This window comes from Impatiens glandulifera, chromosome 1, assembly GCF_907164915.1.
Source record: "Impatiens glandulifera chromosome 1, dImpGla2.1, whole genome shotgun sequence".
NCBI lineage: Eukaryota > Viridiplantae > Streptophyta > Magnoliopsida > Ericales > Balsaminaceae > Impatiens > Impatiens glandulifera.
Genome location: NC_061862.1, coordinates 36,461,746 through 36,533,834, shown reverse-complemented (window position 1 = coordinate 36,533,834; position 72,089 = coordinate 36,461,746). Strand labels below are relative to the sequence as shown.

General features: G+C 29.2%; 4 protein-coding genes across 6 annotated transcripts; 3 read left to right on the top strand and 1 right to left on the bottom strand.

Moving 5' to 3' along the window:
• Positions 1-25,369: 25,369 nt before the first annotated feature.
• On the bottom strand, positions 25,370-29,901 carry LOC124939967 (serine/arginine-rich splicing factor RSZ21-like). Of its 2 annotated transcripts, XR_007099427.1 has the most exons (8): positions 29,768-29,901; positions 29,532-29,632; positions 28,945-29,033; positions 28,517-28,748; positions 27,245-27,397; positions 27,072-27,122; positions 26,328-26,538; positions 25,370-26,221 (listed from the first exon to the last, which is right to left on the bottom strand). XR_007099427.1 is itself a non-coding variant. In XM_047480439.1 (7 exons), exons 2-7 carry the CDS (start codon positions 29,618-29,620, stop codon positions 26,532-26,534), a joined length of 621 nt encoding a protein of 206 aa, XP_047336395.1. In that variant the 5' UTR covers positions 29,621-29,632; positions 29,768-29,901; the 3' UTR covers positions 26,249-26,531. The 2 variants fall into 2 exon arrangements, 1 of the variants encoding a protein (XP_047336395.1); XM_047480439.1 differs by lacking the exon at positions 25,370-26,221 and having other exon boundaries at positions 26,249-26,538.
• An 11,858-nt stretch (positions 29,902-41,759) lies between these two features.
• Positions 41,760-45,185, top strand: LOC124922056 (potassium transporter 6). The gene is made up of 7 exons (XM_047462783.1): positions 41,760-41,994; positions 42,090-42,582; positions 42,667-42,720; positions 42,801-43,061; positions 43,178-43,354; positions 43,453-43,707; positions 44,072-45,185. The coding sequence occupies exons 1-7, from the start codon at positions 41,956-41,958 to the stop codon at positions 45,094-45,096; spliced, it is 2,304 nt and encodes a 767-aa protein (XP_047318739.1). The 5' UTR covers positions 41,760-41,955; the 3' UTR covers positions 45,097-45,185.
• A 2,527-nt stretch (positions 45,186-47,712) lies between these two features.
• On the top strand, positions 47,713-52,540 carry LOC124922053 (probable alpha,alpha-trehalose-phosphate synthase [UDP-forming] 10). 2 transcript variants are annotated; one of them, XM_047462780.1, is made up of 5 exons: positions 47,766-47,848; positions 48,275-48,339; positions 48,992-51,053; positions 51,158-51,431; positions 51,988-52,540. In XM_047462780.1, exons 3-5 carry the CDS (start codon positions 49,087-49,089, stop codon positions 52,312-52,314), a joined length of 2,568 nt encoding a protein of 855 aa, XP_047318736.1. In that variant the 5' UTR covers positions 47,766-47,848; positions 48,275-48,339; positions 48,992-49,086; the 3' UTR covers positions 52,315-52,540. The 2 variants fall into 2 exon arrangements, with proteins under 2 accessions (XP_047318735.1, XP_047318736.1); XM_047462779.1 differs by lacking the exon at positions 48,275-48,339 and having other exon boundaries at positions 47,713-47,848.
• A 3,322-nt stretch (positions 52,541-55,862) lies between these two features.
• On the top strand, positions 55,863-58,597 carry LOC124920586 (WAT1-related protein At1g70260-like). The gene is made up of 7 exons (XM_047461099.1): positions 55,863-56,284; positions 56,374-56,421; positions 57,261-57,377; positions 57,470-57,707; positions 57,774-57,941; positions 58,016-58,167; positions 58,251-58,597. The coding sequence occupies exons 1-7, from the start codon at positions 56,076-56,078 to the stop codon at positions 58,408-58,410; spliced, it is 1,092 nt and encodes a 363-aa protein (XP_047317055.1). The 5' UTR covers positions 55,863-56,075; the 3' UTR covers positions 58,411-58,597.
• The last annotated feature ends 13,492 nt before the right edge of the window (positions 58,598-72,089 follow it).

Here is a 72,089-nt window from a genome sequence, read left to right as displayed (position 1 = left end):
ATAAATAAAAATTTAATTACTCAATTTAATTATTTTTATAAATATATTTATTTATTTTTGAAAAAAAAAATATAATTAATATGTTAAGATATTAAATGTTTATATTTTATTAAATTATAAGATACTTACCTATTATATATATTTTTAAAATAATAAAATTATGATTTTAATAAAATAAAATATAATAAAAAATAAATTTGAGATATTAATATTAATTTTAATAACAAATTATTAATTACAAAAAAAATTTCTAATATATTTAGCCAAATATTATTCACTTCCCTATTTTTATTATTCACTTCTCAATAATGTGAGTTAATTTTTCTCTCATTATTCACTTCCCTATTTTTATTTTATTTATTAATTATAATATTATATATATATATATATATATATTTTATAATTATATTACACTTTCTTTTATAAATAGTATAATATTAATTTTTTAAAATTTATTTATTAAAAAATAATTTAAATAATTTAAATAATATTAATGAATTATTTAAGTTAAAATTAACAAAATAAAATTTTAAAAATAACTACTAATAATATAATATTTTTATATAATTAATTTAAATTATAATAAATTAATTAAAATAAAATAATAATTAAATATAAAAAATATTTAAAAATACTAGAAAAATTAAATATGAAATATTTTAATAAAAATTATTATTAAAAAAATCATGTTATAATATATTAAATAAAATGTTATATTTAACCTAAACGATTATAGATAATTATTTTATTTATAATTAGCAAGAAATTTAGAAAAAATATTTATTTATTTATTTAAAAAAATATATAATTAATATTATAAGATATTAGATATTTATATTTTATTAAATTATGACAAACTTAAATATTTTATATATTTTAACCAATTATGATACAAAAAATTATTATATTTTATATTTTAATTTAAATAAAATATAATAAAAAATAAAATTAAGATATTAATACTAATTTTAATAACTAAATAATATTAATAATTTTAATTTTTTTTAAATCTTCTATTATATCATGGTTATGAAATTATACTGATTCTTATTATTAAAAATTTAAGTGCAATACACACTTGTAAAAAGTATAAACAAAATAAATTATTTTTTTATAATAATATGTATTAATATTTTATTTTTTTTTAAATTTTTAATAAATTACGAATAATATTTTAAAATAAAAATTAGACATTTTCATTTCACATTTTATTCACTTGAGTAAAACAACTTATTTTCTCACTTATCTTATCACTTTTTTTTTTCCAATAAATTTCTCATCTTATGACTTTACATTTTCACTTTGGTATATCAAATATCTATCTGATTCGTATTTTTTAATATTTATTATCGTGACCTCAAACTTTGTTTAATCAAATATTTGATTTATATTTTTTAACCACTTTCAATTTTTACCGGACTATTATTTCTCGGCAAACCACATCTCAATCACACTTGGTTAAAAATTTGTACTTGTTTAGTTAGGTTGCAAGTTCGAAACATACATAACCGTTTTAAGTTTATAGTCGGGTCAACCCACAATCCGACCTAAATATTCATTTACTCTCACATAAATATCCAAATTAACCATAGCTCTCGACCCGGCAATCCGGACACTATGAAAATTAAGCATTATATATATATATATATATAAAGATTAGTTAGTTAAAAAGTTGAACTTATATTGTTAAGAATGTCTCGCGTTCATCAAATTTGGTGTTAAATTTAAAATATAAAATTTTATTAGCCTAGTTATTTAAAGAGTTGTACTTGTATTGTCAGGTTGCAAATTCAAAATATACATATATAATTTTTTATTTTATTTTTAACCATTTTAAATTTATGGGCGGGTCAACCCAAAATCTGACCTAAGTATCCATTTACTCTCACATATATATTCAAATTAATCACATATCTCGACCGACAATATTTTATATTTTTAATTAAATAGAATATAATAAAAAATAAAATTAAGATATTAATACTAATTTTAATAACTAAATAATATTAATAATTTCTATTTAAAAAAAGTAATGATGTAAGATATTAAGCTTTTTTTTTCTTTTTTTTTTTTTGCTAAAATCTTCTCTTTGGATCATGGTTAGGGATGTTCAATCGGACGGTCAACCGGTTAAACGGTCTCGGATAATCGGTATAAAGGTTTCGGTTAAAACCGATTTTTTCTTTTTTTTTACAAATCGGTTAATTGACCGTTAATGGTATCAGTTTTACCGATTTTGGTCGGTTTCGGTTGGTTAACCGAGTTTAACCAGGAAATGATAATTCAATTTTTTAAATTAAGTAATAAATTTATGAAATGATTTTTTTAAATTATTGTTTGCACTTTCCTATTATACCATTCTCCATCCTTTCTTGTCTCTATTATAGTATTATAGTATAATATATTATAATATAATATAATATATTTTATTGATATATTTAGAAATATTTTATAATATATAATTTTATTGTAATAATATAATATATTTTATAGCTATTTTGTTAGCTTTTTATATATTCCTTGAAAAAAATTCAATTTCATTATGTCAATTAGTCTTTGACCAACCAAGTATTGTATTGGCGAATATGATTGAATCTCCTTCTCAATCGATAGAATGGGTAGTGGAATTCGTAAATGATAATAAAATAATAGTTATCTGAATCAACTATTTCAGTTTGTTTTAATTTATTTTTTTTTAATTTTATATAAATTATAATGTTTTTTTAAATAATTCTATAAAAATTATAATTTAAAATTTAAAAATAAAAAAAAATTTATAAATTATTAAATATTATTTATAATATATCTATTATTTATAAAATAACTAATACAAATTATAAAATATAAAAATATATAATTAAATTATTATCGGTTTAGCGGTTAAACCGTTAGAAAAATAGGTAAACCGAAAACTGAATCGTTTAACCGGTAAAAAACCGGTTGACCGAAACCGCTAGAACCGGTTAACCAATAAACCATTAAAATAGAACCGGTTAACTATCGATTCGGTTGGGTTACCGATTTTCCAGTTTTTTTTGCACAACCCTAATCATGGTTATGAAATTATAATGCTTCCTATTATTAAAAAAATAGTAAAATTCTCGTGTGATACACACGGATAAAAATATAAAGAAATAAATTTAATTATTTTATAATAATATGTATTTAATATTTCAATGTTTAAAATTTTTAATAAATCACGAATAAGATTTTAAAATAAAAATTACACTCTTATTTCATATTTTATTCACTTCAGTATAACAACTCATTTTCTCATATATCTCATCACATATTTTTTCCAACGAACTTCATATCTTGTGACCTTACACTTTCACTCTAGTCTATCAAATATCTAATTCGTATTTTTTAATATTTAGTATCGTGACCTCACACTTTGGTAATCAAATATTTGATTTATATTTTTTAACAATTTCCAATTGTTATAGGCTTATTATTTCTCGACAAACCACATCTTAATCACACTTGGTTAAAGGTTATACTTGTTTTGTTAGGTTGCAAGTTCGAAACATACATAACTGTTTTAAGTTTATGTGCGGGTCAACCCACAATCCGATCCAAGTATCCATTACTCTCACATATATATTTAAATTAACCATAGCTCTCGACCTGGCAATCTAGACACTTTGAAAATTAAGCATCATTATATATAGATTAGTTAGTTAAAAAGTTGAACTTATATTGTGATAAACTATGAATTAGGATTCAATAATGTTTAAATCTATGGCATAACAGTTAAGAGCTTGAGATTGAATAGGATGAGAAAATATAAGAAGAGAAATGTGATTACAGATTCTGCAATCAGCTAGATGGGATTAGAATTGTAGAGAAGAATAGGAATTGAGGAGAGAGAGGTATGACTAACCTTATATTGAAATATTGGTTGAATGCCTTCCATTCTCAAATTGTTGCCTTCTTAATCATTCAATTGATATAACTTTTTTTCTTTCTAAGTTTTCCCGCCAAAACCAATTACAGTTGTCCAACCCAACTTTTTTCCCTCCAAAACCAATTACAATTGTTCAACCCAACTTCTTTTCCCACCTTTTATTTAACTACTAAAATATAAAAGACTTGATGTTAAAACAACTTAATTGTAAAACAATTGTCGACGATTATATCCTCCAACTTATTCTAGGGCTTACAACCCTAATTCTCAATTACTTTCGTAACATTAGCCTCATCACATCTTGTTCGACCACGAACAAGCTGAGAATCAGAAGTAGTTTTCCCCAAAATCGGGATAACGATCCATTAGCCAAGATTCTTCCTCCCATGTTACATCATCATCGGAGGAATTAGACTATCTAATCAAGAATTGGCCCACGCAAATTCCTTCTTTCCACACCAATCTTTCATCTAGAATAGCCATTGATTTTAAAGTGTCATTAATGCACAAGATTGGAATATGAGGAGTAGCCAAGACAACACCTACTCTTTTCTTCAGCTGTAAAACATGTATAATATTGTGCATTCATGCAGTTGAAGGAATGTCCAGCTTATATACAACTTTTCCAATTTTTTTCACAACTAGAAATGGTTCATAGAATTTTGGACTAAGTTTGTGCATTTTTTCTCGAATTGACAATTGTCGATATGACTGTAATTTAACAAACACACATTCCCCTACTTCATACACACAATTTCATAGAATTTTGGACTAAGTTTGTGCATTTTTTCTCGAATTGACAATTGTCGGTATGGCTGCAATTTAACAAACACACATTCCCCTACTTCATACACACAATTCACCCGTTTTCTGTCAGCTTATTGTTTCATGCGGTTTTTGCCTCTTTAAAGATGAAATTTTAGCAGTTTAAGGGCTTCTTCCCTAGCAGATAGGCTACAATCAACTGCTTCTACTTCTGAATTTCCAGCCAAATAAGGATAATAGATTGGTGTATGTTGACCATATACAATCTCATACGGTGATGCTAAAGCTACCAAGTGAAAGTTGATATTGTACCACCATTCTACTAAAGAAAGCCAATTTACCCATGACTTAGGCTTTTGGCCAGCCATACAACGTAAATATGTTTCCAAACTTCGATTGACTACCTCAGTTTGACCATCAGTTTGTAGATGATATGCCGATGACATGGCTTGTTGAATGCCCTTCAGCTTACATAATGTACTTATAAATATCTTGTCTCTATCACTAACAATAGTTAAGGGCATACATGAACGCAAATCAAGTTTAGAAAAAATAGAGCTACCATACTGTTCATCCATTAACTCTTCGATCAAAGGAATAATAAACTTATCTTTAATGATCTCATCATTCAGCTTTCTATAGTCAATGCATAATCTCCAAATTTGATCATTCTTTTTAACAAGCACGTCTGGCGATGAAAAAGGATTGTAACTCTTCATGATTATTCCCTCATTGAGCATTTCCTTCACCATGTTTTCCATTTCATCATTCTGTAGAACCGGATACCGGTAAAGCCTCAAGATTACTGCCTTTGCTCCTTTCTTTAAACGTATCTGATGATCATAACTTCTAATTGAAGGTAACGTCGTCGGCTCCTAAAATAATTCTTCAATTTCCTTTAACAGATTCTTCAACTGGTCTTCCACATCTTTCTCAGGTAAGGAAGCTATGATGGAGTATAATTATGTCGGACTAATCTCTTCCTCCCTGATAGTAAGAACTGCTACTTCAGCTCCCTTTTTAACTGCCTTTTTCAGCATGTTGTCATCTAACAGTTCTGCCTTTTTCATAAATACTCAAAAACTCATTAACAATTCTTTGAAGTTCCAACTTATACCATTAAGAGTTGATAACCATTTCACTCCAAGAATGATATCATATTTTGGAATTGATAACACTCTGGCATTTATAACTAACTCAGCCCCTTAAGAAGACCATTTAAGACCAACGCATTCACTGTCACTCATTAATCGATGTCTATTTGCCACTGTTACCATTAGTTGTTCAACATCAGTCTTTACAAATTCAGTATTATGAAGTACCCGAGAGTTCACAAAATTATGAGTGCTACCTGAATCTATCAGCATATACACACTATTTTTCCCACCGTACCCTTAACCATCATGGTTTCAAAGTTCTAACATCCTTCTATGTTAAACAAAGGTGTTTCTCTTGGGTTTCTTCATTTCCGTATTCAGCTACCTCCTCCAACCTCCAATTGTACCTCCCCTTCACACACATCAATATTCATAATAATCAGGCCAGTTTTACACTTGTGTTCATACTCCCATTTTTCTTTGTAATTAAAATATTGATTCCGCTTTCTTCGTTCATCCATGATTTTCTGGTCCAAATTAGTCCTCTTAGATTCTGACTGATTGCTACGGGTTTATGAATTTTATTACTATTTCTCAAAGTACTAGAATATTGTGTACCTGGTCTAAAGGAAACTCCACTATTATTATTACTATTGCCAAATGCAGGTTGCCTTGGTGTAGACAAAAGTGGAATTCCCTTATTAGATAAGTAGCCTCTTCGCGCCAATGATTCACATAATGCCTCTTGTAATTTCTTATTAATCCTTTCATGCAGCTTTTCCATACCCATAGCTTCCGATAAAGAATTTGATTTCTAAATTCTAATAGGATTAACTATTTCTTTTCTTAAACCATTAAGGTAGTCTTTAATGAAATATTCTTCAGTTAGATGAGGGAGTTTATAGATCACATCTAGATAATCTTACCATACTCATTAACGGTTGTTGTTTTCTTGAGATCATTCCATTCATCTAAAGGATCATCGAATTCGCTTGGAAAAACTCTTTTAGGACAAGTGTTCTTAACTATGTCCAAGTCATAGCTCATCCAGGTAGTCGGTGTTGTAGATGCGAGCTAAACCAGCAGCGAGCTCGTCCATACAAGTGTGCACATGCATACTCTAGTTTGGACTCTTCTAACCTTCGATCCACTTGGAAAAACATCTCTACTCCATAGATCCAGTCATCTACCTCACCGTCGTTAAACTTGTTAGGATTTGTATCTCCCAAATTCGACCTGCTTGAAACGATTTGTAAAAAAATCAAGAAAGAAGAACACAAGAAGACATAGATTTATAGTGGTTCACTCAAATTGAGCTACGTCCACTTCAGCCGCCACCAAATTTCACTATGAAGAATAAAAGGAATACAGAGTTTTTGCCTCACTCTTTATCTCTCTAAATTATGTCTTAACAATATAAACTCTTAATAATCACATATTTATAGGGTAAACATTCATGTAATAAACCTAGATAACTCTTGGTCAGACCCAAGCTCAAAACCAAATACAAACCCAATAAACTTTAATTGACAATGTAGAGTTCATTATAAGTGTAGGCTCCATAACTAAATAATCTCCCACATTATGCTACTATACATATTTTCCCCTTTTCTTTTAGATGGGAATCTCACTTCGTTCACGTCGCCCGCAAAAACAATTGGTAAGTCTCAAAGACTAGCCACGATCTTCATCTCATTAATGAACTTTGTTTTAAATTGTGTAGATTCATTGTGGGGATGGTTCTTCGATTAGTTTTTGGATGACATTTTGTGTAGTTTCAAAAGTCTAGATACGACATATCGTGAGTTTTCTTCCATTTTTATATGTAAAAATGCCACAGTTAAGGACATGTTTGATCTTTGATCTAATGGCTTCGCTAGCCAAATTATATATAGAAGGAGATTAAATGTTATGAAGACTTCGTCCTATAATAAAGTTTTACTTTTGGTATGACGCAAACAAGGGTCACTATCTGAACAAGATGTTATGTGTTGGTAAAATATGGATAGTTTCCATGTGGGGAATTGCTACAAGTTGTTCACTAAGATGATTCCATATAAATTTGTTGGGAAAACTTTGGGAGTCAAAGATTTCATCAAAGATCTCGTTCTTTGAATAGAACGTTATTCATGGTGGAATTCTTGCGGATGATATGTACATGAAAAAATGTTGTATAATGGCAACTTGGCTAGTCGTATGTGTAAAGAAGAGATTGAATCGACAACTCACTTACTTTTGCATTATTGAGGGATGACTAGTATTTGGAGTCTTTTGAGGAGTATTACTGAGATTCATTAGGTGATGTCCGAGTCTTTAGGTAATTGTTGGGAAGTTTAGATTGATGCGACTGATATGGCAGACCTACATATTTGGGTTACCATCCCAATTAATTTTTGGTGGACTATCTGGATAGAGAGAAATCGTCGAACTTGCAATGATCGTAGTCAACTAATTCGTATCATTCATAATGCTATTATTATGACGCTTCCTAAGATTCGTTCAAGAAAATCAGTAGAGTCTGTTGGGAAATTAATCACTCTTCACGAGAATTCACGAGTTCGATAACTTATTGAGTACATTTTTTAAAATATTATATGAGTTCGATTTTATTGTGTTTCTTAGTGACTTCACGTGTCTTAGGCCGGTGATATTTTGGATCTATTTGAAATTAATATTATTACTTCCATTCTTTTGTAAAAATCTATAAAATAGACTACTCTTCGAAGACATGTATATTTTGGGCCAAATTTTTGTTAAAACTTGTGATTATTCTCTTAATCTTTATTATTATTTTAGGATTTCTCGACACAACATTTGCTATCTTCTAGAACCTACACCAATAATTTTATTTTTTGCATTTGATTCTCTCATAATAGCACAAATATCTAGAGCTTTTATCATCTTAATTAGACAACAATGTATAATCTTTATAGCTCTTCAAAATGACAATCCCAAAATTTAGGTTATTATTTAGCATTGATTCAAATTTGTTTTATTTCCTCAAGGAAAACTACACATGAATTTCCATTTGTGTCATCTTAAAATGAAATTTTAAATAACGTCAAACATTCATACATTTTATGTGGGAATCAGGTTTGTTCAAAAGAAAAAGCACACATCTTCATTGATAGAAAACAAATGTATAACTTTAAACCACAAAAATTAATACCAAACAGACATTAATAAATAACTAAAACATAAGAGTACGTAAATAACACACATTTTATTGCACTCAAAAACCTTAAGAACTATTGAATAATTATATCTGGTGTGGAAGAAGGCGAATGGGAAGCCCACGAGTCGGCCTTGGATGAGGATTGACCACAACTTTCTCATTGGGAACTAATAGCTCCCATTTTTACCTCGTAACAATATTATGCATAAAAACCAATATTACCATCTTTACATAGTCACTACCTGGGAACATATGAGATCCTCCCCCAAAAGGTACATACGAAAAAGGTAGATGCCCCTTTCCATCAAATCTCGATGGATCAAACTTCTCAGGACTTGAAAAATATGTCGAGTCCCAATGAGTGTAATAGGTAGTCCAATGTATCTGCATATATTTAATATTTTGAAAATGGATAAGTTAGTATTGTATCAATTGTGTAACCATAGTATTAGTGTAATATGAAATTAATTGATTAATAATTTTACTTTGTCTCCCTTAGTAATTGTGTAACCCCAAATGTGAAGTCTTTGATGACCTCTCTAAACGTTCCAAGTATCGGCAACGTTAACCTAAATACTTCTTGCACAACATTCCATGAATATTTCATTTTCTTCAAGTCCTCCCAATTCAATGCTTCATTTTCTTCCTTTGAACTTTTTCACTTCCATTTGCTCTTAAAGAAAATAAATATTATAATTAGTATAAAGAGTGCAAAATTTAAATTAATCTTAAACATACATACCTCTAAAGACTAGATCATAAACTTGTGGAAACTCGGCCAAGTACTTTACGATGAATGTTAGTCCACACCTTATAGGATCAAATCCTCCGTGGATAAGACCTATTAGATGAGTCGCAATGTCAACTTCTTTTAACAACTCATCATTCTCGTCAATCGCATTGACCATCTCGGAGAGTATGTCCTGTGTTGTACATGCATTGCCAATTGCAAGATCGACCTTCCTTTGCCTAATCACATCCACAAGTAGTGTAGTTATTTTTTTCAGAGCTTTCAATGCCCGATTAAATGTTGTTCTAGGAAAATCTATAGGAATTGAAATTATTCCGGCAGCTATATCTTTCTCCGGTTTTTCAAGCTTTTCAGTCATGCTGGAATCTATTGATCCTAGAAATAATCGGCATGCCACCCCAATCGTGTATCTTCCTGAAAGATCATGTACGATAGCTGGTTTGTTTGGTTTCCATTGTCTCTTTAGTTATGATTGCATTACATTATCAATTGTACTTAACACTCTTACTTATTTATTTCTAATTAAATTTTGTTACCTACCATTAAGTTACATATAATTTATTCAACTTAATTAAAAAAATATGTTCCTAACAATAATAGTAACCGTCATAATTTAAAAAATTGAATTTTTTTCTCAATGTTGATTAGGTCTCTATATTTTGTAAGGCTAAAACGGAGGACCACATTCAGCCGGCTTAGATTTGAATTCATTCTCCCACCAAGTTTGTATAATTTCAATTTTATAGTAATTTGTGTCTATGTGAATCGTTTTTACATTATTTATGTTCCGATAATAATTCTTTAGTATATAAATATATTTACAGGTTGAGAATCTTGAAATTTAACAACTTGTTTAATGTCAAATTTAAATAAAAAGAGAAAATTTAATATTCTATCTTTTTTAAGCTAAATATTTACGATTCTTCATTATCTGAGTCAATCGAACAAAATACAGACATTTCCGACGAGAATCTCAGAATTGTGCCGAGATTTATTTGAAACAAAAAAGTTTGAACAATATGATTTGATTGGTAGGTTGATCCGTTTAGTTTTAACTCTACTTGTTTCAAACGATGACTACTGAATAAACATTTTCCGCTATGAAACATATTAAAAAAGTTTTTCGTAATAAAATGTAGAAAAACTTTCTCACAGATTCCATTATTATTTATATTAAGAGAAAATTTACTTGAAGAATAGTACGCCTTAAATTCAAATATCGATAAATATTATATTTAAAAAAATTGTAAATCCCAACTTTAATAGTAAATGTCATGCTTTTTTTATCTTTAGTTTCAGATATTTATTTTCTTTCTCTTCAGTATTTTTATTTTTCTGATGTCATGTTTTGTTTTGTTATGTTTAAGAGATTCTTATTTTTTAATATATCTTGGAATATTTAAAAAGAAATTATGTTATATTAGTTTTTTAAAAATATTTTAGCCCGGGTATATTTGAATTTTTAGCAACGCCTTCATATGAGATTAGAGATTACATGTTTGATTTTTTGTTTAAAATTTTAAAACATTTTAAGTTAAAGTGATGATCAGGTAAGAAGTGTTGAAAAAAAAAATACTATGAAAAAACTGATTTTGTATGCTTATTTTTTAAGATTACTTTGATTAAAAAATTATTTACGTCAAATGTAGAAAATTACTGGCGACTATTTATTAAAAACGCATGACTCTGGATAAGGAACTCGAGGTCGAGTTCGAGGTCTCAGCCGTGGAAAAAATAGGGTGATCAATGACCTCCCCATCTATAAATTATAACTCACATGAGCAGAATAGGAGCCACTCACCGCGGTAGTGGCTTAAGGCCACCTATAATTTTTGTATTTATACATAAGTTTGTTTGATTATGGTTATTTGACTGAAAAGGGTATTATAATAGATATATTTTAGGATTAATTTGATATGATTATTTAAATATTTTTATAATTTATGAGTATTTTTTATCTGTCTAGTTGTGTTTATTTTCTTTATATTCAAATAATATTTTTTAATAAATAACTAATATTTTAAATAATCAAAATACCAACGATAAAAATAATAAAAATAGTTATATTAATTTTTTATTGTCTTAATGTGACATATAATTTCTAAATCACACTTTTGGTTCAATTTCTTTCGATTACATGTTATTTATTTTCCTTCATTTTATTTAAATTCAACATTTTTTTTAGTGTTTTCAAGGTTACCCTAATTCTATTTCAAAGATATATATATCCTTATTCATATGGTTTGTATTTATGCTCGATTCTTTAAATGGACAGAATATACGAAGAATACACATTAATTCAAGCAATGGTTAGTTTTTAAGTATTTGATCAATCATTTATTGTTCCACTTGGTGCAATAATTGAAACTAGCATCTGTTAAATTATAGTCAAAAATAAATTTTGGGGAAGAAATAATCATATTAAAATGGGTAAACACATGTTGAGAATTAAAAATAGCCAGAACATGAAATGAAAATGAAATCCCATTAAAAGAAATTGGTCAAAACAAGTTTTAGTATAACCTAGGTGGTCATAAGATCCAAATCAAATAAAAAAGAAAATTCAACAAGTACATCAAACTAAGGAGAACAAAGAACAAATTAAATTCATCTCATGAGTCATGACACACAAGATGAAGGTCTTACCTAAGAAATCATAAATTTTAAGATTAATTTTCGCTAAAACCACTCGATTAAACCGTAATTGTGACCTCTACTTTGTCATAATTTTCTAAATATCTTATGAAGGTCACGACTTGTTCTTTCTAACTATGCCATTTGTTTTTCCTTGATAACTATTCCATGCCTAACCTCAATCAAATAATTTGACCCACAACATTCATTAAATATATTTATAATTGTTTTCTTCTCAAATCAAACCACAATACTATCCAAATTTTAACTTAATAAATCAACTAGTAAAAATATAAGATTTAGCGACCAGTCTTATCAAACCGTCGGTAATATTGCTCGTGGAGGGTCATTGTATCAGTCACTAAAGCTATATTATTACCAACTAACTATTCTATCTGTCAGTAATATAAAATCATTTAAGTATTAAAGCCTGGGATTTCTATTAATTGTTTCTTATTTTTCTGAGAAGATTATATAATATATATATATATATATGATCTATGTTGATGCATAATTTGTTCTTCCAAAATTATTCTCATTAATATTAGATCTTCTCTAACCCAACACTAAACGGAAACTCAAATTACCTTTTTTCCTCCAACACAACTGCAAACTTAAACTCATTTTTGAGTATTTCATCAAATTCTCTTTCTTCAATACTCAAATTTGGGTTGATCTTATTCATTATTCTCAAAAAGTTTTTTAATTTTTTAAATTACTTTGATTTTTTTAATCCTATATTTTATATTAATATTTTTTACGTATCATAAATTTATAATAATAATAAACAATATTGATAAAAAAAAACTAAAAAATAACAAAAAATATTAAAAAAAATAAAACACATAAATAGGAAAAATATTTAATAATGTTTCAAAAATATTTAAAAAATTTTATTTTTGTAGTGTAGTTTGTGTTTATTTAATAATGTTTAATTTTTTTTTTTTATGTGTATAAAATTATTGATTTATAATTAATTTTATCCAAAAAAAAATTATAATTAATTGAGAATTTAAAAGTTAATAAGTTATTGAAAATTTATGGGATTTAATTTGTAATTTTAAATAAATATATATGTATTATTAAAAAGGTTAAAAAAAGTTGGTATAAAATAGAATATTTTGAAAATATTATTTTGAGTTTGAGAATATTTGTTAAGGTAAAGATGAATTAATGTTTGATGCAGCATTAGATTTTGAGTTTAAAAATGTATTTATAAATTGAAGATGGTATTGAAGGGGTTGAAATTGAATTCCAAACTTAAAAAAATTGCTTGCTTTTTAATTTTTTTTTTGAACTTGATTGATGTGAATTATTTGACTCTATAAAAAATCCATTATTTTTTAAATTTAAATCATCCCATTTATCATTTTCATTGTGAGAGTAGATGACTGTTTCATCTATTACTTTGACAATATAAAAAAGTTCTGACACTAAAATATTGTTAGTTTTAATTTTTATAATATTTTAAAATAATAAATACTGATAATATTTTGGTTAATATAATTAATTAAAATAATTACTTTTACCTCCAATATATTATATATTTAAACAAATAATAATTCAAAATTTGTAACTATGATTAGCATCTTTTAGTTAATATAATGAATGACTTAAATTTGTAAATGGGTGGGTTATGGCATTAATTATTTCAAGAGAATCAAGAAGATCTGAGGCCTTCTATCGAATTAGTATCTTGGGATAACCTTTGATAATCAGACCAGTTTAGTCCAATCTACAGTTTATTCCTTCTCCTAAATGGTGTTCTACAATTTGTTGGATATCATATTCTCATTTTCCTCAACTTTCTATCGGTGTATGTATGTTCTTTCGTTGAATTTGTTGTTGTTGATATGTTCGAGAATGCATTGCCCCTCCAGTATTCGCCTAAGGAGTGAATTCTATAGTCCGGCTTTAACATCTTTGACCTTGGTAACTAGGCAGATTCGTCTGATACTCACATTTTTGAATTCCTCTTTATGAATTAGTGGTTGGTCTTTATACCACGGGTCATGCCAGAACAATGTTCCTTTTTTGTCTCCCAAACGTATATCAAATAATCATGCAATATTGTTTCTTAAATTAAGGATTTTCTTTAATGACCATCTCATAACTTCGTTTATTTTGCTCATCCAAACGCTTGATTCATGTTTCATAAACCGGGTGTGAACCCACTTGATCCAAAGTGAATCCTAATTGCACTCGATGGGCCTAGGTGCTTATACGTCAATGCTTTGTTCCATTCAACACAGTTTTTAAGTTTATGCTGCATTTTTCTTTTGGTTTATAGAGTGCGGTCCACTTAATTTTCTTTCCTCATCTCTCGCTGTTTCCCAAATAAAATTTCTCATTAGCGCATCAAGTTCTTTCAATACCTTTTTCGGGAGCACAAGTTATTGTGACCAGTAGCCAATGATCCCCATTATCACGCTTTTGACTAGCTCAATTATTCCCGCATAAGTAATTTTCTTTGCTGCCCAACCGCAAATTGAGTTCTTCACTTTCTCGATTAGTGGTCTGTAGTGTGAGATTTTGATCTGTTTTTCCGTAAGTGGTATACCTAAATATCTGACCGGGAAACTTCCTTTTATGATTCCCATAATGCTATAGATGTTTGACTTCGTTTCCTCCTTCACTCCTCCATAGAATGCCAAGCTCTTATTTCTTTAATCGTCAAACATAATGGGTAAAAGATGTATGGTCAATTCTTTCAGAACGTCGTAAAGATGTTCTCAAAGATCGCCATAATTACGACAAAAAGGTAAGATGAGAGGGGACCCCCCCTTCCTCGCGCCATTTTCACCATTGAAGTAGCCTAAGTGGATCTCATTGACGTTAACTACAAAACGAGAGGTAGAAACGCATTGCATGATCAATTTTATAAAAATCATGGGAAAACCTAATACAACCATAAAGTTCTGAATAGCTTCCCATCTAACAGAATCAAAGGTTTTTTATATTAATTTTAAAAGCCACTCCCAGGGATATTTTTTCTACCATAACCTTTGAGGAGGTTCTGCATGAGCAGAATGTTATGTGAGATAGTTCGACCAGGAATGAATGCAGATTGGTTAATGCTAACTATTTTACCAGTGACGTTTTTAAATCCTTTTATAAGAATTTTTGAAATAATTTTATAAACGACATTGCAGCATGAAATCGGTCTGAAATCTTGAACTTTTTCGGGAATTGGGGTTTTGGGTATCAGAGTCAAAACTGTATTGTTCCACTGCTTAAGCATCTTTTTGTTCTTGAAGAATTGCAGAACCCCTTCAGTGGCATCATGACCCACAACCGGTTAGTTTTCTTTGAATAATTGAACATTAAAACCGTCTGGACCGGGACTTTTATTCTCGTGATGCTAAATAGAGCTTCTTTAACTTCATCACTTGTGACTACCCTGATCAGATCTTGACTATCATCAGCAGAAACCCTTTTATCGATGATCAGGTATAAGGTATTCAAATGACTTGGTTGCAATTTCTTGGTACCCATAAGCTCTTTATAGAATTTGATAGCGAGATCGTGTGTACCCCCTTTTGCCCTTGTACATATTTTCCCTCATCAATCTTCAGCCTGTAAACATTATTTCTTAGGTTCTTAGAGGTGCATTTTCGATAAAAGAAAATTGTGTTTTTATCTCCGAGAGAATGTAAATTCTACCTTGACTTCTGTTTCGCAAAACTCTCTTCTAATAAGCTTAGTTTCCTAAAGTTACCAAGGGCAGTCTTCTCTTTTTCATTCAGTTCCTCTTCATTATCTCCCCCAAGTAACTTACTTTGCAATTCTTCTCACTCAATTCTGGTTGGTTGGACTCGTTTAGAAATGTTGCTGAATTTTTCCTTGCAAAACATTTGTAGTTGGATTTTTAGAAGTTTGAGCTTTTCCGAGACCCTATATATATTTGATCCTTCAACGCTTTCGGCTCATACTTTACCCATAATATCTTTGAAATTATCGATTCTCGTCCATAAATTGAAGAACTTGAAGGGTCTTTTGAACCTCTCCTCCTTCTCCAAGAAGAGTTTGATCGGGTAGTGATCCAAAATTTCGGGATTCATAACGTGCAGTTGGCTTCTTGGGAATTGAGCAATCCACTTCTCGTTGACAAGGCTTATATCGATCTTGCTTTTTTGAATTTGATCATCCCCACGGGTTGATAACCAGGTGAAGAAGTTCCCATAATTGGTGGTTAAATGCATCATATGTCGCTGATGTAGTCGTTGAAGCAATTCATATCCTGGGTAATATCTGATTTTAGACTTCGGTTAGTTTCGCTTCTCATAACATTGAAATCGTCATGGACAGCCCAAGATTTGTTACCATCAATCCAGTTCCTAATACAACTCTAGAGCAATCTTCTCTTGGTACTTGAGTTGCTACCATAATTCCAGTGATTTTTTCCTTGACCTTAACTAGTATTGTTTGATTATTGGAGAAAATCGACTTGACCTCAGCAACCTTTGGATCCCAAAAACCTAGACTCTTTCCCTTCTTGAGTTCGAATTATGAATAAGTTCTCAACTGCTATCAACGCACAGCATACGAACCTTGTCAACATTTCTGCTTTTAACTTTCGTTTCCAGAATCCCCATGATTATAACATTTTGATTCTCAATAATCCTCTTAATTTCTTTGCATTTGAGAGGATCATTGAGACCTCTTATGTTCCATGTTATGATATTTATGAATGGATATAGGGGTTTGGTTCCTATATTTCAAAAATGTCTTGGACTTCTCTGTTAATGTCATCATTAGTGAAGTCGTATGCATCACTATCCTCACTGTCTTCAATGGCTACCGACTGTGTTCTCTAGAAATTCATATTCATCCGTGATTAGATTTGTTTCATCCGGGTCAACTTCACTAGTGTTGACAACCCTGTCTTGACTTTCTTCATTCTGTTTATTCTGTTCCAGATTATCAGCTTGCTCCCTTCTGTTCGGTCTTTTCTAATTTTGGACTTCTACACTCCTAGACTCATGTGCAGTTCCGATTTTGATTCATCCTACTTCAGAACTTAGACTTTCAGATTCGATTGGGCAAGTCTGAATTTTTGTAACTTGACCCCTAGTTAGATCACCTCCCTTTTCTAGCTTCAATTCTGGATTTTTAATTTCTCGGAAACCAAGCATTTACAGGTCGCGTTCAAGAGATTCAACAAGAAATTCAACGTTTTTGAGCCCTGAATTTTCTTGGTCACAATCCAGAAAAGTAGCCTTAGGTCCTAGACTTCCTTGTTCATTCCTGATTCTTAAAATATTTCGACCCATGTTTTTCATATCCTTGCATTTCCAACAATATGAGAGTTAGACCCACGTCTTAGAAGTGTGGCTTTTTAAGAACCTTGAAAAACTCAGTCTTGACCCTTGATTACAGCTTCTTTAGCACCATGTTGTTGTTTCTGGTTTTCTCAGTCAAGACTTGGCTTTCTTGCTTCATAGGAACCCAGTATTCCTCTGTGATAGACCCACATTTTGAGGGCTTAGGATTCCTTGGTCATGATCATGCTTTCCTCGGTCCTAACCCATATTTTGTGAAGTTTTCCTGCCATGATTTTGTTTCCCTCAGTCATTTATGGCTTGAGGTTTTTGGTTTTCTATATCATGGTTGATATTACTCTCTTCTTGAGATTCACAGTCTACAGGGTCTTGACTTATCTTTTTCGCTTGGTCTTGACCGATGTTTTTAGCATTCTCTCCACCAGGACCGATGTTTTTAGTATTCTCTCGGTCAGGATCAGTATTTTGGGGCTCTACACAATTTGGAACGATAATCTTAGTACCCTATATAACTCATTTGTCACAATCAATGTTCCCAACACCTTCCTAGATATCTCAATCTTGACCCACAATTGAACCCTGATTCTGACCTAGTCCTTGATTTTGACCCATACCTTGATTCTAACCAGACCCTCAATACTCTTAGCCCGGTGCTGATCTTGACCCACAGTTGGACCCTAATTCTAACCCAAACCCTCATTGCTCTCAACCCAGTGCTGATCTTGACCCTTGGAACCGATTTCCTTACCTTTATTATTACCTCGGCTTTGATTCTCAACATTCTTCTAGACCCTAACCCATTTCATCTTTTTTATCATTTTTCTTTTAACCCTGATTTGGCCTTTAGCTTTATTCTGCCCTTGATTTCCAGCCTTGTGACCGACCTTCTATCTATTTAATCTCATCAGCTTCAACCCAGGGCTGATTTCTAACCGTCTCTATTTGGACTTGATTCACTTTCTGAATTTTTACAAGGACATTAGCATTGGTAGTTGCTTCTAGTAATGTTCCACTTCTTGTATTCTGATCACCATTGCCTATATCTTGTTCGCTTCTCTTAGTTGTTTGATTGTTTGGGTTAGCATTTTTAGTATTGTTCACAGGGCATTTATTTGTCGATTGAGTGAAAGTGTTGCATCTCACACATCTATTTGGTCGACATTCATACCGTGCTCCAATTTCGAATATATTTCTCAGTCTATATTTGAGTTCCAGCTTCAATGGGAGAGAGCTACCTAGGTGAATTTTAACGCTTACCCTGGTAACAGAGGCTCTTTCATAGCCTTCCATGGTTGGATCAAACATCATTGGCTTCCCTATTATTCTAAAGATGTAGGCTAGGCCGGTCGAATTACACAAATATGGTGGGATATTCTTTAGGTTAACATAGATCTTTTCTAGCTCAAGTGGTATGTGACTAGTGTTTAATTCCCCCACTCCATTTGTATAGTTTAAAACGTTGGCCCTTAACAAACATGATGGAACTGATGAGTGAAAATGGACAGAACTATCTATACTTAGTACTGAATTGGTGGTGGTGGTGGTGATGGTGATGGTGATGGTGATGGTGATGGTGATGGTGATGGTGATGGTGATGGTGATGGTGATGGTGATGAAGGGGGTGGAGACTTGTAGTAGTAAGGAGGTGGAGGTGGAGGTGGAGGTGGAGATGGAGGTGATGGTGATGGTGATGGTGATGGATGAGATGGTGATGGTGGTGGAAAATATTCGTAATAGTATGGTGGGGTGGAGATGGAGATGGGGACGGTGGTGGAGGAGATTTGTTTAGAACTTTTTTGAAACTTTTTTTAGAGTAGTAGTCAAGTTTACTTTTCAAGAAATTAGGAAAGAATAAGTTGCACAAATTCTTTAAAGTTTGATCAAGATCCCCGAATAAACCAAGAGAAGGCCTATCGAAATTCAAGCTCTCCCACAAGGTGCATTGTGGGCATCACAAGAGAGAGTCTTCGAGCTCTCCCATCGCAGACATTACAAGAGAGAGTCTTTGAGCTCTCACAAAATTGCCTCATGGAAATTACAAGAGAGATTCATAGTCAAAAACATGCGTTGTCATGTTGTGCCCTTCAATCATTTATTGTTTTCTAGATTAGTATTAAATCTGAAGAGAGTTGTGAGTCGAATGGTTAAGAGTACATTGCCTATATCTCAAAAACTTGATGTTGAATTTTACAAAATTTGAATAATTTTCACTAAATTTCATCCAAGATAGGTATTCTATAGACACCTACATTACATAATTTTTAAAATCTTGAGCCTTAATTAAAAAATAATTTCCGTGCACGGAATTTAAAATTAAATAATTAGTTCAAGTAATAGTTTTATATCAGACCTCGAATTAATTAAATCTAGGACACACAAATAATAAATAAAACCCTAAATAGATAAATAACTAAAAAATGGTTAATAAATAAGTGAATAAAAAAATTATTGATTTGGTGTTTGATTTCTTAGATAACCAAAAAAAAAAAAAAAAAAAAAGTAAAAATAGCAAAATAAAAACAAGAAAACAAATAAATCTTAAAAAGTCAATAATCAATTGTGGGCAAGAGTAAAGAAAAAAAAGTCAACCATCAAATCTAACATAAAATAAAAATCAACGTATATCCAATTTACTTTTAAATAATAGTATAGAATTAAAATATTCTTATAAACTAATATTTTTAAATAAAATTAATATTATTTAAATCTAATTAATTTAAAATTGGTTTTAGTTTCTACAAATTTAAAACTTAAACTTAATGTTAACATATATTTTATTCTCTCGACACCTCATTAATCTTTCAATTGATCATTATCTTGTGACTCACACTTTTTTATATATCTTTTTTATCCCCTCGGAGAACCATCCATCAATCTTAGTCGACCTCAATTGATGACACATCTCTTATCTCTCGTCAAACTCAACCACCAATCTTAATTCCGACCTCACACTCGACAAACTACTCACCTGACCTCTATATTGTGACCTCACACTTTCAAATGCTCGCCAAGCCAACAATTAATTCCGACCTCACACTCAACAATCCACCCACCAGCCAACCTCCATCTCATTATCTCATACTTTTTTCAAATGCTCATCAAACCAACAACTATTTCCGACCTCACACTCGACAAATCACCCACCACCTGACTTCCATCTCGTGACCTCACACTTTTAAATGCTCACCAAACCAACCACTAATTCCGACCTCACACTCGACAAACCACTCACCACCCGACCTCCATCTCTTGACCACACACTTTAAAATGCTTGTTAAACCAACAACTAATTCTGACATCACACTCGACAAACCACCTACCACCAACTTCCATCTCATGACCTCGTACTTCCAAATGTTTGTCAAACCAACAACTAATTCCGACTTCAAACTCGACAAACCACCCAACTTACATCTCATGACCTCACACTTTCAAATACTTGTCAAACCAACAACTAATTCCGACCTTATACTCGACAAATTACCCACCACTTGACTTTCATTCCATGACCTCACACTTTCAAATACTCGTCAAACCAACCAATAATTCCGACCTCACACTTTCAGATGTCTCGTATCAATTTTTTAAAAATTGCGTTACCATATATTTCTTGAAAATCTAAATTTGTATGTTTTGGGATTCAAACTCTGTTCTCAAACATAAAATATGAACATTTTAATTATTAGAACACTTACTATTGCTGAAATAATTTTATTATTATTATTATTATTATTATTATTATTATATATATATATATATATATTACATTTAATATTATTATTAATTAATTAATTTTTATATTAATTAAAAAATTAGTTATGCTATATTATATAAATATATATATATATATATATATAAATAAAGATATAGATACACATATATTATATAAATATATATATATATATAAATTATTAATAAAAAAATATATTTATGATTAGTTATAATATATATATAATTAATTAATTAATTAATGAGAAAATAATTAAGAAAAAAAATATAAGATAAAATATGTTTATAATCATTAAAATTTAAAATTTAATAAAGAAAGAGAGAGTAAAAGAAAGGGTAGAAAAAATATTTAATAATGTATATTATAAACCTATATTATTTTGGTGTTAGTTAATTTTAAACATCATTTTATTTATTTATTTATATATATATATATATATATATATATATATATATATATATATATATTTATATATATATATATTTATATATATATATATATATTTATATATATATATATATTAAATAAATATTTGATATTTTTAAATATAAAATATAAATATAGTTTTTCATATTATTTTATATATACATATTTATATTAGTTTTTTCTAATTTAATTTTTTTTTTTAATTTATTATTATTATATTATATATTTTAGAAGTTTATTTTCTAAAAATAATTTTTTTTTAGATAATTTTTTTTTAATGATTTTTAGTTATTATATACTATTTTAAAATTAAAAATGATTTCCAACAAATAAAATTAATATTTGAATTAATTAACTATATAAAATATTTTAAGTAATATATTTTCAAAATTTCTAATTATAATTTATGAATAAATATATTAAAATATTTTTATTTTATTTATATTAAATTTTAATTTTAAATATAAAATATTTTAATAATTTATTTTAAACAAATTTTAAATAATATATTTTATAATAGTTTTATCAAAATTTTATTTTGATTTATATTATTAATTAAATATATAATTCGAATACTATATTATTAATTTTAAATTAATTATTATTTTTATCTAAATAAATGTTTTAATTTTATAATAAGATTAATAATTCATATATATAAATATATATATAATTAAAATAAAATATTTTAAAAATAAATATTATTTTAAATTTGTTTATTAAAATAAAAATATATGTTTATGTAATTTTTTTCATAATATATCTAATTTAAATTATTATTTAATAATATTCATAACTTTATTGTTATAAATAAATTATAAATTTAAACAAATTATTTATTTTTAATTTAAATATATTAATAAAATTAGTTTAAGTTATAAAACAAATGTTTTTAAAAGTATTTAGTTAATAAATATTTATTAAATATTTTAAATAAAATATAGGAATAATATTAAATTATATTTTAAATTATTAAATATTAATATAAATTATTAACTTTATTATCTAAATATATTTTAGTTTATGATATTATTAATTATATATTTTAATTCAGTATTTATTAAATAAATATTTTATTACCTATTTTAAATTAAATATATTATAAATAAATGAAACCTTTAAATTTTATTCAAAAATTTAAAATAAAATTATTTTAAATATTATTAATTAATTATATATATATATATTAATTTTTAAAAATATATATTATTAATAAATTATATATTAATTTTTAAATATATATATATATATATATATTAAATATGTAATATATTAAAATTCTAATTTTTTAATATTTAAAGTTTATTTAAATTTTAAATTTAAACTTTAATAATTTTATTTTTAAAAAATTATATATGAAAAAGGTAGAGTTGATGTAATTTTTATAAAAAAAATAAATTAAAATATTTTATTTGATTACAATAGAAAGAAAGAATAATTGAAGAATACTCTCTCTAATCATTATAATTATAATATTATATTTTTTTTTAAATAAATTGAATTATTTATACATAATATTTATTTTTCATTTATAATTATTTATAAAATTGAATAATTTATTTATTTATTTTTGAAAAAATCTAATTAATATTATAAGATATTAAATTTTATATTTTATTAAAAATCTAATTTATTTTATTAAATTTAAAAATAATAACATTTTATTTTTTAATTAAATAAAATAAAATAAAATAAGATTGAAATATTAATACTAGTTTTAATAATAAAATAATAATTAATTATTTTTCCTTAATATATTTAAACATTTATTATTATATTACACTACTTTTATAATTAACATAATAATACATTTTTTAGTTTTTTATTAAAAGAAAATATTTTAATTATTTAAATAATATTAAAAAATTATTTAAAATAAAATTAATAAAATAATATTTTAATAATAATTACAATAACTACTAATAAAATAATCATTTTTATATAATTAATTTTAAATATTATATATTAATTATAAATTTATAATAAATTAATTAAAAACTAAAACTAAAATAAAAAATTTATATAAAAAATTATTTAAATAATATTAGAAAAATTAAATATGAAATATTTTAATTAAAATAATTATTAAAAAAATTATATCGTGTTATAATATATTAAATAACACATTATATTTAACCTAATAATTTTTTATTTATAATTAATAAAAAAATTAAAAAATAAATTTTTTGTTTTTTTATAAATTTTTATTTATTTATTTATTTTTGAAAAATATAATTTTATTAAATTATGACCCTAAATAGTTTATATGTTTTAAATAATTATGATATAAAAATAATAATATTTTATATTTTTAATTAAATAAAATATAATTAAAAATAAAGTTTAGATATTGATACTAATTTTAATAAAACATAATATTAATCATTTCTCTTTTTAAAAAATTCAACATTATACATTATTAATAAGAATGAAAATTTATTAATACTCTAAGATGGCGTTTGTTATATGGTATTAGTTATATAGTTAATAATTGTATTAGATATTAAGAGATATAAATTATATATGTAATTTGTATTTGGTTAAAAGTATGAGTTATAAATGATATAGATTTTATAATTTTGTATTTGGTTGGAAGTATAAAAATGTTATATAAAATGTAAAAGACATTTTTAACCTTTATATTTATATAAATTTAATTTAATTATTAAATTAATATTTATTTAATTTTCATATTTTTTATTATATCTTTCCATTCATATTTTTTTTTTATATAATTTATAAATATATTTTGTTTGATATCTTTGTTGATGTTAAATATTAAAACTTTGCCATGGAAAATTTTAAATTTTTTTAGATCTAATTTAATAATCAAGTTTTTTAAAAATTACCTTATTTAATAATATATCTAATTGATAAAAAAAAATGATGGAAAACTATTCACATTACTCACATAATTAATAAGATTATCAAAATATATTAAATTTTACCATAATATATTAAACTATCTCATATATTTTATAACACCAATAATTTATTTAAATTTTTATTTATTTATTTATTTAATATTATATATATTAAAAAAAAAATCTATATCTAATATTTTTTTTCAGTATTTTTTGACATTTAGAGAGTAAATTAGTAATATATTACCTTCTTATATAATTCAGCAAACTACAACTAAAAAAAGTGTATACAACATATTTGGAAGAAAAAAAAACATAATTAAAATATAAGTGTAAATATGAAAATAGTGTTTTAAAAAAAAATAATAATATAGATATAAAAATATGGAAGATAATTTTTTTATATAAACTTTAACTAATTTGAAATATAAATTGTATGACTTTTAAATACTATTTATATAAATCCCTTAATATTATTTTTTATATCTATAGTTTAATACTTAACAGCCTAATCAAACACTATACCTAATCAAACAGTTTTATAAGAGAATAAATTTTTATCATTTGTTGCTAAAATCTTTTCTTTAGGTCATGGTTATGAAATATTAACACTATTTAAAAAATCTGAAAATTGTTAAAAAAAAAAAATGAATAATTACACATTTATGCATTTCAACACAAGATCTAAATATGTCTATGTGTTTCCAAATAAGATAACTAAGAAAAGAACATTTGAGCTTCAATATAATTTAACCATCATTATCATTGCCAAAAGAACAAATAGATAACATGATATAAATAATTTATTAGTTACATTTACTTAACATATAAAACTATTATACACACATCAAAGATCCATCAATAGAAATATATTATGTTGTTAGTAATAATAAACAGACAACATAAGACATGAAGACCGAGGTCACAAATACCATGATGGGCAATATTACTCTCTAACTTAAAGTTAAACTATACTGGACAGTTGAAATTACCAAAGTAGTCTTCTCATAGACAAACGAAGAAGAGTAAGCATCATTATGTGAATCCACGATCAATTGCTACCATAACAAGATTGGTTGCATAATCATCCCTTGATCATCACCAATAACTAGTATTGGAACTCATATCAGATAACTAATGACACTAATATCATTATGTGAAGCCACGATTAAATGCTACCATAACAAGATTGGCTGCATAATCATCCGTTGATCATCACCATTAACTAGTGTTGGAACTCATATCAGATAACTAATGACACTAGTATAGTAGACAGGCAAAAGAACTTTAGGTATATGTTGAATAAACAACTTGGCAATTTGTGAAATCACTTTGCATCTTTGCCTAGCTGGAGGGTGTGTTCATACACTTGACTCAATAAAGCAAAAGAAGCAATCAAATCAGGCAGCTTCCTCATCAACCATTAGATTAGGCTGAAAAGTGTAAAGGTCTGGTCCTAAGCAAGAAAGCGGAAGCTTTGACTGACAGTACAATAAATTGCAGATTAATTTGTGAGCCATGTTCAATAAGCACACGGAGCAACAGCAAGTAGACGACGTTCATGTGCAACACATGTAGAGGTTGTAAACCCTAAAAGTTTGCTCAAAACAAAAGAAATATAGAAATACTCAGAACACCATTCTATTACGATCAAGACAGCGGTTTATATATAGCAGTTCAAAATAACTAAAGAAACCTGTGCACTGCAGAAAGAAGCACAGAGAAGCCGATGCAAAATGTGAGTCATGTCTATGCATTGGTTTCACAAAGCAGTTTTCCAGATATGGAGGAAGCTTAACTACATTCAGTCTGATAACATATCTTAGTAACTACTACAAACTTCAGATCCATCAGTTCCTCCATGTCCTCTCTCCCATCAAGCTTCATGTCAGTCCAAGTATCAATCTCTGTGAAGTAACCGCTCATATAAGTAATGGAATATGGTGAGAAAATGTCAAAAAGGAAAATAACAATTTCAAGAAAATATTATAGACTTCGCCTTTAAGGATCATAGCAAATAAGAGAATACATGACACCAAGAAATGAAGGAAATTAGTTATGAGGAATTATTAAGAGAACTTCATGCATTTTCCATTTTTCTCAAGTGAGCACCACTGACATTTGATGTCTTTCTCTATATTCATGACTACAAGTGATTATTTGTACATACTTATAATGGAATTTTCATTTTTTTCAAGAAAAAATAAGTAGAAATAGTATTATAGGAATAAATAACACATGGTAGCTGAAAATCCAAGTGTTCCTGCAGGAAACATTTGTCCTGTTTTTTTTCTTTCTAATCTATTTTATTCAACATAAAGACTAAATAACCAAAATGATGAAGAAGTGCATCAACTAAATTCATTGATTTGGTTGTTCCATCTTATCCAGCATGAGTTTTGATAAAATTAAGAATAATGAAAGGATGACATTGACCTACCCATTAGCATAAGGTGAAGCACGACGAGCACGACGATACGGAGATGACCTACTGCAATAAGTCAATAACAGATAGATTTCTACAATTGATTAGAACACCAAGGAATAAAATTAATCCCATGGGTAGGAGTTGTTAGTATATGCAATAATAATAATAATAATGCATTGACATACCCATTCGCAATGGGTGAATCATGACGGGGAGCACGACGATATGGAGGTGACCTACTCCGCGCACGATAAGGTGATACACTGCGCCGCACTGGAGATCTCCTTCCACGATAGGGTGATATACTGCGCCGCACAGGAGATTTTCTTCCACGAGGACTATAATTTCATCATTAACATTAAATGTACCAAGACTAACCAACTAAATATCAGATACATCAAAAACAATTTGAAGGAACCATAGTTCTGCAACAAGAAACAAGAGAAATCTGTGGATTTCAACACGTAATCTCGGGTATCAATTTTGTTCTGTCCATGATGACCCCAAAAAATTTTATATGTTATATTTGTCAAAAAAAAATCCCAATGATCTAAAAGATAATGTGATCGTAATCCAAAAAATAATTTGATTATGATTAAGAAGAAAATCTCTATACCAAATGAAGCAAAAATTTATACTATTTTGGATCATAGCAAGGTTCCTGTTATGCTGAAGTGACAGATTCTTTCCTTTTTATTTATTGGGAAGTGGCAGGTGCTTACCTATAGTATACTGTTACGAGAGAAAGGGTTAGGTCTAATCGAATAAAGATGAGTTGAAGACGATGAGATAGGCCGTTTAGCGGTTAAGTCTAACAGTTATGAAGAGGGGATGGATTAGTATAAATAGAGGAAGAGTTGTTAGAACTAGATATGCTGAAAATTATTGGTTGAGTCTATTACCTCTCCTTGTATTTCTCTCTTTTCTCACCTAAGTGTAATTTATTTTCTCCTCATCTAGGGTTCTATCTTCTCACCTTAATTCTCAATTGGTCTTAGCTTGTTAAGAGCTTCTCTCTTCTCATCTCAAATTTTATTTCCCTCATTCATGTAAAGGTTTAAGACCTAAATCAGATACAAGGTCTACCATTTAGTATGAAAAAGACAGGAAACAAAATAACGCTCATTTCTCGCTCGAATAGATTCTTCTTTGTGGTTTCCAAAGGAACACATAAAGCCTAACAGAACTACTCTCACTGAACTTGGCTTCTATGGATTACGAAAAGACTCCTAATACCTAACATGTAGCATTAGACTGACTAGACAACTTCTTGTCATTCCTGAATATGGAATCACGTAGTGTACCTTGTTCTAGGGCAAAAAGATCTAGAAGGGTGAGAAAGGAATGTAGAAAATGATTTGTATATTGAAACAACAAAAATCACACTATAATATAGATTCTGACATAGGATGTGACAAAAAACTTGTTTCCAAAACAAAACAATCGAGGATATGCACCTGTGTCCATAACTTGGACTCCTTCTGCGTCTGGGACTAGGGCTTCTACGTCTCCCACCCCCTCTACCTGGAGGACCTCCTCGAGAGCTACATTCACGGGCAAAATGGCCAGATTCTCCACATTGATAACACTTCAAGGCATCACCCCCACCACGTCCACGCCCTCCACGGCCTCCTCCTCCTCCTCCATCCTTAGAGTTGTGGGAAAGCTCCACACGCCATTCATTCTTCCCTGTAAACTCATACAAGATATAATATAAAAATGATGAAACAATTCTAAAAGAGACTCCTTGAGAGTGGAGACTAAAATAAAGAGAAGAAATAGTCGAAAGAACATGTTAAGCTAGCTGCTAGAAGAAAACTGGTCTACCGGTAAATATAAGGAAATAACACTCGATCCTTTTAAGTATAAACATGTGGATAATTACCGTCTAAAGAGCTTATTGCGTCAAGTGCATCTTTACGGTTGTCAAACTCAATAAAAGCATAACCAGGTGGCCTCCTAGCAACCCATACACTGAAAAGTCGCACAAATAAAAATATTTAGCTAGGATGACCAATGCAATTCTATCGCCAACAACCACAACCATATTAACTTGCAAATGTAAAGTATCTGAGAAATTATATTTGTAACATATTTCCAGGACTCACAAAAGGTTTCAAATCAAGATCTGCAAACATTGCCAAAATAAGTCACAAAATGAAGTCAAAGATGAATCAAAGGAAAAATTAAGCTCATATTAAAAAGAAAACATATCTTCAATTCAGCTATCTAAGAACTTATGATAGGATTGAAAAGCGTATTCTTGCAGCCTGAGCGTATAGACCATTAAATTAGTCATTTTTAATTGAGGAGACCACATTCAGTTTTTGGTTTCATCAGACTACTCACACATAAATCATATAAAACTGAAAACTTGGCCATGAAAACTAAACTGCTACACAAAATAAGCTATAAAAAACTACCTCTTGTCTTGACCCAACTGAGAATATTATTATAGAAAAGTATACATACCTCTTAAGAACTCCGTAGATACGGAATTCATCTTCCAGTTCGGTTTCTGTGACACGCGGGTCCAGATTCCCAACAAAAACTCGAGCCATTACAGTAGTAGCCTGGAAGTGGAATAATGCATTGTTTTTTACATTCGTAAACAAGTCTCGTCGTATGTAGCCTAGGGTTTATCCTAGTATGCAGAAAGATAGGAGAGATAGAGAAAGAAGCGGTGTAATAAGGAGAAAAGTTGTTACCTGTGAGAAATTTGATGTTTGATAAACCTTCGATCGAGCCGATATGCGGTCGGCGACGATCTCCACTTTCCTCCAAACCCTTGGTGCTGTTTATTTCATGCGAACAAAAACCCCCCAATAATGTTTTACTTGCTACTTGCTAGCCATATCAAGTAATATATATATATACAAAAAAAAAACATTAATCCTTTTATTTATTGCTTTTTTTATAAGCTAATAATACTTTCTTTTCACTCTTTTTTTAAAAAATAAAATGTATAAAAGTTTTTAAAATCATATTTATTTTCAATGCTAAGATTTGAGTTGGTGTCGCGTTTTAATATGATATTCGTCTTGAATTTTTGTAATTTTAATAATACTCTTAATTAGGTCGTTTGTTTCTCATACCTTTTGATTGTGTTAATAATCATTTCTCAAGTTTATGTTCGTTTTTTTTCATAATCGCAAATGAGACAAAATTATTGTATTTAGAGTTATTCTTTCTAGTTTTGTAATAAAGAGTTACTAGAGAAAAACCTCCTACATATATTCTCATACTATTTGTAAGTTTCTAACTTTTGTTTAAGAATACTCGACTAAAAATAATTTTGAATGTCATCTAAAATATTTGGTATAGATTCTTTCAAAATCACGGTGAGCAAGAGCGTATCCAAGTCTCATATTCAGTTGAATCAGATCTGGCAGCGCTCACTCGAATCGAAGGTCAGAATGTCATCTAAAATATTTGGTATAGATTCTTTCAAAATCACGGGGAGCAAGAGCGTATCCAAGTCTCATATTCAGTTGAATCAGATCTGGTAGCGCTCACTCGAATCGAAGGTCCGGAGGAGAATTAGCCATTCAATATTGTGTGTCCTGAGCCTGATTTTAATACTTCTATCTAAATCTAATCTAATAGGAATCCTGATCCGCCCGACCAGAAATATTTTTTTGGACGATCAACTTGCATGCATGCTTTGAATAGAAAGTTAATTATTCTAGAACAACAAGACCGGAGCCCGGAAAGGAAGGAAATAATGCAACGCTTACTTGAGTCAATTTAAAAACGCCGGTAAAAGAGCTCTCTTTCCAACGCTCGTCGATCGTACAGTACTGGAGCCAGCTTGCTCAGTCCCTTTGCCGATGGTGTCCTCTCTGTGTTATGGGTCACCTTATTGCATGGTTCATAGAGCACTTGTGTTTGTGATGCAAGTGAACGTCTACAAAAAAAAATAACTTTATCCAAAATATCATCCGCTTCAAACAAAGTTTGCAACTACCTTTGTCCAACATTTTCACGAATGAGCGGATCATGAATCTGTACATTGAAAAAATAGGGGCCTCTATCCGGTAGGGATTTAATTTTTTTCTTATTTTTTATTTTGGATGGTGATCGGACAGTTGATCAGGCCCTACCACATTCAGACATTACGGTTTGTTCTACTTAATAATCCTCGCTTGAATTTGTCTTTAGAATCACCATAAAAAAATTGTGTGAACGTTTCATTGAATATATATTTTTAATTTTTATACTATTTGTATAATTTGATATCTACATCATCAATATCAAGTGTCTATTTTGATAAATGTTATTTTGTATTATTCTCGGTAATTGATCCCTATCAAGTTTGAGTATTTATTAATTAATTTAATAAGAATTAATTTTTAAAAAAAATAAAATTATTTTGACAATTTTTTAAATATAATTATATTTAAGTGATAAATATAATTATCATAAAATAATATTTTAAATAAAACTTAATTAGTTTAATCATTTAATAATGTCAAAGTTTTACCTCAAAAGTTCAAATTTCCTTATTTTTGTTAGAAGCCATTACACCCTACACTAACTTCAACTTTTAAATTGAATTTGTGACATTTATTTTTTTAGGTAAAATTTTAGTTTTTCTAGAATTTTGTTCAAAAAAATCTATTTAATAAAGAAATATGTTACTTGAGTTTTGAATTAGTTTAATTATTAAAATGTCTTTTGAATTTAAAATTTAAATTTAATAAAATTAAAAATATTTTAATATTTCATATGATAAAATGAATTATTTAATAATTAGAATGATAATAATGTAATGAAAAAAGAATTTATAAAAAAAAAACTATAAAAAAAAAAAACTAAGATTTCTATTTTTCGGTAATTTAAAAAAAAAAGTGTGATTTATTTAAAAAAATATTGATAGGTAATGATTTGAAGTAAATGGGTATTATTTTTTAAGTAAAAAATTTAAATAGTAATAATATATAAGAATGAAATAATATTTTTTAATAGATAATATTTTAATTAATTAATTAAATGTTATAATTGATAACATCTTGCTAACTTTTTAAAATTAAAATTAAAATTAAAAGAAAAATCATTTGAGCTTTAATTGGGCTTCTATTTTAGATCCAGAAAGTAATGTTCTGATATTGGCCCAACTGAGTTGTTCTAGCCAGACATGTTTAGTTGAGAAAAACAAAAGTATAATTTTAAATTTGAGATTCAATTTTTCTTGGTTTTTACTATTGTTTGTTTGAAGTTTGAAAATCCACATTTTATTCAAGACATTTGGAAGAGTCATAATAGACAAAATGTAAACTGTAACCGACCCATATTCGACCCACGTGTGACCAAAAATTCATTAATTATATTGAAATTGACACTTCACCGACCACCGTGTGTCAACTGCTACACGCTCGTCTCATTAATTGCTGCTTACAAAATAATCATAATTTAAATTTGGTAAAAACATCTATCAACAAATATCTCAACCCACATCTTCAAATACACAAATATCTCGATATTCAATGTTGGTAGTTTGTAAATAACAAACGAGTTTAATTCTCACTTAAACATATTGCGGGTTATTACTATCTTGCTAAGTATTTAAGAGAATAATTTTAATTATATTTTATTTGATTATTTTTTTGTGGTTGTTACATCCTGAGCATACATATAGCAGCCAACCAAAACCAATTTTGTAGCATTTATTCAAATAGTTTTACTAATGGACAAAGTAGTCTGGCCCTTACCAACTTTCATTTGAAAAAAATAAATAAAAATGTAGTCCATCAATTATTATAGAAGAAAATGAAATGAAAGATCAATTTCAATAAACTTTTATAAAAAAGGATCTTTATATTGAAGAAATCAAATACTTGGATAACTATTGTAATTGAACTAAGAAAACAATTAACTAATTATATCAATTGATGTACCAAACAAGTCTTAATTAGTATGGCCTATCTATCTTGATGTTGTCAATTCAAAAGTCGGGAAGAAGGGGGGTGGCGACAAATAAAATTATCCAAAAACTTTTTCCTTTATTGTGGGCACTTTGTTTTAAAGATGTCTAACCTAAAATATGTGTTAAAAAAATTAAATAAACTCATTTTTTATTTGCATCACAAAACACTTTCTCGTTAAAGAATACTTAAAAGGAATCGATAAAACTCATCTACTTATATTGTTAAATATGGTTAGACTACAAGTTACTATTATACTCTAAAACACTTGATTGTTTTCGTTCGCATGATTTTAAAAAACGAATTTAAAAGTGAGAAAAAACTCGTTTATAAATGATTAATATAAGATCGGGTCTCCATCCATCGGGTGTGACACGATTATATATGGAGAAAGACTCAATAGGCACTAAAAAAATTAGGTAAAGAAGAAGATTATGGAAAAGGAAAAGACAAAGATGTCCCACCACTTAAAATTTTAGGTACACAAACTTATTTGGGTGCCTTATATATATTTTTTCTAATGCATTTTATATTGTGTTACAACTTACACCACCACAAAAAGTTAGTCTTTGAAAACGATGTTTCTAATAAAAATCTTAAACATGACTAGGTCTAACCCCGAAAAGTATGTGTATACAATTGGAATTATAAAAATTTAGGCGCATCATCTTATAACTTGAAGCTTTTGCGAAGAATCTTATAATTATAATTTGAAATAATAATAGCATAGTTAAAACCTATAATTAATAATAAAAATATGTTGGAAGCAAAATTAGCCTCATCTGTTTTCATATTGTAGAAAAAGTTTTGTTGGTGATGTAAGGAACTTAATATTAAAGTTATTATAGAGTTATATTTGTTAAATTATTAGAGGGATGTATTTAAATAATTTGTTATGTTAATTTAAACAAGACTTTGTTTTGTTTTGGTTTTTAAAATAATTTAAAAATAATAATTTTTTAATCAATTACCTTTTAACAATTATATCACTCGTCTCATTAATAAAAATATTAAAATACTCTATTTTAAATTACTATTTTTTTTATTTTATTTATTTTTAAATAATCACTTTATCAAAATCATCAATCAATTATTATTTTTTACTCGATTATTAAAAAGGCATTTGCCTAAATAATAATATTGCGTGGTGCAAGATTTCTTATTTGTGGGCCATATTATGACACGTCGCTTTAAGCATATGATCGAAGACTTTCTTTTGTATGTCATCAATTTCTAATGCTATCCAATTTTAAGCCAATCCTCATGAATCATGATATGAAACTCAATTTTGTGCTTTAAATTTTTTAAGATTGGTTTGCATTGAATAACTAGTGCACAAATGTAGATAAATTTCTTTAATACATGTAAATGATTTGGGGTAGGAAGACTCAAATATATTTAAGATATTATTTATAATGATAATACTTTTAGTAACTCAGACAATATGATCATTCTTTAATGATAAAAATTAAAGATGATTGATTTAATTTTTATTAAAAACGTTAAATATTGAAGTAATGAACCATGATTTTAGTGAGTTGTGTTATTTTCCTAAATTCAATTTTTTTTTTGGTTGATAAAAGTCTTTATATAAAGTATTTAGTTTGTTGTAGGAATGTTTATGATATATATGTAAATACAAAACAAATAAAACAAATTTAATTTGATGGGTTCAAACTTCACAACTACTTTAATTTGAGAGTTTTGTAATTGTTGTTTGATCATTTTATTTATGGAATTAAAGACCAGTCCTGATTTTGAAACAAAAATTAATCAATTATTTAATAGAATATGTACTAAAATAAGGTAAAAGAAAATTAAAGTTTCATTTATGAGTTATTAAGTAAATGAAATATAAAATTTGATTAATAAAACAACATAGTTCAAATGACAAAACTAGAGTATTTGGGTTATTATCACTTTCTAATATATATATATTATAAAAAAAACTACCACATAAAACAAACAATCTTAACAAAGTTACATGAAACCATCGATATCATTCTAGAGCAAGACAATCAATGCAGTCGTTTTGAGTCCCAATTTTATTTTATTTTTTAAAATACCTTAACAACGTTTGCGCCTAAAACCTCTTTAAAACTATTATATCATTTAATCAACTAAATTAAATTACTTATTCTAAATATAATACAAATTATAAATATTTTCAATATAACATAAAATATAAGAAGTTAAATAAAAGATAAGAATAAATATTTTATACTCGTAGCCTCCAAACTTCGGGGTTGTTTGGGTGGATCATAAAACCATAAATAAGAAAATAACAAGAAACCTAAACAACCTTAAGAAAATGTCTTACTAGACCTTGAGGTGATAATTCCTAAATTAAGAATTGTTTTTGAAGTTTCAAAGATGTCTAGTATATTGAGAGTTTGTCAATTGAATATATTTATTGAGAGTTTGTCATTTGAATATATTTTGTTGTAAAATGTACATCACAACCTTTAAAGATTCTAACAAGATCATTCATTAAAATAATTATTTTGTATAAGCTTATTTATCCTGATTAAGGTGGAAGAATATCTACTTCCCCATGGGAGGGATCGATCAAAATCATTGATTAAAATACTTATTTTTTGTAAGTGTGTTTATTTTGATTTAGCAGTTCAAAGTTCATCCTTGATTAAAGGTACAAGGAGAAGATCTACTTCTCTATGGAAATACGATATTGAAACATTTTTATTATTATTTCTCGAGGCAAAAATCATCAATTTTAGTATTCTTTTGAGTCTTGGACATTAGGATGGGAATATTAGGACAACTTCATTCGTTAGGAGCCGTGGAGTTGGAAAGTCTAACAATTAGTTTCCCTCAAGGAAGAAAGGTTAATCATTAGAAGACCAAATTTTATTGGTCAACATTTATAAGATGGTGGAATTCAAATTTTATTGTGATCCCACCATTAATTATAGTGAAGAAAAAGCTAAACCCCCAACTTGTTTGACATATTTGTATGGATAGTAAATGTAAGAAATTATAACCAATCATTCCAACTTGCTCTCAATTAAAAATCAAACACCCATACACCAATTTTCTTCAATTGAAAATGTGATAATTGATTGCACTTTAGTTATTTCTCAACCAAAGTAAAATCAAATAAGTGGTATCAATTTTCTCAATAATAATAATAAGTGGTACCAATTGATTGCACGTTTTATTGTCGAAAAAAAGATTAGGTCAATGGGAGTGATAATTAATTTTGATGATCCCCATAGATAAGACAACATAATACGAACTTTAATTAGGATCAAAGATCAATATGATAAGTGATCTATTATCATATATACTATATTTCTTTAAGAACCATTATAAAGAGTACAAAACACTAATTTTGAGATTTTTTAAACATATATAAGGCACCCGGATTCAAGGATGGAGTTAGAATTTGAAATCTATCTAGACTAAAAACTTTTCACAAAATCTACTCAGATTATAATAATAATAATATCAAGTAAACAAACAAAATTTGCCTTATTTCCCTTTAGCGACGGGAAACAGTCAATAGAGACGATATTTTATCACTATTGCCCTCTTTTATATTAATGTTACTTCTATATATACAAAATATTTTGGACCACCCGGGCTACAACTCAGATAGCCTTATTAATAAATCTGTCCTTGATCCGAACTAGATGGATTCCAAGTATGTTATTCCATAGTTAGATCATTCTTGTATGGGATACTTCTTGGTACATTGAAACGTCATTGAGGATGTATGAACTTTAAGACGATGCGCCACTAAAAAATTTTAACTGATAATCGCACACAAAAGAAATCACTTTAAATAGCTGCCATCATATATTCTCATTAGTTGCCCCTAAATTAGTTTAACACTTTAAAGGTTGCACAAGTATTGACAAAGTCTATTGTTAGTTTATGAAAAATATGATGTTGATTTGTGCAGAATTATTGTCCACAAAAAAATATTGGTCATCTAGTCAGAAAGAAATAGAGAAGTAAAACAAAAACGCATCTAATTATAATTTTTTGAAACTTAATTAGACGACTTTTATTTTCATTAAGACATTTAATATGAATCAAAATCAAGACATTTGTACTCATGTTACCCAAGTAACTTTTCTCATCCATCATCTTTTAAAAGCTTGTTTCTTGATTATTTTGCTTTTGTGACAAGGTTTTTTCTTCCATCTATTTTTAATTTAAATGACTTTAAATTGATTGAAATAAAATATGTTAATATATATAAACTCTATGTAAAACATTCATGCATTCAATAAAATGTAAGAATTAAAAATTATTATTATTTTTTTTACTGAAAATTCAAAATCAAATATGTCAAAAGATCAAATCTTATCTTCTATTTTGGTATCAAAACTGCTAAAAAGGTAAAGCTTTCTTGATCCATAAACAAAATGGAGAATCAAACCCTTGCAGCAACAATAACGTGCGGTCGGACATCCGGATCGTTAATTATTAGCTAATTAATGAACAAAAAGTTTCTAAAATTTTGATTTGACACTCACCAACAAGAAAGTATGTTTAAAATCAAACCCTAAATCCTAAATTGAACAGCCAAGTTGCAGAGATGCTATAGAGTAAAAGCAAGTGTATGATTAATGGAGAATATATTCTCATGTCTTTCTAAGGTTCTCAATTATTTTCAGTATATCATCAAAAGTGGTTAAAAATAATTAATTCAAGAATTAAACATATGCCCAAATTCAATTGACCTACAATAGAAGTGAGAAAAACGTCTCAATTTCAAATAATTTGGAGTATATATGGCTAAACATCAAACTAAATCATCGTTTAATATGTAATTAAACTTTGTGGATTTTCATTTTTTTAAAATGGTTTGATTGGAATTCAATAGGTTACGACAGCTAAAAGAGTGAAACTTAAAAGATGAACTTAAAAAAATCGGAGAACATTTAACGACCATAGTAGACCGTTAACATCATTCACAATGTCATTATTACGAGATGTCGGAAAATAGATTTGAAAAACTTGTTGATTCATTTTGGGATCTCGTCACTCTATTTGAGGATTTTCGAGTCAATAAATTGTATTTTGTTTTTAATTTTTTCTTATTGTTTGTTTTGTTTTTATCGTTGTGTTTAAACGTTTATTATTTTAATTGTGTTGATTATTTAAAAAAAATACAAACGAGTAATGAGTGAATATTTCTAAATATGGATAGTTTATAGAATTATTGATTCGGAATTTGAAGAAAACTTAAGATCTTCTGTGATTTTGTATTCATTACACATATTAATTATATATTGCAAATTGAAGTCAGGGTTTTGATTTTCCTCTACGATGAACATGTCGGATGTTTGAGTTGTCATGCATCATTTGATAAATTATATCTTTTATATATATATATACTAGTCAACTATTTCCTTCTACAAAAGATTGTGTCTTATTTACCCTATAAATAAATTAAAAGTGTGTTTTTTTTTAAATAACAAAAGTCTTGTTTAGTTCCGTGATAATAATAAATATAAATATTTTAAAAAATGGTCAAATTTAGTTGTATAAAATACCCCGAAGGTTTGAATATCTTGAAGAAGATTGTGCCATATTTTTTGTGGAGAAGAATCAACCATTAATCATTGCAGGGTCACTATCAAAGTACATAAAATATTTTAATTTTTTATTTGACTTTATTTGATAAAAATATTATAAAATAAATTTATATTTTTTTATTAATATATATATATATATATATATATTTAATGTAGAATATTAGTTTCACCCTCACCCTCGTAACTATTTATTTTAATTTAAGGTGTGTTAAGTACAAATTGATTTCTTAAAATCAATTATATTTTAATTAATAATTTGAATGAAAATTATAAAGGAGTGATAATTAATAAAAAATATATTATTAATTAATTAAACCTTAATCAACCCAGAAAATGAAATAATATTTAATGCAATTGTAGTTTATTTTGAAATTCTCTCAACAAATTCAAATAAGAAAACTTAATAAACTTGTTATATACCCTCCAATATGTAAGTTGTTTCATGTAAGTTTTCATTTTTTTAATTGCATTTAAATAAGTCAATTTAATTTGAACATTTCACAAATCATGTTTCGCGAAATTACAATAAAATGACAAAAACAAAGTAAACATGCTAGTTTACTATTTTGGCAAACTATTGACTTATTTTTATTTTTACAATAAAATGACAAAAACAAAGTAAACATATTAGTTTACTATTTTGACACACTATTGACTTATTTTTATTTTAGAGTTGAATAACTGACATTAGAGCAACTCTTTATGATTATTTTTGTAGGCATCAAAGTAGTAAAATTGTGGTTCAATTTTTTTCAAAAAAAAAAAACTAGTTAGTTAAATAGTTATTTGTTATTTTGTAGTATTTAAAATTACTTTATTATATATAAAATAAGTTTTTCTTTATAAAATCACAACAAAACACAAACCTCCAACAATCTTTGTCCATGGGACCATGACTGTTCATACATAAAATATATATTTTTTCATTATTCAAGACTAGTCATCGACTCATTATATAATTAATAACCCATATTTTGATTTTTGTGCACCAAATCAAAAGACGTATTCGTGTGGAAGATATTTAAAGTAACTTTATTTTTTTCAAATTAATATTTAAATGATGGTATGTATACAATAAATAATATTATTTTAGATCAAGTTAATTCAAAAGTATTTATAAATCCCATAATTTTAGAATGGAAGTCAAATAAAACTTACACATTAAATGATTTGATTTATCTTTAAAAAATAATTGAAAAGAAATATATTTGATAAGTTAATTAATAATGAAAAATACTCTTATCCCACCACCCATTTGACTTATCTTCGACCATGAAGTACATATCACCACCTCTATAAAGTTGCATTCATTGGCTTATAAATCGAATACTAGGATTTTTGTGTGGATTATGTTTGATTCTTTTCTAATATATGATTCTATTCTTTTATGTAACTATAGATGAGTATTATAAATAAATAAATATTAACTTTTGACTTATTAAATTCTTTAGTGCTAATATATTTAATAAGCCTTTTAAAATTGTAAGAACAAAAATCACTCATATTGTATTGTCGTACCAAATGTCATTTCATAAACTCGTCATACCATTGAATTTAAAGTGTTAACGTTTACAACTAATAGAGAAACTAATAGACTCTTGATTATAAAATTATATTTGAGAAATTCTCTATTTTTAGTATAATATATATATAAATTAAAAAATCTATTTTAAATGATAATGTTGTTAAGGCCCTAAACAAAGGTGATCTCAAACTTCTTTAAATTTATTTTTCTTAATTTAAAAAACTAATAACCCTCAAACTTATTGAGAATTTTATGATTATAATATAAGAGACTTACCATTTAAGAAATTCTTTAATGTATTTAATTTGTTCAGCTATCTTTATCAAATAAAGATATAAAATGATGAAATATCATATTTATAACTTCCTTATAATTTATTTTTAAAATTTACAATCCACCTAAAAAAAATGCACATTTGGACAATCCACCTTCCAAAATTTCCCTATATATAGAACTTGTGGACAATATTCATTTACCCTCTTAAATTTGTGTCACTTATTATAAGTATATTATACACGAAAAAGTAGATGCAATGTCAATTTCACGATAAATTAAAAATAAAATATTATGATCTTTTTTCTAATAATCATCTTTTTTTTTTTTCTTCTCATTCCCTTCTGAGGACCAAAGAAAAAAATGTTTTACCTGATTTGCTCATCCGAGCCGTTAGTTGTTATTGTTATGTTAGTTTTATGCATGAATTCATATTATAAACACTCTATGGCATATCTTTTATTAATATAAAATTATATTTCAAATTTTACTAACTAATTTATATGATAAAAGTTGTTACTAAATATCTCATCATTTTTTAATATAAATAAAAGTAGAGATTATAAGATGTCTTTTTAACTTTTTTTTTTCAATCAAAAACAAAAAAAATATTAATAATTTTAACCTGTAATTCATTAATCAAAATATTAAAATATTTTATATTTTTAATTATTATTTTATATTTTATTATTGTATATATTAATATATTTTTAAACTTTTTACTTAAAAATATTATTAAATCCTCAAAATCAATACCGATCATTATTTATTCAAATAACCCAAGTTTTAAAAAAACTTTTATAAGAACCCGGTCATGACAAACCAAATTTTAGTTAAAAGAAAATTAAAAAAATTATTATTATTTATCAAATATACCGTTTACCGTTACCAAACCCTTTCCTTTATGAGCTAAAAACACATGATATCAAAAGTTAGTTATCCCCAAACTTTCTGATCTCTTTCCATTCTACCTCCACTCTCTTAACCAAGTTCATAAAAAAGGATTTCACTAACCTAAAATGTTATAGTTTCACTCCTAATATTTAAAATGTTCTAAGTAGAATAATAGGTTATGAATGTGACTTCGTTAAATTATTTTTCTATCAATAATTTGTTTACGGGGTTTAACAATAAGATGTTATTAAATTTGTTAATATATACATAATTAATAAAATATTCAAATTATTATTTCATTTAAATCAAATAAAATACATGATCGGTTAACCGAGTTTGTTTGTAAAATAAGAAGAGGTAAAACCGAATCTAACTCGAAACCGATTAACCGTTTAACTCACCATTTGAGCCCTAAATGTAATATAATACACGTCAGCAAGTGCAGTGAGATAACCCAGAATGGTGGTATTAATTGGTGAACAAACTCTGCTCCAGATGCCAACAAATTGGAAAGGTAATTCATTCTCTCTATTCCTCATCAACTAGCAAACAAATTCCCCACACCTCTCCTTTCAGACTTAAATAACTCGTCTTCATCTGCAAATTATTCTACAGCATAATCATCTTATTCTCTCTACACAGTTCATCCCTTTTCGTTTGCTTCAATCCGAGGTAAAAATGGTTTCTTGAGCATTTGGAGGCCAAACGTCATGGGTCTGGAAGGTGGGATTTCTACCAATCATCGAAAGGTGAGATTGGGAATTCAGGGTTCTTCAGTTTTAACTCTAATTTTTGAAAAAAACCCATTTGATTTCCCTAATTTTTATACTCATCCCCGTTTCAGAAACAATCTTGGATTACAGTCTTGACCTTGGCATATCAGAGCTTGGGAGTTGTTTATGGAGATTTGAGCATATCGCCATTATACGTTTATAAGAACACTTTTGCTGAAGATATCGACCATTCAGCTTCAAATGAAGAGATTTATGGTGTATTTTCACTTGTTTTCTGGACTCTTACTCTAGTTCCTCTACTTAAGTACGTGTTCATTGTTCTGAAAGCTGATGATAATGGGGAAGGAGGAACTTTTGCTCTTTACTCGCTCCTGTGTCGACACGCCCGAGTCAATTCACTACCCAGTTGCCAATCAGTAGATGAGGAGTTGGCTGAGTACAAGAATGATAATATGATCAACTCGTCTTCTCCAAATTCTTTTGGGTCAAGATTGAAAACCATTTTGGAGAAGCATAGAGTTCTTCAGAAATGTTTGCTTTTATTAGCTTTGACTGGTGCATGTATGGTTATTGGTGATGGAGTCCTTACCCCTGCAATTTCTGGTAGCCGCCCCCACCGCCGCCGCTCTGTTTTTTCTTTCTTTTCTAAACAAGGCTTCTAATTTTGTGGGTATTTTGATTCTGCAGTCTTCTCTGCTGTTTCTGGACTTGAGCTTGCCATGTCAAAGGAACATCACAAATGTAAGACTGTTTGTAATTGAATATTCTCAAACACTTATTTGGAGGATAATAACATATATATATATATATGTTAATTTCAGATGTAGAAGTTCCAATTGCTTGTATGATATTGATAGGGTTATTTGCCCTACAACATTATGGTACAAACAAGGTTGGTTTTTTGTTTGCTCCTATAGTCATTTGTTGGCTTTTCTGCATCAGTTCAATTGGCGTCTACAACATTTTCAAATGGAATCCTCATGTCTATCAAGCTGTTTCACCTTATTACATCTACAAGTTCTTAAACAAAACTCAGACTAATGGATGGAAATCATTGGGTGGAATCCTCTTATGCATAACTGGTATATACATATATATATATAGTAATCTCTCTTTCTTTCTATATATGTATGTATGTCTGTCTGTTTCTTTCTTGGTTCATTTATCATCTTTTGTTCTTGGTTTTGGAAATTTTCAGGCTCGGAAGCCATGTTTGCGGACTTGGGACATTTTTCTCAGCTATCAATCCAGATTGCTTTCACGTCTATTGTTTATCCATCTCTGGTTCTGGCTTACATGGGACAAGCAGCTTTCTTGTCTCGTCATCATGGTATTGAGAACGGTTATCGAATCGGGTTTTATGTCTCTGTCCCAGGTTATTGGTTAAAATCCATCCTCTGTTCTTAATTAGATCTTTCAAAAGAAGAAACTAAACAATAACTGACAAAGAGATTGGATTTTTCTTTTGTTTAGAGAAACTAAGGTGGCCTGTTCTTATTATTGCTATACTTGCTGCGGTTGTGGGAAGCCAAGCGATTATAACTGGAACCTTTTCGATCATCAAACAATGCTCGTCCCTAGGCTGTTTTCCGAGGGTGAAGATAATTCACACCTCTTCCAAGATACATGGACAGATTTATATACCCGAGATCAATTGGCTATTGATGGTTCTATGTTTGGCTGTTACTATAGGTTTCCGAGATACAAAACGCATGGGCAATGCTTCGGGTAAGCCAGGATGCTTTTCCAAAACGTTGTTGTTCGTCCATTTGGAAACATTTTCTAGATCAGAAACCGCAAATAAATTTTTAAATTTGATTTTGAATAAGTTCCAAACTCTGGTGGGGTAGCTCAAGTTGAAATTTTTGTCTAAGGAACAAAATTGAGATCATGACGGCTAATGATCTCGTGTTAACTTCCTCATGAGAATAAATCACATTTTTTCAAACGTGCCTGACTGAAAAAAGTGTTTCCAAAAATATTTAAGACAATTTTTATCACAATGTGGACCGGACCTAGATCAATAAAGTGTTTCCAAATGTGTGCTTGTATTTGAGCTAATAACTTTCTTACATTTGAAATTTGACTATAGGTCTAGCGGTTATAACCGTTATGCTCGTGACAACTTGCCTAATGTCTCTAGTCATCGTCATATGTTGGCAAAAGAGCGTTGCATTCGCGATCCTATTTGTGCTCTTCTTTGGAGCTATCGAAGCGCTCTATTTCTCGGCTTCGATGATCAAGTTTCTCGAAGGAGCATGGGTGCCCCTAGTCCTCGCATTCACCTTCATGGCCATCATGTACGTTTGGCATTACGGGACGTTAAGAAAGTACGAGTTCGACCTCCAAAACAAAGTCTCCGTGGATTGGCTCCTCGGACTGGGACCAGGGCTCGGCATAGTCCGAGTCCGTGGCATTGGTCTAATCCACACCGAGCTCGTCTCGGGAATCCCCGCCATCTTCTCCCACTTTGTCACGAATCTCCCGGCCTTCCACCAAGTCCTCGTATTCCTCTGCATAAAATCAGTCCCCATTCCCCACGTTAATCACGACGAGCGATACCTGGTGGGACGTATCGGCCCCCGAGAGCACCGGATATATAGATGTATAGTCCGGTACGGGTACTGCGACGTTCAGAAGGATGACGTGGAGTTCGAGAAGGATCTCGTGTGTAGCATAGCGGAGTTCATACGAACGGAGAAGTCGGGGGGAAGCAACAATACGGAGGAAAATGGGAGGGGTAGAGATGAAAGTGAGGACGATAGAATGATGGTTGTGGGGACGCCTTCCACGCATTTGTCGGGAATTCAAATGAGGGAGGAGAACGAGAATAGTGGGAGACCGAGGAAGAGAGTTAGGTTTATAGTCCCGGAGAGTCCAAAGATGGACCGAGAGGCTCGAGAGGAGGTTCGAGAGTTGATGGAGGCTCGAGAAGGGGGAGTGGCGTATATAATGGGGCATTCTTACGTGAAGGCGATGCAAGGTTCGAGTTTATTGAAAAAACTTGTTATAAATTATGGGTATGCTTTCTTGACAAGAAATTGTAGAGCTCCAACATATCCACTAAATTCTTCTCATGCTTCTACTCTTGAAGTAGGAATGATGTACACTATTTGACACTTTTTATTTTGCTTCTTCTTGTGTTATAGTAGTAATAGTTATAATTTTACATATAGAAAATGTTTGTGTTTAAACACCTTTTACATAACTTTGCAACATATGGGCTTGAAAATAATGGATTTGGTCTTTGTTTGACACTTTATCCTAGTTTCTTAAACTATATTATTATTAAAGGTCTTTGGGCATTATAAATTAAATGTCAATTGCCAGCTTTCCAACCAAATATTATTATTAAGTCAAATAGGGTTGGCTCTATTAGCTAGCATCTAGCAGCCACATTATGGCTGGCAAAAGCATATCCTTAAGGACTGTAACAACATTTGATGGCCCCACAACACCTGATATTGAACAATGTTTTATTCAATTCAACCCTCTGGTTTTGTTTTCATAGGCAAATAGCCCCCACTATCTAGGTCTAGTAGTTAAAATTTTAAATTAGACCATCCATTTGAGTATTTTTTGGAATAACTTAGCTTATTTTGATTTTGGAAAAAAAAATATCTGATGAAAAATTGAATAATTAGTATTATTTGGTTGAAATGAATAATTTTTATATTTTTTATATATTAACATTTAAAAATAAAATAAAAAGGGATAATATCTGACCGGTTCAAACCTAGGAACCTTAGGGTGAGAATATTCACGTCTTGTTGCCAATTTAGAAGAGGGAATATATTTTAATATTTAAATGTTATTAAGAAGTGTAAGTTTTGTATTTTTTTTGAAAATTTAAATAATTTGATTGATGATAAGAGAAGATGTTATTTAAATTAAATCCCTTAATCAAACAAGTATACTATTTTTTTGACAATTAATTCCATGATTGAACCGTGAGACCAATCCTAGCCATAAATTATTATTAAGTTAGGTTAGGTTAGTTTAGGATGAAGAAATATCATCATCAATACCAAACAAAATTAAAGTCAATGGGACAAATATTTGAGTTTGATTACCAATTGTGGGCACATCATTAAGGTTTCTATTCAGATTTGAGTTCATTTGAGAAGTTTCTAAAAGTAATTGGAAGTCTAATCAAATTGACAAAACAATGAAACATCGTCCTTAAGGAAGAAAGTCGATTTAGTGATTTTAATTACTTTTTTTATAATATATATGTATTCTCTTTGTTGGCCCTATATTTATATATGGTCGGTCGGCTGGTTTTATTTTCTTAATATTTTTCATCCATTGTTAGGTAGAGAGTGGATAAAGCAATCAAGATACGTTATCTATCTATGCCTTCATTCTCTCCTAATTGCAATCAATTATTATTATTATTTAAAAAGTACATAATGCAAAACAGGTTACTAAGAAATATATAAAGTCAAGCAAACCCCACAAACTATTCATCTTCTTAGAGGAAAAAAATATTTATTCATGAAAATGATGCCATAAGCGATAAGACTACTATTCATGCATTTATGTTTTTATATTCATCAAATAATCTACTTATGAAGTTTTACCTAAGAAATCAAAAGTTTTATGTTCGATTCTCTTGTTAAGAACACTAATTAAACGAAACCGTGATTGTGAGGTCATGATAATAACCTCCCAATATAAACCCGAGTAATAAAAAACTCAAATTAAAGATTTGGTTCAGTTTCAAATATGATTAACAAAATATTATGCATGCAATCTTGGAATTCTTAGTGTAAAGATCAATTTGATGAATTTTCAATGAATTTTCAATGTTATTGGAGCATTCTATCCTCTTCTATATTGGGAGAGGATATGCGTCTTCAAGAATGTTCCAAAGGCTGTATTATTTTTTCAAAATTAGTGTACTTTTTAAATAAAAAAATGTACGTGAACTCTATAAAATTTTGAAGGATGATTCAACCTTTGAGATACCAAATCCTCTCTTTCTAATTAGTTTCAACTAGTTTCAACGTGGATCAATTTTGTTGTAAAAAAAATCCTCTCTATAATAATAAAAAGGAAAATATAAATATTAATGTCACTAATTTAACTAGTATGTATCCCTTGCATCTACACGAGTAATAATATAAAAAACCGTGAAAAAAATATTACGGTAAAAATTTTATGGGCGGGTCAACCCACAATCCGACCCAAGTATCCATTTACTCTCACAAATATCCAAATTAACCACAGCTCTCGACCCGACAATCCTGACACTTTACAAATTAAGCATTATATATATATATATAGATTAGTTAATTTCAGCGAAGTAAGATTATTGAATATCAATTCTGTAAAATTCAGTAGTTAAAATTCTCAATTTGATGTAGTAATTAAATTAATGATATTAATATTTTATTTATTTATAAATAACAAGTAACGTTTAAAAATCATTAAGATAAAATCTTGTTTTTGTATAATTTTATCAATAAAGAGACTTAAATATGAAGTTTTAAAAAAATGTCCAAAATTATAATTAACCCAACAACAAGGAAGAACACTAATTTGACAATTCGGCCAAAAAAAAAAATTCCAACCTCTTACAACTTATAAGGACATAAATCAATATATTTTGAAATGTAGGGGCGTAAATGAATATACGTTTAAATGTAGGGGTGTAAATGAATATATGCATGATTAGTGCATATGAAACATTATCCAAGTCCATACTGAAATTGAAGAAGAGTAAAAAAGGTAACCACAGTAAATATTCCTTCATCTTCTTTTTCCCCCTTTTCTCTCTCTCAAATCTCTCTCAATCTCTCTCTCTCTCTCTCTGTACTACGACGGCCGGCGTTGCGTTCGGATGTTCTGCATCTGTTGCTTTCCGGTGAGTTCGAAGTTAGCCTCTTATTGATTTTCTCGAAATCATGTTCAATTTCTAAAAATTTCCTAATTTTACTCTGGAAGAAGACGCTATATAAGTATATACTATTATACTGTCCTCGCCCTAGCTCGAGGAATCTCTAGTTAGTAAGCTCTTCATCTTATTCGATGGTCAATTGATGATTTATTCTAGTGATCGGATTTATCAACGCTTCCACTTTTATTGGAAAACTGTTCGCATGTTAAATATAGATTCTTGGTTTTGACTTGTATTTAACTGCAACCTCATCATTAAATGATTGACAGGGCCTGTTACTTGTAAATTTATCCTGTTTCAGTTGTATGTCTTTGCTTGCTTGCAACCCTTAAATGTTTAAGAGGTTCAATTGTTGAAAATGATTGAAAAATGAAAGCTTGTTGTTCCATGCAGATCTGTGCATTTTTGGGAGGTGATTAGAGTTGTTGATGAAGTTCTTATCAATTCATCATACTCAGGTTAATTGATGCATGATGAAACAATTTTGAATAAATAAGTTAACATGATGATTGCTAAATTTGTACTTCTTTTTATATTTTGTGTTCAGTTAGAGATATGAAAGCTTGTTCAATGTTGATCTGTGTGCTTTTTTGAGATGTTGATTAGAGTTGATGGAGTTCTCCTCAATTTGTTATATCCGGTGGATTGAATCATACTGCTACAATTTTGAATAATAGCCATGTACTTTTGGAATGGAATATGGATATGTTTGTTGTCATCCCTTTATGATTTACTATAAATCTTCCTTTGATTGTTATGTGAAATTCATGATAAGTTGGTCTCCTACATATTCTGAGGCTGTAATTAGTGTTTATGCATTGGCAACTTCTGATTCTTTTCATTTGCTAATAATATAATGTTTCAGAATTTTTTATGGTGCCTTTTCCTGCACATATGTTTCAAGTTTCAACAGATCCTAACTTGTATTTGGTAGTTTCATTATGAAAAATACGAGCACCTTGAGGGCTAATCTGAAATTTTAGAGGCAGAGAAATCCGAGATCTTTTTATATTTCTAATGCATAAAATAAAAAAATAAAATCATGCTGAGTATTTTCTGTAACTATATTATAGAATAACAAAGATATAATGAGATCTTTTTATTTTGCAGGCAAATTCATCTCTTCTTCTAGGAGCTTCATATTCATAACGAATTGAAAACTGGATATAAAGGATTAAACAAATTCTTCAACCTCCTAACGATTCATGGCATCAAGATCATGTGCAAATCTTTTGGATTTTGCTTATGAGGGTCTACTAGACATCCCAACTACTCCCAGGACCCTTCCACGTGTTATCACTGTGCCAGGAATCATATCTGACTTGGATGGCGATTCGGATATTTCTTCATCCTCTTGTCGTGAGAGGATGATTATTGTTTCCAATTTTCTTCCTTTACATGCTCAAAGGGATGTCGATACAGCCAAATGGCGCTTCAGTTTAGACGAGGATTCTTTATATTTACAATTGAAGGATAGTTTGTCACCCGAGGCTGAGGTAATTTATGTGGGTTCTCTCAAGGTTGATGTAGATGCTTCTGAACAAGATGAAGTTGCTCAGAGCCTCCTGGATAATTTTAATTGTGTACCAACTTTCCTTCCTCACGATCTTCTCGAAAAGTCCTATCATGGTTTCTGTAAGCAGCAGTTATGGCCTCTGTTTCATTATATGCTACCTGTGTGTTCAGACCATGGAGACCGCTTTGATCGCCACCTCTGGAAGGCTTATGTTGCTGCTAACAAAGTATTCGCTGATAAAGTTATGGAGGTAATCAATCCCGAGGATGACTATGTTTGGGTTCATGATTATCACCTCATGGTTCTTCCTACTTTCTTAAGGAAGAACTACAATCGAGTCAAGTTAGGATTCTTCCTTCACAGTCCATTCCCTTCGTCTGAGATATACCGAACTCTTCCTGTTAGAGACGAAATTCTAAAAGGATTACTGAACTGCGATCTCATTGGTTTTCAAACATTTGATTACGCTCGTCATTTTCTGTCTTGCTGCAGTAGGATGCTAGGTCTTGATTACGAATCTAAGCGAGGGCACATCGCACTTGATTACTTTGGTCGTACAGTGTACATTAAAATTCTACCTGTAGGTATTCACATGGGACGACTCGAGTCTGTGATGAATCTAACTGCTACTTCTGTAAGAGTGAAGGAAATCCAGGAGCAGTTTAAAGGGAAAAAATTGATAATTGGTATTGATGATATGGATATCTTCAAGGGCATTAGTTTGAAACTACTAGCTTTTGAACAACTGTTGTACCTTCATCAGGAATTGCAGGGTAAATTGGTTTTAGTTCAAATAGTTAATCCTGCTAGGAGTTCAGGGAAAGATGTGGAGGAAACCATGAACGAAACATATAGAACAGCCAAGAGAATCAATGAAGTATTTGGCCTTCCTGATTACAAGCCATTGATTCTTATTGATCGTCCTGTTGCTCGTTATGAGAAGACTGCGTATTATGCTGTGGCAGAATGTTGTATTGTGAATGCTGTGAGGGATGGAATGAACTTGGTTCCTTACAAATATGTAGTTTGCAGACAGGGAAGTCCCGGTATAGATAAAGCGATGGGTGCTGTGGATGAAAAGAGGACAAGCATGCTTGTCGTGTCCGAGTTTGTAGGTTGTTCACCTTCTTTAAGTGGATCAATTAGGGTTAATCCATGGGACATTGATTCCGTGGCTGAGGCTTTGTATTCGGCATTAACCATGCCTGATTCTGAGAAGCGTTTGAGGCATGAGAAACACTACCAGTATGTTAGTTCTCATGATGTGGCTTATTGGTCCCGAAGCTTTCTGCATGATTTGGAAAGATCGTGCAAAGATCATTATGCCAAGAGGTATTGGGGAATCGGTTTGGGCCTGGGTTTCAGATTAGTTGCTCTTTCACCGAATTTCAGGAAGTTGGCCATTGACCGTATTGTGTCAGCCTATAGGATGACTAGTAGGAGGGTGATATTTCTTGACTATGATGGTACTCTTATTCCGCAAACTTCTATTAATATGCGGCCGAGTGCAGACGTTATTGATGCCCTGAATACACTTTGCAATGATCCCAATAATACTGTATTCATTGTCAGTGGGAGGGGAAGAAGTTCGCTTAGTGAGTGGCTGAGTCCATGCGAAAGACTTGGAATAGCGGCTGAGCATGGGTATTTCGTGCGGTATGATGTGTTATTTGTTGATTATTTTTGTTATTTGTACAATTCTTCATTATTTTCCAAATTTGATTGGTTGGTTGGTTTGTTTTTTTCACGTGTTGTCTCAGGTGGAGTAGGAACTCTGAGTGGGAATGCAGTCTTTCGTCTGTTGACCTTGAGTGGAAGGAAATTGTGGAACCTGTGATGAAATCATATACGGAGGCGACTGATGGTTCTAGCACCGAGGTTAAAGAGACTGCAGTAGTATGGCATCATCATGATGCTGATCCTGATTTTGGATCCTGCCAAGCCAAAGAACTTTTAGATCATTTGGAAAGTGTTCTTGCAAATGAACCTGCAGTTGTTCTTAAGGGTCAAAATATCGTTGAGGTCAAGCCACAGGTTGATTTTCTAGTTCTCTCTCTTTCTCTCTTGCATACATTCTAACTATGAACACAGGCTGAGCACAAAAACTTTAACCTTTACTAAATAGAGACAAAGGCCTTGTTTGATGTATGGTTATTTTAATAACCAAGTGGTTATTTCTATATAACCTTGTTTGATGTAGGTCATTGAAAATCAGGTTATTTGAATCAAAAGATATGAAGAGTATAAATATATACTAATTTGTTTTTTTTTTTAATTTAAACAAAGGGTATTTTTGATTTTGCATGACGGGACTATTGATTAGATTGTGGATTGGACAGTTAGTTATTTGAACACTCCCAAGGTAGCTCTAGTGAAAAGAGTTTGACTTGAGATGTTGCTCAAGTTTGATTATTACATTGATTGATGTGGGGGTCATGTTGGGGAATAAGGGGTTATTTTAATTAAGTTCACATAACCCTTCATCAAACAAGGCAAAAAAGAACTATAATAACACACACACACACCCCTGGTAGGGCTCATGTATTTTGAAATAAAGATCTGGAGCTAAGTAGCAAACTCACTTGCACAGGGAATAAGCAAAGGTCTGGTTGCTGAGAAGGTTCTTTCGACTATTAGAAATGGTGGGATGCGCCCAGACTTTGTGATGTGCATTGGAGATGATAAGTCTGATGAGGACATGTTTGAGGGAATAATAAACACTGTTTCTGATGCCAATCTCCCAACTCCGCCACCAGAGATATTTGCATGTACAGTGGGAAGAAAGCCAAGCAAGGCTAAGTATTATCTTGATGATGTTACTGATGTCGTTAAACTGCTTAGAGGCCTTGCCAATGTTTCAGGACCAAAACCTCTCCAACTTTCAGAATTACGGGTATTGTTTGATAGTCCGTCTTGATATGGATGATGAATATAGAATGATTTGATGTTCATCATATATTGCTGTCTTTATTTTCTATAATACACATCAAAATTGATCATTGCATAAGAAAGTTTACCATAAGTGGTGTGGTAACATACTAACATTGTTGATTTCTCTTGAGTAACTTGTAAATAGCAACACAAAATGCTGCTTTTCCCCTTGAAGATTCAGTTTCTGGATCCAACTGTAATTGTTTCTTTCACTTGATTTAATCTCAGTCTTTTCAAGTTTGGTTAACTCATGCTCCTGTTTTCTTGTGAAAATAAGTTCTTTTTCCTTTTATAAGATGAAGGAAGGACATGTTTGAAACACCTATTGCCACACGGACATTCACTCGGATTGATACTATTCCTTTTGAACAACCCAAACCATTTTAGTACACATACTCTTCCAATGTTGAGAGGCCTTGGACTTTAAATAATTAAGGAGAATTGAGCTTTTGAAATACAAAAACAGGACCAGGGTGCTCGTGGTAGGGGTGGGCCGGGTGGCCCTAGGCGGCTGCCTATATGACCTCACCCCAGGCAGGACCTGGAAATCCATGTATCTCTAATCTCATATCTAGTTTTAGGCCTCATATTTTTCTACTTAATGAGATATGGCTTTGCCAATGCCTGTGGTTTTTTCTTTGTTTTAAAATGTCAAAATCATATGCAAATGAATCGCTTAAAATTAATGTCCACAAAAACCTTTTAAAAAGCAATCAAATTGCCAAAAAAATCATGAGCAGGGAGAAATCTAACACGACGGTTTGTGTTGTTGAAGGTGGCTTGTGTCGTTGAAGGTTATATAATTTCTCTCAAAACCATATGATTTACCTTATGCTTTTGTAGATCAGAAGTAAAAATAAGGGTTTTAAGGTTGATCATTCAAGTATATCCTCATCATCCCATTGATTGATTTGGTTGAAATGATAAAATTCTATAAAGAATTAGGGGATGATAAATTTGTTCGAGAATTTCACTACAAAATTTAGAGAAAAAAGAGAAGAAGATTACATAGTCGCATAAATTACTATGTAAAAGACAAGCCCTACCTACTATTAAAGGAGTATCTCTCTAAATTTCTTGTGATGATTTGTCATTGCATACAGGCTTTAAAGCATTGTGACATAAAAGATTAAATAGAACGATTAGATCAAGTCCCGCAACGAGCACAACCCTCGTGTTTAATTGTTATCGTTGAAGTTGAAACTTTAATCAGACTACCGTTTCTAGAAGGAACAAATTTTCTATTTTTTATTTATTTAATTATTTTTTTTATTTATTTTTGGTTTTCTCTGTAGGTGTCTAGTATTGGCAACAGGTGGAAATAAAAAACGTCACCAGTTAATAAAATAAACTTAATTATGTATAATAAACTTAAACTAGACTTTAATATAAACAGTCCACCAAATTTGTTTGCTAACATAATAGTGGAATTGACTCCTTTTGAAAACTTTATGGTAGGTCCCATTTTAATTTCCACCACACTCCTAATGCCTAAATCTACTGATTTTTTTCTTTCACAAACATTCATGGCCACCGTTTATCCTTCAGTTTTGTGTATTTTTTTTAAATATTGATATTATAAAATATCCCAACAATAGCAAAGAAAACGTCAACTTCGTGAAAAGCAATTCAATCAGATTTGTACAGATAAACAAATTTTATTGTATTAAAATGTCTCAAATTCAATAAAAAAACGTCTAAATTGAAGTTTACTCAATACTAATGTTATACTAACTTTCTTAAATTAAAAAAAAAAAATTAAAGTTCTAGACTTGAACTAAAATGAAAGACTAAAAAGATGGTTATACATAGAAGTTGACACATAATTAGCGATATAAAAAAATGTGGTCACAAGAGGTTTAGAATCTAGCCCACAAACTCACTTAATTATATATATATATATATATATATATATAATTATGCTTAATTTTTAAAGTGTCCGGATTGCCGGGTCGAGAGTTGTGGTTAATTTGGATATATATATGTGAGAGTTGAATACTTGAGTCGGATTGTGGGTTGACTCGCCCATAAACTTAAAACGGTTAAAAATAAAATTAAAAAAAATTATAAGTATGGTTCGAATTTGCAACCTAACAAAAACAAGTACAACACTTTAATCAAATAGACTAATAACACTTTATATTTTAAATTCAACACTTAATTTGATGAACGTTGAATATTTTAACAATATAAGTTCTAACTTTTTAACTAACTAATCTATCTCTCTCTATATATAATGTTGCTTAATTTTTAAAGTGTCGGATTTTCAGGTCGAGAGTTGTGGTTAATTTGGATATATATGTGAGAGTAAATGAATATTTGGGTCGGATTGTGGGTTGACCCGCCCATAAACTTAAAACAGTTAAAAATAAAATTAAAAATGCTATCACATTTTACCGTAATATTTTTCACGGTTTTTTATATCATTACTCGTGCAAATGCACGGAATAATGTTAGTTTAACTACGCACATAATTTATTGTTTGACAGACTCGTACTTGAAACCTCTTAAGGAGACGTGTGATATTCACTTCTTGTTAATGAGTGTATTCACGACATAGCAAAAAGTTGTCCAGATATTTAATTTATTTTTTAAATTATTTTTTTTTTTTGTCTACATAGTTGTTTTTTTTTTATAAATTTGACAAATTTTGTAATAGATGATAATTGCAAATGATATGCACTGATAATATTTTTTGTTTTTTTTGCCAATATTCATGACTTATTATGTAATTATTTTGTTTAAACCTATGATAATAGATATAATATGAGGCTCTTATTTTTTTTCCTAATAAAAATTCAATCATAATTAAACCTCATTTCTTTCGTTCCTCCTCAATCCCATCATCAATTATTAATTAAAATAATAAAATATCTTATATTTTAAAATAAATAAATAAACTATTTTATCATTATATATATATATTTTAAAAATGATCAATATATATTAAAAAATAAAATTGTTTAAACACAACAATAAAACATTACATTAGAAAAAAAACATAAAACATGAAAATAAGAAAAGAATACAAACACGTTACACAATCCCAAGAAAAACGAATAATTTTGTGTCCGACTTTCCGAAACGAATATCAGATACCGTCGTAATAATAGCATTATGAATAATACGAATCGAACAACTACGATGATTAAAGATTTACTAATTTCTCTTTAACTGAATAGACCACCGGAACATAATTATAATGATAATACAAATATTTATTCGTATCATATAAGTCGTTTCAATTTAAACCATAAAATAAGTACTTAAAGATTTGGACACCAATAAGTAAATTCCATTCTTATTATTTACATTAATATGTCTTTTTACTAATATATATTTTTTAAAATCAATATGTATTAAATTTTTATAATAACCCAATGACTATAATCTTAAAAAGCATATAGTGAAGCAATTTAAAAAAAATAAGTCTTTAAAGAAAATGATAGAATAAATAAAAAAAATAGTAATTAATAGTAAATATGAGTGGCCTTTAAATGGTTGCAAATTAGAACGTCCCGAGTTGCTCATTCCCTTTGCCCCCTACACCCCTTAGGTAGCTTCATCCTCTCATGAAGAGGTAACAATTATCATTCTCTCTCACACACTACATCATCATCCCAAACACAAACAAAAGGGTAATAATATCTTTCTCTCACACACACAAACACAAACACACAGTGCCATGGGAGGGGATGATGTTTGAATAATCATTAACCAGTTGATGATCAAAGCAAAGGGGTGTTAATGGAGGAATTAGTAAGAAGGAGGGCGGCGACGCCATGCATATTAGTGATGGGTATAATGGAGGGATGGACAATTGGATTGACAATATTGGCAAGCACAATCATCTCCAAAGGCATCAACCCTTTTATCTTTGTTGCCTATTCATCTCTTCTTTCTTCCCTCTTCCTTTTACCTTCTTTCTCCTTCCATTTTACCATTTCCATTGTCAGGTACTAGATCTATCTTTTACTTTCATTCATACCATTCAATTATGTGAAGAATTATTATAATTTATGATTTAATCTTCTTTCTTTTTCAGAACTGAGTTCTCTCTTCTCATCAGAATCATCACCCTTGCCCTCATAGGGTACTCATTCTCTCTCTCTCTCACACATAATGATTGTGTGATATTGGGCCAGGCTTATAATTTGGGCCTTAACCCATATTTTTCTTTTTACTTTTAGTTTGAAAATTGTACTACTTTGTCTTAATGCATGAACTTTCCTATTTACATCATATCTTAACAAAATTATTAAGATCTCTCACTTCTTAGAATTAATATATACATTGTTTTCTTCATTCACAAGATTTATTCTTTTATTTGATATAATTAATAATAAGCACTTACTTTTTAGATTTGGTAGTGGAGTTTCAAAGATCTATGAGCTCCATATACTCTTATGTTTTTGTGTCTTTTATATTTTTTATTCTTTTATACTTAAACAAGTCTCATTTTTTTATACATAAAACATTTATTTATTTTTTATTAAATAATAAGCACTTACTTCAACAATTATTAAATGAAGTATTTTTTATTTTAGAAAACTAACATTTAACTTCACTTTCACATTTGGATTGAGATCTAACATTTCAACTTAAAACTAGAAACTTTGTTCTCTTATACAATACACTTTCTACTTGAAGGAAATGTTTCTATTAATATGTTTGTGGTTTTAATTTATTTCTTATTCAGAACAAATTATTATATACAATTTAGGATTTTGTTTTAATACAAAACATTTTTCCTTTTAAATGTCTTTTTAATATTACTTTTTAATGTCCAATTCTTAGTTTCAATTATTTGTTTTATAAATCATTTATTTAATCTTCTATTTATCTTAATATAAATTTCAACTTTTAATAATAAAATTAAGAGATAACTAATCATAGTTATTTATTTGGGCATGAATCATGATGATGACATAGGATTCCAATAGCACAAAACTTGGCATATGTTGGATTAAGCTATAGCTCCCCTATTGTTGCATGTGTAATGGCCAATCTCATTCCAGCCATTTCCTTCTTACTCAATATCCTTCTCAGGTACCTACATCTTTCTTTTCTTTTTTCTTTAATTTTTTAATAAAGTTTTAATTTAATTAATAAATTACTACATGCATGCATCATGCATGCAGGAGATCAAGAATTGATTTGAGAAAGGTAAGTAGTAGGATAAAAATAGTGGGTAGTTTAATATCAATTGTTGGGGCTCTATCAACCACCTTTTATAAAGGTCCTGTCATAAGCCCACAACTCATGACCATTTCATCGCCGAGGCTTTTCGTCTTCATGTCTCCGAACCAACGTTGGATTCTCGGTTGCGCCCTTTTCGCGGCTGCGTCCCTGTCTTTTGCTGTTTGGAACCTTGTCCAGGTATCTAGCTATACATATATTAATTATTCTAATGAATATGATAAGCTAATAGTTATTTGTTATCAGGTGGAAACTGTTAAGTTGTATCCTGATGCTGATGCGATGAAAATAGCGTCGTCGTATACAATTATCGGCACGTTAGTAACTGTAATTGTGGCTGTTGTGATGGAAAGGGATTTAACTGCTTGGGGTCTCAATATGGATATCAATAATCTCCTTGTTATTGTTCTAACAGTAAGTATATATATATTCATATATATAGTTAATTTAGATGATCATGTTACAATTAATTAATAATTCAAAAATAGGCAGTTTTTGGCAGTGTGGTGAGAAATAGAGGTCAAATGTGGTGTACAAAGCTGAAAGGCCCTTTCTTTGTGCCACTCTTCAAGCCATTGACTGTCCCTTATGCTATTTTCTGTGGCTGTTACTTCTTTCCCCATACTTTTCACTACGGCAGGTAAAATAAATTTTTACTATTTTACGAGTTTATTTCGTGTCTACTTATGTATTCATGATCATAAACGCCGCCATATTGTGCAGCATTGTGGGTGCAGTTATTGTTGGGATGGGATATTATACAGTGATGTGGGGAATGATGAAAGAACAAGGAGATGGTGAAATTCCTAGAACCGTTTTTAGCCATAAAGGATCATCAGAAGATGATCTAAAGGTTCCTCTTTTGCAAAAAGAAGAAGTTTGAGCTGTTTTAGGATGTACAATTCATTGTTTATACATAGCTAGCAGCTGGAAGTTGATAATTCTGCTTTTGTAGAGGAATCTGGAAATCTAGCTAATGTTAATTACTTGCAAGTATTGATCATTGTCCTCTATGATCAATTCATGGTTTGTTCTGATAAACTTTTCTTCTAGCATATTTTTTTTTGGTGGTCTGGGCGGTTTGTTTTGGTATCGCTAGTATGATGCTCTTTAGTTAAAAGCGTTTAGAGTGAGAATCGAAGCTTATTAGGGGTTGGTCTGTTGGTTTTGGTTGAATTTGTATTAATTGTTGTTTTGATTGATTTTGTAAATATTTTTAATTGTGCTTCTACCTATGTTCTTCAACATGTATTAGACGAATAATTATATGTTTTTTCCATAATGGTTTACATGCATATGTTTTTATCTTATGGTGTGATGATCTGAAAAAAATAGGTATATTTACTATTTAGTATATAATTAAGAAATCATGGTGAATCACATTATGTAAAAAATTATATCAAATAAAAAACAGAATAATATTTGTACCAAATGTACCAAAGAATCTGTCTAAAAAATTATTTATGTTTGATCAATCAAAGAATTTTTTATAATAAAAAAAGTGGTAACACTTAAATTGTGGAAGTCTAAAAAATTCTTGACTCGAAAGTACCCAATTGCCTACCTTCTTCTCGAAATGAGAGACCAAATTTGAATTTAAGTTAGAATCTATTTTTGATTTAGAGTCGTCACTTAATTTATTTGAAAAATTAAAAAATAAAAATATTTACGTGTACAGACGCATTTTAGAGATTTTATTTTTTTATTCGGTGTTTGGTTACACGCGAGGAAGAGTCTTGTCTCTATATTTCACATGCACACCTAGAGCTGAGCATCGTACATAAACGTTCGTATTCGACTCGGGCAAGTCGTGTTAGACTCTCAATCGTGTCGTGTCTAAATCTTATGTGTGTCGAATCGTGTCTTGACCCACTCAAAATATTATGATTCACAAACTCTTTCGTGTCGTGTTATTCGTGTCCACGACTTTATTTGTGTCGTACTAACTCGTATTTAAATCCGTGTTTCGTGTTATTCCGACTAGATTTTATTATCGTGTCAACACAATCGTGTATTGACACTCATATTAATTAATTATTTATTTATATATATTAAATTATATTGTTAATAAAACTTATAAAATATTATTATATTATCAAAGTTAAATTATTATCATATATTTTGTTTTTGTTTGAATGTTTTAATAATATTATAAATTATTTGAAATTTTAAAAATAATATGTAAATTAATATAAGTAATATGTGAAATAATTATTATGAGATTCAAATTTTTATTCATATAATTTATTTAATATTTATATTTTATTTTAATATTTTAGTATATTTAATTTTAATTATATATATTACATTTATAAAATTAAATAATTTATAAATTTAATGAAAATGTAAATATATTTAGAGACACGTGGCATGTTAATGTAATAGTGGGTAGTTTAAGAAAGAAAATGGGAGAGAAAGTGAGAAAGGTGGGTAAAATTTATAAATATATATTATTATATTATTAAAATTAAAATTAAAATTATTATCATATATTTATTATTTAATGTATTAATAATAATTGAAATTATAAATAATTTAAAAATTAATAAGTAATTAATAAAATAATATCGAATAGAATTATTAATAGACTCACATTTTTATTTATATAATTTATTTTTTATTTTAATTTATATTATTTAAGTTAATATTTTATTTTAATATTATATTTTAGTGTGTTTAATTTTAATTATAAATATTATATTTATGAAGTTAAATAATTTATTAATTGAATAAAAATCTAATAAATTTAGAGAATGTTAACGTGGGTAGGTTAGGTCATTTGACTAATTGTGTTTATGTCGTTTCGTGTGTATACTTGTGTTCATGTCGTGTCTATACTCGTGTCGTGTCCGTGTCAACTCGTAACCGTGTTTCGATCGTATAAACTCATAATCGTGTCGTGACCGTATCGTCTCGTGCCTTGTATCGTGTCAACCCAAGACTCGAGTGAGATAATATCGTATCGTATCGTTCCATATAAATATCGTGTTGGATCGTGTCGGTTCGTATTTTGCTAGCCCATTGCCCAACTATAATTGAGACGACGTTAAATGTGGAAGATAATGGAGAACAGTCACGTGCGACAACGTCCACAAATTCACACTGAGTGTTCTTTTTATTATATATATATATATATATATATATATATATATATATATATATTCTTTTAAATTTATTATAATTATCATTTTTAAAATAATATGCCGATTTTTAAAACTACAAAAACATAAAGATTCCAATATCATGTTATTCAATTTATTCAATTTATTCAATTTAAATTAATCATATATATTTAAAATATATATTTAAAATGATAGAAACTGTCATAATAATAATATTATAATAATAATATTATGAATGATACGTATAGCACCACTATGATTGATTATTAAAAGTTCGTCGATTTCTCTCAAACCAATTTTTTTTTTCCAATTGTTAATTGAGATTCGAATTTAGGTTATTTTTATTAAATGAGTATGAATATTAAATTGTGTTTAGTAATTTAAAACTTGATTTTAAAACTTATCTTCTTAATTTAAGATATTATATTTATTTTCTTAATTAATTTATCATATTTATAAAAAAATATAAATTCTATATCATTTAAACTTTTTCTAACTATTATTGCACATATACATATTAGAGCAGGACAATGTGTTAGCTAAATACGAACAGACACGATCCAACACGATATTTGTACGGAACGACACGATATGATATTATCTTACTTGGTCTTGAGTTGACACGATATAAGCACGAGACGACATGGTCACGACACGATTATGAGTTTATACGATCGAAACACGGTTACGAGTCGACACGGACACAACACAAATATAGACACGACACAAGTATAGACACGATATGAGCACGAGTATACACACGAAACGACATAAACACAATTAGTCAAATGACCTAAGCTACCCACATTAACATTCTCTAAACCTATTACATTTTTATTCAATTAATAAATTATTTAATTTCATAAATGTAATATTTATAATTAAAATTAAACACACTAAAATATAATATTAAAATAAAATATTAACTTAAATAATATAAATTAAAATAAAATATAAATAAAAAATAAATTATATGAATAAAATTGTGAGTCTATTAATAATTCTCTTCGATATTATTTTATTAATTATTTATTAATTATTTAATTATTTATAATTTCAATTATTATTAATACATTAAATAATAAATATATGATAATAATTTTAATTTTAATTTTAATAATATAATAATATATATTTATAAATTTTACCCACCTTTCCCACTTTCTCTCCCATTTTTTTTCCTGAAACTACTTACTTTTACATTAACATTATCAAATAGTCATGTCTCTCTAAATATATTTACATTTTCATTAAATTTATAAATTATTTAATTTTATAAATGTAATATATATAATTAAAGTTATATATAACTAATATATTAAAATAAAATATAAATATTAAATAAATTATATGAATAAAAATTTGAGTATCATAATAATTATCTCACATATTACTTTTATTAATTTACATATTATTTTTAAAATTTTAAATTATTTTAAAATTTTAATTATTATTAAAACATTCAAGCAAAATATATGATAATAATTTAACTTGGATAATATAATAATATTTTATAAGTTTTACTAACAATATAATTTAATATATATAAATAAATAAATAATTAACATAAGTGTTAAGACACGATTGTGTTAACACGATAACAAAGTCAGAATAACACGAAACACGAATTTAAACACGAGTTAGTACGACACGAATAAATTCGTGGACACGAATAACACGACACGAAAGAGTCTGTAAATCATAATATTTTGAGTGGATCAAGACACGATACGACACACATAAGATTTAGACACGACACAACACGACACGATTGAGAGTCTAACACGACTTGTCCGAGTCGAATACAAACGTTTATGTATAATGCCCAACTCTAATACATATACTTGAAGACATACCAACCGCATCCCACAATTTAGAATAGATAATTCAAAACAATATTCAATTTAAAACACATACGTCAAAATTAGTAAACCGTTTGTCTATATAAAATTTTGGCAAAAATAAAAACAATATATATCTCCTTTTAAAAATTTCCAATATTTTCTCGTGTTACAAATTTTTAATCAAATAAAATATAAATTTAAAATGTATAGATCTCAACACAATAGTTTATTTAATAAAAAAAAGAAATACTTCTAAATATTATTTCATTCACAAAAATGATAAATTAAAATAGAAAACATCCATTTTATCCATTTAAAAAATTTAGATTGAAAAACTTGAATTATTATTAAATAAAAAAAGAAATGATTCCTTGGAGCTGGGGTAGTAGACTAGTAGTATATAGAAAGTGAGAATAGGGTAACATGGATAGAGGAGAGATTCAAGTTCAAGTGATACAATCAAGATTCAGGAGAATATGTGTCTTTTGCGGTAGTAGCCAGGGAAACAAAACCAGCTATCAAGAATCGAAATTGTAATAATTATTTTTATATTTTTTAATAATTAAAATAAATAAAGTAATTGTGCAACATGTTCTTATCTAATATTAGTGGAATGAATTGTCTTGTATTTTTATTAAACCAATTGAGTTAACACGTGATGGAATGAATTAGGACTAGAGTTGGGCATCGTATATAAACGTTTGTATTCGACTCGGGCAAGTCGTGTTAGACTCTCAATCGTGTCGTGTTGTGTCGTGTCTAAATCTTATGTGTGTCGAATCGTGTCTTGACCCACTCAAAATATTATGATTCACAGACTCTTTCGTGTTATTCGTGTCCACGAGTTTATTCGTGTCGTACTAACTCGTGTTTTGTGTTATTCCGACTAGATTTTATTATCGCGTCAATACAATCGTGTATTGACACTCATAATAATTATTTATTTATTTATATATATTAAATTATATTGTTAGTAAAACTTATAAAATATTATTATATTATCAAAATTAAATTATTATCATATATTTTGTTTGAATGTTTTAATAATAATTAAAATTTTAAAATAATTTGAAATTTTAAAAATAATATGTAAATTAATATAAGTAATATGTGAAATAATTATTATGAGACTCAAATTTTTATTTATATAATTTATTTTAATATTTTAATATATTTAATTTTAATTATATATATTACATTTATAAAATTAAATCATTTATAAATTTAATGAAAATGTAAATATATTTAGAGACACTGGCATGTTTAATGTAATAGTGGGTAGTTTAAGAAAGAAAATGGGAGAGAAAGTGGGAAATGTGGGTAAAATTTAGAAATATATATTATTATATAATTAAAATTAAAATTAAAATTATTATCATATATTTATTATTTAATGTATTAATAATAATTGAAATTATAAATAATTAAAAAATTAATAAGTAATTAATAAAATAATATCGAAGAGAATTATTAATAGACTCACATTTTTATTCATATAATTTTTTTTTAATTTATATTATTTAAGTTAATATTTTATTTTAATATTATATTTTAGTGTGTTTAATTTTAATTATAAATATTATATTTATGAAGTTAAATAATTTATTAATTAAATAAAAATGTAATAAGTTTAGAGAATGTTAATGTGGGTAGCTTAGGTCATTTGACTAATTGTGTTTATGCCGTTTCGTGTGTATACTCGTGTTCGTGTCGTGTCTATACTCGTGTCGTGTCCGTGTCGACTCGTAACCGTGTTTCGATCGTATAAACTCATAATCGTGTCGTGACCGTGTCCTCTCGTGCTTGTATTGTATCAACCCAAGACCCGAGTGAGATAATATCGTATCGTGTCGTTCCGTATAAATATCGTGTTGGATCGTGTCGGTTCGTATTGAGCTAACCCATTGCCCAGCTCTATACACACTCAAATTCGTGGTCTCAACTGCAAACATCTGATCATTTAAAAAATATTATTTATACACTCTATTTATTTCTCCAAATAGATTCTACATCTACATCTAGAAGACCAGAACTTTGTCCAAATTTAAACATGTGAGACTAGACCTCTATCATTTTTTCTCAAGGTGTGCATCTAAATTATATCAATGATCATAAGACTAAAAGTGAGGAAAACTAGACAATAACAATGGGACGGAAAAGGGTGGGAAATGCTTTTACCATCCTTCCTGTTGAGAAATACTCTCTCTGATCAACACAATATTCCAATGAAAACCAGAAATCCAAACAGAAACAAGACGAATAAGAAGAAGACACAAATTTGATATCGGAGTTCAGCCCAAATCGGACCTACGTCTCCGTCAAGCTCAGCTTAGAGCTTGATTCCACTATAAAGAAAAAGTATCAGATTACAATCACTCACACTATCTTTCCTTTTCTTACACACCTTTCTTTGCAAGAATTCTTCACCAAAATCTCTCAAGAAAAGTAATCTCACTAAAGAAAAGAAAAAACAGAATTCCCTGAAGACTTAACCACCTATCTTCTTATATCAACATAAAATGAATGACCCGGTTTTTACAATTAATTAAACCGGACCAAAAAACAGCTAACAAAAAAAAAACCGGTTCAACCCAAAATCAACAATCTCCACCTTGGGTTGTTTGATCATTCTTCAACTTCTAGTGGAATCAAAAAACTCATATTTGCATCATTGCTTGAAGCCACCCACAGTTCAAGTTACTTCAACTCTAAGTAGTTTTAAACAATGTTTAAACTTGCTTAAAGTTAACACTTTTGTTCCAATATCAGCATGATTATCTTCTATTCCAATTTTACCAATTGAAACTACACCTTGTGCTATCTTTTCCTGAATGAAATGATATTTTATGTCCACATGTTTTGTTCTATCATGAAACACAGGGTTCTTGCACAAATGAAGAGCACTTTGGCTATCAGTGTAGATAGTAGCAGGCCCCTTAAACAGCTTGAGTTCTTGAAGTAGACCTTGAATCCACATGGCCTCTTTTACAACCTCTGTTGCTGCTATGTACTCAGCTTCAGTGGTTGATAATGCTACCACTGATTGAAGTTGGCTTTTCCAGCTGATGCAATTTCTATTTATCAGAAAATAGAAAGCAGTAGTAGATCTTCTAGTGTCTTTGTCACCTGCAAAGTTTGAATCCACATACCCGATGACTATTACTTCAGGAGTATTCTTTTTCTTGTAGCATATACCTGTATCGGTTGTAGAGGCAATATATCTTAATAGCCATTTCATAGCTAGCCAATGATCCCTACCTGGATTTTCCATAAACCTGCTTAAGGTGCTGATCCCATAAGCTAAATCTGGTCTGGTGCAAACCATGGAGTACATGATTGATCCAACAGCACTAGAATAAGGAACTTTTTCCATATATGCTTGATCTGAACTGGTTTTTGAAGAACTTGCAGCTGTCAAAGGAAACTGATTTGTAATAGGCATTTTAGCTGGTTTGGCTCCTCTAATCCCAAACTTGTCTATTACCTTTTCAAGATAACCTTTCTAACTGAGAGTCATTAAGCCTTTCACTCTGTCTCTTACTAACTTTATGCCCAGAATTTTTCCAGCACTGCCTAAGTCCTTCATATCAAATTCTGAATAAAGGACTGCCTTCAAATTCTTTATTCTTGAGAATTCTTTGCTAATCAGTAGCATATCATCTACATAGAGTAGAAGATAGTCAGCATCTTCGATTTTCGATCCTCTGTAATACAGGCATGTATCGTAGCTGCTTCGGATAAACCCTTGCTAAGAAATGAAGGCATCGAATCTCAAGTACCACTGTCTTGGAGATTGCTTGAGGCCATACAATGATTTTTGTAGCAGACATACCATATCTTTACCTTTCTGTAATTCGAAACCCTCTGGCTGCTCCATGAAGATGGTTTCCTCCAGATTTCCATGGAGGAATGCTGTTTTGACGTCCATCTGCTCCAGTTCTAAATCAAAATGGGTTACTAGTGATAGCATAATCCGAATAGTCTTGTACTTGACAACAGGTGAGAAAATCTTATTATAATCAATCCCTTCTTTCTGAGAGAAACCCTTGGCCACCAACCGAGCTTTGTACTTGACCCCTTCTTTTATAGTATTTCCTTCCTTGATCTTATAGATCCATTTGGATTTAATCACTGACTGTTTTGACGGTCTTGGAACAAGTATCCATGTCTAGTTAATATGTAGTGACTTCATCTCTTCGTGCATAGCATCAATCCACTTTAGCTTATCCTTTGAGTTTAGTGCTTGCTTATAGTCTTCTGGCTCCACCTTACCTATTTCAACTGCAGAAACAAACGCATAAGCTAATAAATCAGTATAAGCAGAAAAACCATACCTTTGTGTGGGCTTAATTTGTCTCCTTTCCCGATCCCTTGTGAGTTGATAGTCGGTATCAGGTTGCCTTGCTTCATCACTTTGTTCATCTGCTAACTCTGTTTCAGTGGTAGCTGTTGTTGAATCATGAACTAAGACTGGTGACTCTACCTGATTCATGTTGCCATAATTCTCCTCCACCGAATCAGTAACTACCTGTTGTTGAGCCATCATAGGAACATAGTCAACACTTGTTCCTTGCTTGCTTGTATCTGAACCCCCTTGGGTGGTGTTAGATGTTTCTTGAGTAAGGCACACAAATTCTTCCTCATTGAAGATTACATCTCGGCTTATTATAGTTTTAAAACCACCTGACTGCTTTAACCAAATTCTGTAACCTTTCACCCCTTGAGGATAACCAAGAAATACACCCTTTAGACTTCTAGGCTCTAGTTTTCCTTCCTTTTGATGTGCATATGCAGTACATCCAAAAGGTCTGAGATTGGATAAGTCTGGTGGATTTCTAGACCACATTTCTTCAGGAGTTTTAAAGTCAATTGCTGTAGAGAGGAACCTATTCACCAGATAGGCTGCTGTTATTACAGCTTCTCCCCAGAATATCTTAGGTAATCCTGCCCCAAACAACATTGAACGTGACTTGTCCATCAAGGTTCGATTCATGCGCTTGGTAACACCATTCTGTTGGGGTGTGTGTCGAACTGTCCGATGTCTCTGAATTCCTTGCTCACGATAGTAACTATCAAATACTTCATTGCAAAATTCTAACCAGTTGTCAGTTCTCAATGTCTTCACCTTTTTATCTGTAAGATTTTCAACTAGAGTCTGCCAAACTTTGAATTTCTCAAATGCATCACTTTTATGTTTTAAAAGATATACCCAAACCTTGCGAGAATAATCATCCACAACTGAAAGGAAGTATGAGTTACCTCCTTGTGTGGGTGTTCTCTCAGGCCCCCATAAATCTGAATGAACATATTCCAACACTCCCTTGGATTTGTGAATTCCGGTCTTGAAAGATTGTCGATGCTGTTTTCCCAATACACAATGCTCGCAGAAATTCAACTTAGTCACCTTGTCTGAACCAAGCAGATTGCTTTGACTGAGTATATGTAATCCCTTTTCACTAATATGTCCAAGCCTACGATGCCACTTTGTTGCAGTCTTATCTTCATTTGTGACAACAAATGCAGATTGTTTTGACACTGTCTCACCAATCAAATGATATAAGACCCCTTTCTTGATGCCCTGTATCACAACCTTGTTCTCTTTCATAATTCTCATCTTCCCTAAACCAGTTTGATAATTGTATCCCAAATCATCAAGCACCCTAAGAGAAATCAGATTCTGTGTAAGTTGAGGCACAAACCTTACATATCTCAATGTCCTCACAACACCATCAAACATCTTGATGCTGATATCTCCAATGCCCTCTATTCGACATGTATTACTATTTCCCATCAGAACCTTGCCCCCATTTGTATCCTGAAAGTTTGATATCCAATCCTTGTTGTGAGTCATGTGGAAGGTGCATCCAGAATCAAGAATCCATTCGCAATTTGCAGATTCCATTGAGGCCATTAGAACCTCTCCATCATCATATCCATCACCATAGTTCGTTGATTCTTTGACATGTCCTGGTATTGAATTACCCCCTTGTTTCTTCTTTGATTCCCTTTGCCACAAATAGCAATTGACCTTTAGATGACCTAATTTTCCACAATGAAAACATTTTCTGGATTCCACTGATTCAGACTGGAGTGTCCTATTATTTGGCTCCTTTGAATTGTTGTGGCTAGGACGATGTTTAGACTTCTTGGAACTCTTCCCTTTAGCCATATAGTTTTCCCCGTTTGAGCTGATCTTCTTGTCAGTTTTCAACTCCAACTCTCTCGACTTTAGGGCAGATATTACCTCTTCAAGTGTAATACTAGTTCGACCATATTTGATTGCATTCTTGACCTCATATAATCCTTATATGATTCTGGAAGAGAATTGAGAATGATTATGGCCTGATTCTCATTGCTCATTCCTTCATTTTCTCCAGAATTGACTACTCAATATTGAGCTTCAAGAATTTATCAAGATTCTGTGTAAGAGTCTTATTCGGCATCATCTTATAGCTAAATAGTCTCTCCTTCAAGTAAATCTTGTTGGTCAGAGACTTGGATTGAAACAACTCATCCAGACGTTTCCACATTGAAGCAGAATTCTTTTCATTATCTATCATCCTAATAACAGAATCTGATAAATGAAAAATGATTGTATCTATTGCCGATTCGACCATTTCATCCTTTTGATCCTCACTGATCTCAGGTGGCCAGGCAATTGGTTCTTCTAGGGTACGCACAAGTCTCTTCTATGCAAGAAGTGCCCTAATCTTCCGCTGCCAAATTCGAAAATCACTGTTTCCATCGAACTTGTCGATATCTATCTTCATCGTCGTAGTTGGTTGCCAAAGAAATACCTTGTTTGCGGAATCCTTCGTTGAGTTCTTACTTGACTCTTGTTGAACCCTGTCAACACAATCTTCACTTTCGCTGGAGCTGGAATCACCCTGTTCCCAATCACTCGCCAGCGTTGAAGATCTTCACGAAATCCTCAATTGATCTGTTTCTTGCCCTAACTCAGGCTCTGATACCACTGTTGAGAAATACTCTCTTAGATCAACACAATATTCCAATGTAAATCAGAAATCCAAACAGAAACAAGACGAATAAGAAGAAGACACAAATTTGATATCGGAGTTCAGCCCAAATCGGACCTACGTCTCCGTCAAGCTCAGCTTAGAGCTTGATTCTACTATAAAGAAAAAGTATCAGATTACAATCACTCACACTATCTTTCCTTTTCTTACACACCTTTCTTTGTAAGAATTCTTCACCAAAATCTCTCAAGAAAAGTAATCTCACTCAAGAAAAGAAAAAACAGAATTCCCTGAAGACTTAACCACCTATCTTCTTATATCAACATAAAATGAATGACCCGGTTTTTACAATTAATTAAACCGGACCAAAAAACAGCTAACAAAAAAAAAACCGGTTCAACCCAAAATCAACACTTCCCTTATTCTATTTGGAAGAATTTTACTATTATTCCTACTTTCTTAGGTTTAAGAGATTACCCGTGAAGCACTATTATATTATATTCTTTAAAAAAAAAATTATTTCACAAAATATATAAACATATATTTTAATATTATATATATTATAATATATTAAAAATTTATATTATATAAAAATTAAACTTAAAACTCTTATCAAATATAAAAAATAAATAAATAATTAGTAATGTTATATATATAGTTATGTTTATCATAATCAAAGAAAAATCGTTCATAATAGGACAACTCGGATCAAAAACCGCGAGGCGGATTATAGTTGTAATCCATACCGATAAGTGACGAGTAATGCACAAAAGTACCGAAAAAATAATTAAAATGTTAGTTTTAAATAAATAAAATTCAAACCGCCCTTATTAAAAATATATATATTTTTGTTTAAAAATATATATTTTTGTTTAAAAATATATATTTTATTATTATATATATTTTATAAATTTGTTTAGGTTAATAAAAGTATATTTCATAAAATAAAATCCAAACGAGGTCTAAGAAATATATATTTTTTGTTTTGTGGGAAATATTTATTTGATCATTTTTTTTATTTATTTTATGATTTTTGTTTGTAGGTTAATAAAAGTGAAAAGAAAACAAAATAAAAAGTGAAAATTAGCATTCAAACTAGGTATTAAGACAAACCCATGAGATAGAACTAGAATAATAATATTTCTTGTTTAACTTTTTCAACTATTTACTTTCTCTTATTTATTCTCAAAATAACTTATTTTATTATTAAAATTCAATTTTTTTATTTTATTTTTTAAAATTAATTAATTTATTTACATTTAAACTCATTATTAAATATATATTAAATTATTATTTTTATTAAAATATTTAAATTGTAATGTTTTTAATTGATTATTTATATTTTAATATATATATTTAAATCTTTATTTTTATAAATTTGATTATTTATATTTTGATATATATTTTAAATTATTATTTTTATAAATTTAATTATTTATATTTTAATATATATATATATATATTTACATTTCAATTATTATTTTATATATTTTTTTATTTTTTTTAAATGCTTCATTCAATATTATATAAATGAAAATCGTTTAAATATAATGACGAAAATATTAAAAAAACACGATAGTTTATAGTGCCACCAAATAAAGTCGAAACATAACGAGCATTTGAGATACAATAATAAAAACATAAGGCACAAATATTAATCAACGAACAAACTTAATATAAAATCTAGCGTTAATGGTTTCAAAATGCTCAAAAAAAATTTGAGAAAAAAGAAAAACTAACGAAATCAAACCTAGTCTATTCGAATTGAGGTGAATAACTCCAAAATATTATAATTTATGGAGGTATGACCAAAACGAGACGTACTAACAATGTTTTAAGCAAAATCATCACTAATATGAACAATGATGATTGTAATAATTTTTTGTATGAATTATTAAATTGTTATATTGTTATGGTTAAAATAATTTAAATTTATTAATATTTATCAAAATTATTGATGAGAATGATAAATAAATATTTATTATATAAATAATAATTGAAATATATATATATATATATATATTAAAATTTAAATAATTAAATTTATAAAAATAATAATTTATAATATATATCAAAACATAAATAATTAAATTATAAAAATTATAATTTAAATAAATATATATATATATATATTAATATTTCAAAATATAAATAATTAAAATTATAAATATTAAAATATAAATAATCAAATTTATAAAAATAATAATTTAAATATTTTAATAAAAATAATAATTTAAATAATATATATATTTAAAAATAAGTTTAAATGTAAATAAATAAATTTTAAAAAAATAAATAAATAAATAAAAGAATTTAATTTGAACAAATTAGTTTGGGAACATAGAACAAAACAAATTAGTTTGAGAAGTTTAACAAGTAATTTTGAGAATTGCTTTGAACCAACCCACTTCTAGTCCAATTGACATCTGTAAAAAATAAAAAATTAATCCACTTCCTTTCATTCTCTTCTCCCGTTTACTTAAAAAAAAAAATGGCTTGACAACTCAATCCTCCTAGATGGCCATGCCTTAACACCAAGGCTAAGCCTTGTTTGATAGTTTGATCGCAGTAGTAGGTAGGGTTGATCGAATATGGGCGGGCTTCAGCTGAAAACTAGGC

Coding starts and splice junctions, on each gene's coding strand:
- LOC124939967 (XM_047480439.1), bottom strand. CDS start 29,620: ATGGCTCGAGTTTTTGTTGGGAATCTGGACCCGCGTGTCACAGAAACC. Junction 28,749..28,944: donor CGCAATAAGCTCTTTAGACG/GTAATTATCCAC, acceptor ATGAGTTTACAG/GGAAGAATGAATGGCGTGTG. Junction 27,123..27,244: donor GATTCACCCATTGCGAATGG/GTATGTCAATGC, acceptor GACTTATTGCAG/TAGGTCATCTCCGTATCGTC.
- LOC124922056 (XM_047462783.1), top strand. CDS start 41,956: ATGGGTCTGGAAGGTGGGATTTCTACCAATCATCGAAAG. Junction 42,721..42,800: donor GTCAAAGGAACATCACAAAT/GTAAGACTGTTT, acceptor TGTTAATTTCAG/ATGTAGAAGTTCCAATTGCT. Junction 43,062..43,177: donor AATCCTCTTATGCATAACTG/GTATATACATAT, acceptor GGAAATTTTCAG/GCTCGGAAGCCATGTTTGCG.
- LOC124920586 (XM_047461099.1), top strand. CDS start 56,076: ATGGAGGAATTAGTAAGAAGGAGGGCGGCGACGCCATGCATATTAGTG. Junction 57,378..57,469: donor TTACTCAATATCCTTCTCAG/GTACCTACATCT, acceptor TCATGCATGCAG/GAGATCAAGAATTGATTTGA. Junction 57,708..57,773: donor CTGTTTGGAACCTTGTCCAG/GTATCTAGCTAT, acceptor ATTTGTTATCAG/GTGGAAACTGTTAAGTTGTA.
- LOC124922053 (XM_047462779.1), top strand. CDS start 49,087: ATGGCATCAAGATCATGTGCAAATCTTTTGGATTTTGCTTATGAGGGT. Junction 51,054..51,157: donor GAGCATGGGTATTTCGTGCG/GTATGATGTGTT, acceptor GTGTTGTCTCAG/GTGGAGTAGGAACTCTGAGT. Junction 51,432..51,987: donor TCGTTGAGGTCAAGCCACAG/GTTGATTTTCTA, acceptor TCACTTGCACAG/GGAATAAGCAAAGGTCTGGT.